Source organism: Coenobita brevimanus, chromosome 93, assembly GCF_032717465.1.
Source record: "Coenobita brevimanus isolate Jiangsu-jjx chromosome 93, ASM3271746v2, whole genome shotgun sequence".
Taxonomy (NCBI): domain Eukaryota; kingdom Metazoa; phylum Arthropoda; class Malacostraca; order Decapoda; family Coenobitidae; genus Coenobita; species Coenobita brevimanus.
The window spans coordinates 57035537-57107625 of record NC_137046.1 but is presented as its reverse complement, the minus strand read 5'-3'; positions in this window follow the sequence as shown (position 1 = coordinate 57107625).

Below are 72089 nucleotides of genomic sequence, written 5' to 3'. Positions count from 1 at the left end.
TGTCTCTCTCTCTCTCTCCCGTTCTCTTCTCATCTATCCACTTGTTACCTATTTCCTCTCCAAGTCCATCCTTTCCTCCCCTGGCTAATCATTTCTGTTCATGAGTCCCTATTTCCTTCTTGATTTTCTGTTCTCTCCCTAATTTACTCTATCTGCGTTCCCCTCTTGCTTCACCTTCCCTTTGCCCTCCTGCCTTGGTTTCCTCTTCCCCCTATCCCATGGTTTCCTTTCCCTTTCTATTCTCTCACAGGTCGGCCCCCTTCCCATCCTATCCTATCCCTCTGCGTTGCTCTTTCCTTCTGTCTCCCCCCTCTCCCCATGTCGGTCTCCCCTTCCCCATCCTCATGTTTACTTTTCCCCTTCCCCCTCCTTTCTGCTTCACTCGATCCTTGTCTGTCTCGCTCCTCCCCTCCTCAGTCTTCCCTCTTCCTTTGCCACATTTACTCCTCACTCTCCTACTGTACTGTTTCTTTCCCATTACCCTCATTCCCCCCTCCTTTTCCCCGGTTTCATACTCAATTTCCCCCTACTCTTTATCTCTCTTCTTCATCTTGTCTCAATATTTTCAAATTGATTTAATAACTCTTCTTTCTCCTTTTACCCTTGTTTGTCCTGTCTTTACCTCCCTACCCCAACGTTGCCTGAAATTTCGTTCTTCTCCTCTTCCTCTCTTCCTCCCATTATTACCATCTTATTTCTTTTCCCCACTTTTTTTGCTCTTCCTCAATTTACCATTCTCTCTCTTCCCTTTTCCCTTTTCCCGTTTCTGCCATTTCCCCCATGTCGCCCCCTGCCCCCCCCCACCTCAGTTTTATCTCCCTACCTTCTCCTCATCTCTCCCTGCCTTATCCTGAGAACCTCTTTCTCCTTTCTAGCACTGATTATTATTTATTTTTGCATAATTTCCCATTTTGACTCATTCTTATCCCACTTTCATTTTTTCATCTACTTAAAGCAGTTCTTCCCTGTTTAGCATATGGTTCCCTTCTCTCTCAATCTCTCTCTCTCTCTCTCTCTCTCTCTCTCTCTCCCTTTCCATCTTTCCCCTTCCATCCTTCCTCACTGCAACTCTTCCTTCATCTTTCTTTCCTGTACTCTCTCTCTCTCTCTCTCTCTCTCTCTCTCTCTCTCTCTCTCTCCCACAGTAACACCCCATACCACCACTCCATCACCATACTTCCCAGTCACGACGAAGACCCCCATTAGGAGGCAGGGTGTGGGTGTAGGGCTGGCCAGAGAGGAGTGATAAGCCTTACCTGTGTGACTATGATTAATGTCACCCCGCCAACTGGTCCAACTTGCTATCGTCTCTCTCTCTTTGTTTTCTATCCTGCTATTTTTTCTTACTTTATTTTTTTTATATTACTCTCTACGTTTTCTCATCCTAACATCTTCCCTCCCCTCTTCCTTTTACAATCCGTACATTCTTCCTCTCTGCCCCTTCCCATACCTCCACCCCTTCGCACCCCGCCCTCGCACTACTCCCTCTCTTCTCCCTTTCCTACTACTCCCCCCTGCCCCCTTTCCCATTCCTCCGCCTCACTGCCATCCCCTTCCCTACATCCCCCCCCTCACCCCCCCCCCCCGTCCACACGCAAACAGCATGGCGGCCATTGCTGTGTCTCCTGCCCAGGTGTGGCCATTACAAAAACGTGTCGAAGCACTTTATGCTTCCTGGTTCGGTTTGGCCTGCATACATTAAGACAGATTTTTTTCGTTGAATTATGCACGAACGCTAATAAATAACTTCTGTTCTGTTATTACGACGACTGCTAATGTATCTATGTTGCCTCTGAAAATGTTAACTCATTTACATATGCATAAAAGACAGTTACGAAAATGACAGGAAATCAATATCAGCCAATACAATTAATGGCCTCTGATAATAATGGCAATGCAGAAATTATTTCAAACTTCTGTTATACCACTAGCGAAGAATGGCAGCAGAAGTAAAAATTCCAGTTAATGATAAAAATAATATATCATTATGAACGTTAAACCCAATATTATTATCATTATCTTTAAAACTGCTTATATATACTGATACTTATCCTCCCCCAACAACACCCGTGCCTCCCACATTTGCTCTAGTTTCTGATACAACATGTGACTCCTTTGTGTGGTTCAGCTGCAGGTTTTTTCTCTTCTTTGTATGATGAATATAAATCTCAATCTCTCCTTGCCTCACTCACTCATTTACCTCACACTCACTCATTTACCTCTCATTCACTCATTAAGTTGCTTTTTACCTTTCCACTCACACGTTTATTTACATTTTACTCACACACTCACTTAGCCACCATTCACTCACTCATTCACTCATTCATTCAGTCCCCTCACTCACTTGCTCACTATTTCGTTACATTTCTCTCATTCACTCACTCCGTCACCATTCTTTCATCCACTTAGTTAATTTTCACTCTCACTTTTTTGCTGATACGCAAATCAATCGCACTAACCAATCTAGCATTAAAACACACACACACACACACACACACACACACACACACACACACACACACACACACACACAGACGCCTGATGATGGGTGCAGTGGAGGCGAGCTTTGACGACTGTAAAATGGAGATTCCTAGTACTGGTCCCCTTGTGTACCGGGACGTGTTTTTCCTTCCTAGTGCCAGAGGACTTTATTCAGCTCATAAGATACACCTCGTCCTGACGTGCAATAACCCTCTCTGTCTACCTAAGTTTATTCTTGTTACCTCCAATCTACCAGACTCAGCCAAGGAGAGAGCCTTGTCGAAATGGAGAGGTTAGACTCGATCTCTGGTAGCCTGATGCGAACGAAGTAGCCTTGTTTATTTTTCGTGCTGCCGCCAGACGATTTTATTCAGCTACCAAGAGGGTCCTCGCGTTGAAGGGATTAGAAACAGCTTCCAGTAACCCTTTCTTTACGATGACGTCATTTGCATATTAATCTTTTACTGCCAGACGATTTTATTCCGCCCAGAAGAGACCCCTCATTCAAAAGGTGCTAAAGAATTCCAATGGTCCACTTTTACTTTTTCATCACTCTTACAGCAGACGATCCGATTCAGTTGATTAAAAAAAAATAGTATTTGAAAGGGTTAATACCAGGCCACGAATTACAAAGTCTGCATTTAATTATGGCTGACCTCTGACTACTTGACTCAAAGAAAATCACTGAAATGATAACGTTTAAAAAGATCTCGGTAATCTTTTCAGTTCGGCGACCTTCTCTTTATGTAATTCTGACGGTCTGCTTTCGATTGTGTTCAGGTTATGTAAAACTGTTCAGACTGGAGGAGGTTAAGTATAGTCTTCTCTAACTCGCTCATAAAAAGACGTTTGACTCCAGGTGAACGAAATCGTCGTGAAGGAGCAAGAACAGAATAACTTACATACGTCACCGGAATAAAAAGGTTGATGATGTTCTCTCTATCCCCTTCACTACGACAGGTTTCCCTTAAGTTGAATGCAATCATCTGGAGGCGGCAAGAATGATAAAAACTGTCATCGTACTAAATGGTTGGCCAAGTTTTATTTCTAACCTCTCCAGTAGAAGAGATTTTCCTAGGTAGAATAAAATCGTCTGGAGTTAGTAATAATAAGAGTGATAACAAAAAAGACACTGTACTGAAAAGGTTAATGTAAGACTAAAAACTGCTAATTTTGTCCTTTGTTCTGGCTAAACTAAGAAGACTTTTTTTTTTTTTTTTTTTTTTTTCAGTTACTGAGAATATACCAGTTAAAGTGTTGCAACTGCCAGGAGATTTTATTAAACTTAGTCGAGACCCTATGTTCTGTGAGGGACTATTATATTAGGTGAGAATTATACATCACCTAATGCATTACACATCCAGCACCATTCATGCCGCTTATTCGACAGCTGCAAGAATCTCTGAAATTTATGCTTGTACAGTGAGTGCTCCATTACACCCGATTATACTCAGCCATTCTGTGTGTGTGTCTGTGAGTGCTTCTGTATTTTCCTCGTAACGCACCTCCTTCCGTGGACCTCATATTCATCATGGCCTCTTGAATTAACTCGTCATGGCAAGACTTCTCATTAACTTTTCCACAGTTCCAACCTTCAGCCATTTCTCTCACTGTCTCCTTTTGCAAGCAGCTAACTTCTTCTCCTTGTCCCCCTCTCTCCCCTCCATACACACCCACACCCATTTATTCACTCACCCACCCACACCTACACCCGCACACCAACACCCACATCACACACCCCCATACTCCCTCACCCGCCCCAGCCCACCCCCTAAACTCTCACACTCACAGCTCACCCTTCAGTCACTTCCTTTTCTTTCTCTACCCCCTCGCAAGCCGCCTGTCTGTCCTGCATCGCCGCACCAATCCAACTGTCCGCATCGTCATTTTCATCATCTTTTCATGACCCAATCTTCATCTGTCTCTCTTACCCTTCATTAGGCAAGCACTCCATCTGTCCGACTTCCCTCCCCTTCCCCCCAACGTCTCCCACTTCCTTCCCTTTCGTCCTTCTTGCAAGCAATGTGTCCTTCTTCCTCCTCCTCTACTTTCCTTCCTTCCAATGCTCGAGCTGTCTATCCTGTTCCAACCGTCGTCTACAGTCCCAGTATGTACCTCTTTCTCCATTTGTTTCATCTCTTTCGTCATTTGCCCCAACATCAACCCTACTCATAGACATGCAATACAGTTCCTTCTCGCCTCTCCCTACTGCTCTGTCATAATCCGAACTCTCTTTTCTGACATTAGCTTTTATTTTCCACCGTTCCAGCAGCTTCAACCATTGCCTTCTAAGCAACTTCTTCCATCCGCCTCCTTTCCCTCCTCCAAGCTCGCCTGTTTCCTCCCTTTTCACCGTTTTCATAGGCATTCTGTCCCTCCTCTTCCACCTCCTTTCCTTCTAGTCGCTCTATCTGTCCAACCCTCCCCTACCGTCTCTTACAGTTCTAACTTTTATCTCCTTACATTTTCTACTTTTATGTCCTTTTCTCCTCGACCTCTTGGCAAACAATGCTATTTTTCCCTCCTCTCCATTTCCTCCCGCTTCACCACTATCTTGGAAACAGATTGTCCCTCCTGCCCTCCTCTACAGCTCCTTCACAGTCCCCGTTTTTCTTTTCCATTCTTATCTTTTTCTTTCCATGGATTCAACATATCTTCTTCTACCATCGACTTCTTACCAAGTATATACTAATTCTATCTCCTCCTCCTTCTCATATTCTTAATCGCTTCTTTTGTCTACACCGCTAGTAACAAAGCCCTCCTATTCCCCCCTCCCCCTCATGCCACCTTCGAAGCCTTTGATTCTATTCATGTCACCAACAGTTCCGAATTTTATTACATTTATTCGTCTCCTTGGCAAGCAGTCCTCTTCCTCCCCTCCCATTCGCCATTTCCACCCACTACCTTCTCCCTGTTAGCAATCTTCTCTTTCTACCTTCACTTCTGACTTTCTTGTTTCACCATTTTGGCCTTATGTTTTTCCTTCTTCAGTTCCAATATTTGCATCAACTTAATTTATCGCTTTTTTTAGCAAACACTATTCGCTTATGTTCACCCAGCCCCTTTTGATCCTTGTCTCTCATCACACCTGTCCATCTCGCCCTATATACTTTGACAATCCAAGTTCATCATTTGACATCATCGTTCTCGTTAGCAAGCCCTACCTTGGTTCGTCCACTTTTTAAATATTCATCATTTTCGCACGCGGTCTGATTTTTTTTTACTCCTCTCCACCATCACACCCATCAATCTGTTTTCACGATCCAAATATTTATCAGCTTGTACCATATTCCTTATTTACAAAGCCCTCCTTCGGTTTGTCCATTTCCTTTCCCCTTCACCTTTCCTGCAAATCACCGAAGCAGCTGTCCATCTCGTAGCTGTGGTTTTATCCTCAGTTCCATTTTTCTAATAGCTTCTGTCGTCTTCCTCGTTCGGTTTATCTATTTCCTCCAATTTTACCCCTCCACGCAAGCAGGTGTCCTGTCCCTCATATCCACTAGCCTTCCCCCCACCCCAAACAGACAGACAAACAGACAGATATAGATACGGACACGGACACACACACACACACACACACACACACACACACACACACACACACACACACACACACACACACACACACACACACACACACACTTATATCCCCCTGCCCCTACACACACACGTACACGCACCCCTTCCCAGCTGTCCATCCCGTCCCTCTCTCCACGGGGATGACGGCGTGACTTCCGCAGGGCTGAGGAACGGACGTCATCTGTCATCCGGGCGGCAATTTGTCACTCTCCCGCCCTGGACCCACTCACTCGGCCTCTTCCACCTCCAGGATGTGACGTGGGCAGGGACAAGGGGCGCTGGCTGGAACGGTGGCGGTGAAAGGGTATGTGGATGAAAGGACGATGAGTTATAGCGTATGTGGGTGAAGAGAGTGACGAGGTATAAGGGTTGGTGAGTATAAGGAACAACAAACTATAAGGAAAGGAGCTATAGGGAAAGGAAAGCTAGATGAGACAACAGGCTACGAGGGGCAACGAGCTGTAGAAAATGACGAGTTGTGAAGAACGACGAATTACAATGGGCAAAAAGCTATATGAGACGGTTATCTGTAATAGAGGACGATCTATAAGGGATAATGAGCTATAAAGAACAACAAACTATTAGGGATGACAAGCTATAAAGAACAATGATCTATTAGAGACAAGCTATAAAGGAGAATCAGCTATAATGGGAGGAGAGCTATAAGGGCAAGCAGCTACTGGTCCATGGTAGAAGAGACGAAACGCTACAGGGTAAATTCAGCAAAAGAATTTTTGAGCCCCTTTCCTTCAGTAACACTGGATCTGGACAATATATTACCATTTGTGTGTGTGTGTGTGTGTGTGTGTGTGTGTGTGTGTGTGTGTGTGTGTGTGTGTGTGTGTGTGTGTGTGTGTGTGTGTGTGTGTGTGTGTGTGTGTGTGTGTGTGTGTGTGTGTGTGTGTGTGTGTGTGTGTGTGTGTGTGTGTGTGTGTGTGTGTGTGTGTGTGTGTGTGTGTGTGTGTGTGTGTGTGTGTGTGTGTGTGTGTGTGTGTGTGTGTGTGTGTGTGTGTGTGTGTGTGTGTGTGTGTGTGTGTGTGTGTGTGTGTGTGTGTGTGTGTGTGTGTGTGTGTGTGTGTGTGTGTGTGTGTGTGTGTGTGTGTGTGTGTGTGTGTGTGTGTGTGTGTGTGTGTGTGTGTGTGTGTGTGTGTGTGTGTGTGTGTGTGTGTGTGTGTGTGTGTGTGTGTGTGTGTGTGTGTGTGTGTGTGTGTGTGTGTGTGTGTGTGTGTGTGTGTGTGTGTGTGTGTGTGTGTGTGTGTGTGTGTGTGTGTGTGTGTGTGTGTGTGTGTGTGTGTGTGTGTGTGTGTGTGTGTGTGTGTGTGTGTGTGTGTGTGTGTGTGTGTGTGTGTGTGTGTGTGTGTGTGTGTGTGTGTGTGTGTGTGTGTGTGTGTGTTTGCAGTTCTGAGTAGCCTGATGGTAATAGAGATACAGTAGTAAAGTATTTCAAAGTCTTTTAACTTGTGTTTTCGTATGTTACACGCAGCGTCCTCCCTCCCTTTTTTCCCTCTAAATTACTTTGTGTTTTTCTGATCCTATTCCTGAATCTTTCAAACAAAATTTGTTAGTCAGAAAGAGGGTTCTGATGATGATGATGATGATGATGATGATGATGATGATAATGGTTATAACACTGAATGGAGAATGTACCGGGATGGTACACCAATGAGGCCAGTGGTTCCTATTCATCGTTACCTGACCCAACGATATCTTGCTGAACTAAATAATGATGAAACTATTTGGTATCTCACCTCATTATTTTGCAACCACAAGTGCCATTTGAATAATATGCAGTCACTTGTACGGTACAGAGTGCTTCAGAAAGATGTTAACACTTAAACTAACACTCATTGGAACAGAACAGACAGTACATGAGAGACTGACAGATATATGTTCATAGCTTCAAAGTGTCAGACGGTGTCCACTGTTTTGCTGTCATTATCAGTACATTCGTGGACCAGTTCAGTCAGTGGGGAAGAAAATGTTAAAAATATTTTCCACGTAAGTGTTATCATCAAACTGCAGCAACTGTAACTCAGTGCGACATTTCCATCTCATCCTATGTCAAGCTGATTAAATGTGTTACTCTTAATTCCGAATCTCAATGTACGGTGGAGCGAACTTCCGACCTGCTCTCAATCTCTCTTGATCCATCACTCCGATAGCGTATTTTGTATTCTGTATCATCCTGAAAGAGACTTTTCGAGAGATCTTTCCTTATATGTATGAAATTGTCTGGAGATAAGATGAGTAAAATGTAAATAGATGTCATCGGTTTGAATGGGTTAAGACGGACCCACCAATAAGGCAGTGCTGACCGGGACTATGCAGCACTAAGGGAATAATATATGACTAAATTCATCATCATAGGCATGCCAGAATAACAAGGGGTACTTTTGAAGGGACGCTGAATTGCCTTACCTTCAGACGATTTTATTCAGCTTAGGAGACACTCCTCGTAATGAAAAGGCTAAAAACAATAGAAACGATCATCTTTGTCCTCTTCCTCTCCCCTACTCCTCCTCCTCCTCCTCCTCTTCCTGCTCCTCCTTATGACCATCATCATCATCATCATTATTATTATTATTATTATTATTATTATTATTATTATTATTATCATCATTATTCCCATACGATTCCATTCAGACTACAAACGATACTTCACGTGATAAATGGTTGATTAAAAAATAGCTTAAGGTGGCATAGCGTTCAGATGGGGACAGTAAAGTCCTTCAAATATTTAGCCGAATAATTATAAATATCTTACATAAAATTCTGATACGTTTCTTAGATTCCGAGCATAGAAACACCAGATAAAAACAAAATCGCTGGTCACCAATTTGCTTATAGTTATGAAGCGAATCGAGGCTTCTGTCTACAAGTGTCAATAATTGTGCTTTCAATTGCCAGTAATTATGCCTGCAACTGCCAATAATTGTCTACAACACTCGATATTAAAGTTTGCAACTGTCCATAATTATGTTTGCAAGTGTCGATATTAATGTGTACAACTGTGGATATTTATTTCTGCAAGTGTACAGTACCTCACAGAAAGGAATCAAGGTGGAATAAACAAAGGGTCTCAACAATAATCACACACACACACACACACACACACACACACACACACACACACACACACACACACACACACACACACACACACACACACACACACACACACACACACACACACACACACACACACACACACACACACTCTCTCTCTCTCTCTCTCTCTCTCTCTCTCTCTTGCGACACATAGATCAAATCGCTTGCTTTTTTCTCTTTTGATAACTGTAGAGAATTGGTTTAACACCTAATCACCAGACAACTAATATTAATAATTTTTTGTGTTCATTTTTTACGAACTCAAATAGGTACTAGCACATTATGAAAAAGATTGTTTAAAATCCACTATTTATTTCATTTTCCTTTTTTTCCCCTGTGGTCAAGTTTAAGATTATGATGATGTGTATTAAATGAGAAGCTGATATGCACTTATAACGTGTGTGTGTGTGTGTGTGTGTGTGTGTGTGTGTGTGTTTACGGTCACCTCAACACTCCTCCCAGAGTATGTAAGTTTTGTTTTAATTGCTTTATCGCAGTTCTTGTTGTAACCAGATTATTTTATTTAGCTTAGGGAAGATTTCTTGTAGCCAAAATAAACTAAAAAAAAAAAAAAGTCATCTTATTCAAGGCGACGGACGCAGTTTTGTTTAGAACCATGCGTTTCGAATATTCTTTGTCAATTCAACTTATTTTTTATATACTGCGGGAGGGCGAAAAAATATTCAAGATTCATTGCAGTTACATGATGCAAAAGTTGCCGAAAATTTCCCCCGTGCGATCCAGCATCATATTTTGGGCTAGATACACGCAATAATTAGGTGCTGGTAAAAGAAAGAAAGAAAAAAAAAAGGGGTGGGGTGGGGTGGGGGCTGGAAAGAACAAAGTAAGCACCACCACCACCACCACCACCTCCACCACCACCACCATCACCACCAACAACAACAAAAACACCGACGATGACGACGACGACGACGACGACGACGACGACGACGACGACGACGACGCTGGTTATGCTGATATAAAAAACGATATAAAAAGCGCACAAGAAAATGTCAAGGTGTAATATGTATAATAAAAAGGCAGGAAAACAGTGTTACGAAGCCTGCTATGACACCCTGGTTAAAGCAAAATAATAAATAACTCTTTAAACAGTTAAATAAATAAATAAATAAATAAATAAAGGCTCGCAACCCGGCATCCAAAAGGGCACGGCTGCAGTCGCTCCTGGTCACGTCGGAAATTCTTCACAGGTGCACAGTATGATGTATGAAGACCCTCCCTCCAGCCTTCCAGACCTCCATCACTCCCTTCCTACTCCCACCAACCTTCCCTCACTCAGTGCTGCAGCCATCCCTTCCCCCTTCCTTCCTCTCTTCAGCCATTCCTCTCTCCTTTCTCCCAACAGTCATCCCTCTCTTCCTATTTCGCGTAGCCATCATTACTTCCCCACTCCTAGCACCCATTCCTCTGCCTCTTTTCTCCCAGCAGCTCTATCGTTCGTCCTCCTTTAAGCAGCTTTACCATTCTCCTTCCTCCCAGCAGTCCTTCCATTCTTTTCCTCCAGGCAACCATCTCAGCAACCGTCCCTTTCTCTTTCTTTTAAGCAGCCCCCAATTCCTCTCTCCATCCTGCTGTTTCTCCCCTGTCTCCAAGCAGTTCTCTTTCCCTCCCCTCAACAACCATCTTCCATTTTTCTCCCGGCATCCATCCAATTTCTTCTTCTTCCTTCCTTCCTTTCTCCTTCCTTTAGACAACCCTTCCTCCCTTCTTCTAACAGTCCTTCTCATCCTCCCAGCGGCTCTCCTCTTTTCTTTTTCCCGGAGGCTCTTTCTCTTCCTCTCAGCAGACACCCAATGTTCTTTCCCTCTTCCTTTTCTCCTTTTCTCTTCCTTCAATTTCTCTTTCATCTCTTCTACTAACAGCCCTTCTCTCCCTCCCAGCAACCATCTCTCCTCATTCCCAGCAACCTTCTCTCCTCCCATCAGTCCTTCTCCCCTGCGACCCTCTGCAAGGTCCCGATCTCCTCTCCTGGCCCGCCGTCCCTACCTGGAGATAAATCTGCGGCATAAACACAGCCCTGCACCGACTCCGGAACTGATTGTCTTGCCTTGGTAGTCATCATCATCAAACTAATTTTTTTGAGCGAGATTTTTACCAGGGGGTGCGGGCCGTTCCTACACCCGGCTGACGTGGGAGCGCCTCGCCTTACAGCACAGTGATTACACGTCATATTTATTCAGATGCCCGGCCTTTCTACGACTGATAAATATCCCGCATGTTAACTAAATCGCCCATCATTTATGCATTTACCATTCTTTTGCGCTCTGTGACTGGCGTTTAGGTAAGCATTATGGAGTAGGCTGGTCTTTTTGCGTCTGCCTCTAAATAAACAACACTCGCTGCACCTTACTTTTTCCCTCCTCCGACACCAGACCCGCCAGTAAGGGAGACAGCGGAGGGCTCCTGGCGACGATACTGGTGGTGGGGAAAGGAGGAAGGGTATGGGGGTTCGGCTCATCGTTCTCCTCGGGTAAAAACACGGCAGGTATAATACAAGTAAAAAAGGCGCTGCAGTGAACGGTGTTTACCCTAGCGGAGTGCAGGTGTGGTGGGCTGCTCAGGTAACAAAGAGGGGTTAACAATTTTTCTGGCAGAACTACTGAGCTTTGAGGTTTCTGCAGGGAATGTTGTTGGAAAAGATTGCAATTCTTTATCATTATGTGCTGGATTTTACACTAAGAATGAACTTTATTTTGCAGTTCAGATTTACAGTACAATGCAGATGCAAAGAACTATATCTGCTATGTAAAAAAAAATGTGGTCAACCAAAATCGTAACTTTACCCGACCAAAAGGCAAATAACAAGAAGCTCCTGGTTTGGTCCCGGAGGTAACACCAATCAGCAACATAAAGTTTCGTCAGTACATTTTGACAAAACGAAACTCTTTAGAGATATACAGTGCCACCACCTGACACTAGAACTGAATACAAATCGGATATTGCACGGTTGACGCTAGGGTATAATTTTCTACTTAAGAACTTTTTCGATATGGTATTATGAGGCAGCTTGATGGCTCCGTATATTATTGTAAATTGTTTCCAGCTATTCAGAATTTCGATATCTTGTGCAATATAAATTCGACAAGGTTAAAAAGAATAGATTTCACATCCCCAATATCGTTACGGTGAATCGAAGAGGACAACTTTTACGTAAGAAGCAACCTGTGGAGAAAAAGGGTAACAATAAAGCTATACCACATGAAACCCTGGAATCTTAAACATGTTAGCACCAGCCCCATTCTCAAGAAGGAATGGCACTCCGCGACCTTGCACCCTCGACGCCGCTGGTAAAAAGAATAACGTCTCTGTCTCCGTCCACCATCATCACCTCTCGTCCTCTATTATTCCGGCCCCAATAACATCCCCTCCCCTTACCCCACCGGCTCCCTTTTCTTCTCAGTGCCCCTCCCCTCCCCTCTCCCCACCAGGAACGTCCCCCTCCCCTTGCCCCACCAGGACCCCTCCACTCTCCATCTCCCTCCCGCCCCCCTCCCCTCCGCCGCGAGTGACGTCCATATTTCTAGTGCGTCGATAAATCACCTGGACACCGAGAGTCGCTGCCGCGCGTCTCCTGAATTTGGGATTTATTGCAGGGAGAAAGTGGCCCGTCTCCCTCTCCCTCCCCTTACCCTCACCACCACCACTCTATGCCTTCCCAGCGTCCCCCCCTCCCCTCCTTCTGCGTGTCCCTTTCTACCTTCCTCGGCTATCCCACTACGTTTGCCGTTCCTTTCGCGAACCTTTCTGACCATAAGCTCTACTTTCTTTTTAAATGTTCCTCTTGTTATTTCTTTTTCACTTAGAATTACTGCTGACGATTCTTTTTCCGTTGTTCTAAAAGGTAGACACTAAACAGCATTGCAGATTAAAGTTCCAAAGATTTCTTACTAAAGCCAATTGAATTACAAATAAAAAGTGTTTCCTTAAAACCCTGAATTTACTGACCAAAGCAGCTTCCTTGTAGTACCTGTAACGAAGAACCCTGATCCTGAGAGCCCCAAAGACGAGCGGCACTTGAAAGGAGAGAAAAGGATTTTTTCCCCCCGACCCCATGAAAAGGCTGATGGCAAGTGACAGACTCGTCCACGTGAAAAAAACTTTTTAGGCAACTCGAGTTTCTTTCCCTGACGGTGTTTATGGAGGCTCTCGAGGCGCTGACGTGGTGTTGGTGGCAGCAGCGTTTACTTCCCTCCAGCACGCCACACCTCACCTGCTGGACGACACACACACAAACACACACACGCACACACACATACACACGCACACACCCACATACACAACTTCAGCCAAGCCCATGCCAATTCTGCCACTGTAAAATTGAACTGGCAACTAATCGGCATCCTCAGACAAGCCTCAGATCTCGATCAGTGGACAATAAGGGAAGAGGAAGGTGGAGGGACAGTGATGGGGTGGGGATAGGGAAGAAAGGGGAGAGGAGGAGAGAGAGGAGAGCTAGGGGAGGGAAGGAGAGAATCGAGTGGAGGTGAAGGAGAGACCACAGGAGGACAGACACGGCTGGAGATAATTTTGTTCACCGCTGCGAATCAGTATGATGAGGGAACGAACTGGATGTCTTCATAGAACCTGACGGGGCCGTTCGTGTCAGCCTCCCCTCGACATCTTACCCACAATGGACTACACCACACCGACGCTAATTTGAGACCCGCGATGACTTAACCCCTTCAGTCCCTAACTGCTCGTCTGGAGATGAAGGCAGAGATAGAGGTGAAGAGACAGAGCAAGAGTTATGAAGAATAGGCGTCATCGTACTGAAAGAATTAATATAGGAAGAAAGAACCAAAGGCGTAGGAATTCATGCTCACAGTGGATGCAATATAGGGTAAAATAATAGGAAATGAAACGTTATGAAAAAGCACTTGTATTATTGATTACAGGAGCAATTCTATTCACCTATGCAAAGGATGTTGCAAATCCCAAAAAACAAAATTTCCGTGTATGGTGCAGTTCTCCAGAAAATGGTGAGGGCATAGTTTTTAAAGGAAAGCAAACTATGAACGAGTACACAAAAGAAAAATTATGAAAAGAGGTAAAAGGAAGAAAACTATGAAGAAGGGGATAACACAGAAGAAGGATGCACAAAAAGTAAGCACAGGACATTCTGATAAACAATGGAATGAAAAACATAAGATGAAAAAGCAGTTAAAAAAGATGAACACGGATAAAAAGGAATAAAAATGATGAAACAGGGATAAAAAATATGATGGAGGGACATGGTAAGTGAAGCGATGTGATGTGAGGCCAAAGGGTAGGTCATTTTTATCGCGAGGTCACTGGGTGTTGTTTGCACGTCAAGTCCCTTTCCCTCCACCCGCCCTGAGTGACGAATGAACGAGCCGCGGTGAGGTAGTGTATGAGCCCTTGCCTGGATCTACAGTATACACACACACACACACACACACACACACACACACACACACACACACACACACACACACACACACACACACACACACACACACACACACACACACACACACACACACACACACACACACACACACACACACACACACACACACACACACACACACACACACACACACACACACACACACACACACACACACACACACACACACACACACACACACACACACACACACACACACACACACACACACACACACACACACACACACACACACACACACACACACACACACACACACACACACACACACACACACACACACACACACACACACACACACACACACACACACACACACACACACACACACACACACACACACACACACACACACACACACACACACACACACACACACACACACACACACACACACACACACACACACACACACACACACACACACACACACACACACACACACACACACACACACACACACACACACACACACACACACACACACACACACACACACACACACACACACACACACACACACACACACACACACACACACACACACACACACACACACACACACACACACACACACACACACACACACACACACACACACACACACACACACACACACACACACACACACACACACACACACACACACACCTTACTCTGGGATGAACAGCCTCAGTCCTGATCATTATCGCACTGACCCGATGATCTCCACATGATTTATTCCACAACACGGCCTTAAAATTCTGTCCATTACCAGCCATCCAGTCCCATAGGTCGTCCATTATGATTAAAAAAAATAAAAAATCTAAGCCTCTTTCGCCTCTCATCACTATTCCCTACCGCCACCCCAAGCCTCCCTCCCTCACGTATATACACCTCCACTAATCGGAGCCTTATTCTCGGTCTTATTTTTATTTTTTTTAACATAACTTTCTTACGAGTTTATGGCACATTATTTATCTCTAGTACGCTACTTATGCAGTCAGTATTAAGACATAAATAACATGAGAGGTTTTTCCTTTCTCGGTCTTCTCTCGTCTCTGGAATTTGAAACACAGACGTTCGATTTTCTTCTTCTTCCTCCTCCTCCTCCTCCTTATCATCATCATCTTAAACCAATTTTCCACTATTATATATGGGACGGGTAGGATCAAGGAGCAAGTAGGGGAAAACACAAAAGTATGGAAGGAGTAGCTGTCAACAATGCGCCCGGTGACACAGACAATGCATGTATTCACTCATTATACAGTCACTCCAAAAATTATCTGTCTTCATCCCACAGGCAAAAACATGCAAAAAAAATCGAGGAATAAAAAAAAGGGAAAAGGAAAAAGCCAAATGAAGAGTTTTCCCTTTCTTACGTCAGATGGAAGCACAAAAACGAGGTGCCCAATCTCTCTCTCTCTCTCTCTCTCTCTCTCTCTCTCGTGGCAGTGATGAGCAGAGCCTCGTTGGGCGGAATGATGCTTGGGATGGTCCAGGTCGGGTGATGGTGCGATTATGGTGGTCGTGAGGGTTTTGGCCGGGTTTGTGGTGGGGAGAAAGACCGAGAATAAGGTGGAGTGACGGAGTGGTGGAGTACCTGGAGGGGACGGCTGGTGGCTTGGCGTGGAGGAATACCTTGAGGGAGAGTAGTTTGCAGGGATATTTGAGGGAGTGGTGGGAAGGTGGGTGACGTTGGGCCGAACTCTTCCTCATCAAAATATTTCTGTATTTGGTACTTTAATATAGCCTTCCGTGTTAGCTATCCCATTCTCATAAATATATAAAGAAAAAGACACAAATAACATACGAGAGGCTAATAAGGTGCAGTATGGGAAATAAATCGCTAAGGAAGCGGTGTAAAGAGCCCTCCTCAGCTGACAAGAACACCACCCTTGAAAAAAGTACTTGAGGGAGGCTGGCTTGGAATGGCAGGAGTAGTGGTGATGAGTGGCGAGAGAGAAGCATATAGGCGCTTTTGTCTCGGTAACCTTAGATGAAGTCTTGAAAATGAGCGTCAGGTAATAGATAAATAGACAGATTGATAAACAAACAGATGGACTGTGTTTTGAAGCGGTGCGAGTGCTGGACATGTGGAACCTAATTTGTGTGTGAAGGTGAAGGGTAGGAAGGCGAGTGTGGGAGTGACGGGTGGAGGCTGGGGTCATGGGCAGGATCATGAGCGAGGACTTGTGGGGATGTGGGTCGCTGGCTTGATGAAGGTGCTTGCTGGCGGGCTGGGGCAAGCTGGAGGAGGCAGGTAAGAGGCTGAGAAGAGACAGAACGGCCGTAACCTCCGGCTGGTGATTTAAAGCCTCCTTCCCTTATCGATCATTAACACCGGCTTACATTATGGCTGCGCGCCGAACGAATATGGAATGTCCATCGGAGACCAGTGAAGATGGCGATTAAGGAAAGGATAACAGAGGCCAAAATTACAGAGTTGCCGGGCCGGGCTCTGACAAGCGGGCCTCGCCGTCACTGAAATTATACCCTTGTACCCCCGCCCCACCACCCCCCTCGATAAATGATACCCCCACCAGCGGAACACTATGAAAACATATCATTTTCCCCCGGCCAGGCCCTCGCCTCCCTGCCGCACTTTCCGCCCTGCCCAGGGAATACCCATGGTAGTGCAAAACTTGCTGGTGACCAGAGTGCAAAATTGTGGCGCTGCTCCCGCGGTGTGTGTGCCTGGCGGTGTAGGCGCTGCGCCCCCCGCGCCCCGTCTGGACGCCATCCGAGTCGACCTCACCTTCAGTGTGGTTACCGTGCTGTTATCGGCTTGGTGGCGGCGGCGGGATGGCGGTGTGGTAGCGGTGGTGAAGGCGGCGGTGCCGGGGATGGCGGAGTGGCGAGGCGGCCCATGGAGAGGCTGGCCTCGGGCTGGCCGCCGGTCGCCCACCTCTGATTTTACAATTTTCTGCACGAAACAGATGAGAGACCAGATAAGAGTTACAGATAACCATTACGATAACAGGTGTCAAGTAAGGTGCGGCCGCGGCCACATGACAGTGGAGGACGACTGCTACAATATGTCTGTGTCTGTTCTGCCACACGACTTCTGACGGCGGGGCCACAGCGGGGCCACTGCCATCACAGCAACACACACACACACATACACAAATATACCACTGCGCTAAACCCGTCACAGTAACAAATCACACTTTTTTTATTTTCATTTTTTGATAGGGCGATGTAGGCTACTTCCTGTTTTACTGTCTGACTGCTATTTTTGTGATCGCCCCGCTGTGCTGTAAACATTGATTACGGTTTTAGAACATAATAACCTCCAACAAAACGACAGTGTATTCCGTTGTCTCAGCTACGGCAAGAGACTTGGTTCGGGTCTGGAAATGCCCAAACCAAAAGAATGTCAGGGCATATTGTAAAAAAAAAAAAAAAAAAAAAAAAAAAAGAACACTTGCCAATATAATGTAACAAGAAGAACAGGGCACTTACCTAGATATAACCTACATTATTAATTCTTTCACCAAGGCGGTTGAATTTGGATATTTTTTCTTCACAACTCTGAGCTATCTTTTTAAGCAAAGAAAAATCCTAGATGAGTTAAATGCAGTGTGTCTAATTATTTCACAGTGATGGTAAAAAAGTCCTTTATTTTATCCTTATTAACTGCTAACGATTTTATTCAGCAGAGGGAGTTCGTAGCCGCTCAAATAGGTTAAGGGCTTATCAAATTTTCGCTGACGAAGCCGTTACCCCTAGACTTCGATGGAATGTTGTTCATGTTATTCTTACTGCGTATAAATGTTTATATTCAGCTCAAGGGAGACTTTTCAAACTGCAAGGGTTAGATATAATTTTCATTAGCCCTTTCGCTGGGAAATACATGTCCTAAGTTCAATAAAATCGCTGTTAAGTGCATGATGAGTGAAAAAAACAACCGGCGTCAGATTGAGGAGGATTAAAAAAAAATATCGGTCAGAAGCAACGCATGAAGCACACAAAGATCATTACCGACATTATTTGGCATTAAAATAAAACAAGTGCGGCAAACAGTAAACAAACAACATTCCCTCAACTGCAATGAAAGAGGTGAATGAGTATTTAGCTGACGGATGCGTAAAACAATCTCTCGAGTAAAAGAATTATAGACAAAACAGGTCACATCTATTTTAACTTTCTGGGAAAATTCCAGAACACAACTGTATGACTTATTTTCTCTTAGTTACGATGAAAGAGTTATGGGAGCTTTCGGCTGACGGAGACGTAAACAAAACCGCTGGGAAGTAACCAAAGAACTGGACGAAAAAAAAAAAAAAATAACTTAACTCTCTTGGTATTATTCGAAACATAAAAAAAAAAAAAAAATACCTCAGATGAAATACAAGAGTTACAGGGCTTGTTGGCTGACGGTGACGCAAAAAGAAATGTGGAAGAACAATGTCACTCAGTTTAGCTGTTCATGAGATGAAAAAGGCCGCCCATTTCTATCTTTCTCGGCAATTTCCAAAACACAAGCATATAGACATTAACATCTGCTCCCCCGAGTGCCAGGCCCCTAAACATTGCCGAGGGACATATTGGCTCTCGGTACATCGGATAAAAATTATGTAGCCTATAACATGGAAGTGAGGACGGAACGTTTCCTGAGCGCTGAATTTAATTTTCCTTGTTACGGTGGTACTGAAGGACGGTATACTATAGAGATTTAGGGTAATGCTTCTTCCTAAACGATTTATTCTGCATGTTGCACCTCAGCATCCTCTTCTATGTTGTTGATGGACATTCTGCCGATATCAAAACGATATTAATTAGATTATTACGGTATAATGGGCTAACTAAATCGTTAAGGATGAGGTGTTACGAAGCCTGTGCCAACTAGAATATATTGCCGCCGTAAAGAGAATAATAGTTTGATTGCGGAAGTTTTTATTCTTCCAATCCGATGATGTTTATTTTATTTATTTTTATTTTATTATATACCTAGTACTAACAGACGATTTTAATCGGATCTGGAGAGGCTTTTGGAACTGGAGGGGTTTATAACAGCCTTCATTAACCTCTTCAATATGATTTTTTCCAAGTTAAATAAAGCCGTCTAGGAATAACCTCCACAAAAAAAATTAAACCAATAAAACACGTCCACGTAATGAAGTGCTTAATAACCCCAAGTCTCGCTGAAATGGTGGAACGATTTTTAAGCAAATAATTACTGCATTGAAGAATAGGAACTGGTAAAAATGTTGTACCAGATATTTCATTACGTCAAGCTGGCCGTAAGTTTAGCTAATGAGGAAATAAATCATCGCATAAAAAAATAATTGTTTAGAGTATTATTGCAAATACTTAAGCAACTTTCTGCTTTGTGAAGTATGATGAAAGTAACTTAAAAAAGACAAATTTACTGAAAAGCTTGAAATAGGTCAAATTATTATAGTAGGACTTTTACTGTCTTCATTTATTAGGAAGCAACTTTGATCTGAAATGATTTATAGCATGGAGAAAACAATAACTGAAGGGAAAAATAATGGGGCAGAGTAATAGCCGATCAAGTCATTAACCACTTCAGACTAATTACTTTTTTATTTATCTATTTTATTATTATTTTATCTATTTCTTGGCGATTATATTTCCCTTAGAATATACTTTCCGAACTGGAGGGGTTAGATTAGAGTCTTCGTTAGCATGTTTTCTACTAACGGAGCTCTGCTGGACCGATATCATCTGGAGTTAGTAAGAATGAAAATATAGAAATCGTCATTGCACACACACACACACACACACACACACACACACACACACACACACACACACACACACACAAGATGCAGCTGAAAGAATAAGTGAAGTTAGCGGGAGTTACAAACATAACGCAGTACCAGATATTTTCATCACTAAATCAGACACAGCTAAATGTATGGATAGAATCGTGGCCAAAGGAACAAATATAACGAAAAAAAAAAAGTCAGCTGCAAAAGTATAGATTAACTTATGTGAAAAGTAACTTAAAAGCAACAAATATAAATTACTGCATCTAAAGAAATATGAGTGCAAACAATCGGGGCAGTCTCATTTCCTCTACATATGGTAGAAGTGACTAAATTAGCACAAAAATATAGCGTCGGCAACACTGATGGAAGTAAAATATTTGTGCCCTTTTTTACGTTGCTGACTGTTGTAAGTAACTTTTATATTATGCAGGTAAAAAATATCGTGAAAATAAAAAAGTTGGTGAAAGCATAATATGTTCATTTCTTATACATACATATATATATATATATATATATATATATATATATATATATATATATATATATATATATATATATATATATATATATATATGCTGTAGGGATATTTGACATAGTAAAGATATTTTACAAGCAAAAATATAACAGAGTTAAATGTAGCACACCCCACGAGTTTTATAAAGTTGCATTGCAACTTTGTCGTCGTCATCGCCATTCAAAACCAAATTTCCCAATATTTCAAAACGATATATATATATATATATATATATATATATATATATATATATATATATATATATATATATATATAAAATGTTTACTATACCGTCGCAATATGTATGGGGCTATAAGCCCCTTGGGTGAATATTTTCATTGCGCAATAGATGAAGAATAAAATATTACCTCCTGCTAAGAATATGAAAGAGATAATGATGAATATTATTGTTGGAGGAACCATTTGTATCGCAGAGTACAAAATATGTATCGTGGATTGCGTTTTTTCTTTTCCGTGAAGACATTGACATTATAGAGAAAAATATGCAAATTAATGATACACATGTACATTTTTTTTTTTTTAATCCCGACGCAAAGACTGACGCTATATGAAAGAATACATATAAAAACGGCGGAGAAAACTAAGAGAGTTCAGTGGGAACAGTCTTTATATTCACGGAGAAATGTAGTATAAAAATGGATGATGATAAAGCTGATGGTGATGGAATTAGTGAAGATGATGATGATTACGATGATTGTGAAACTGATGGCGATAATAAAGAAAAAAAATCATACTAGTGTTGAGAGAGAGAGAGAGAGAGAGAGAGAGAGAGCTGAGTCTAAACAAGTGTCGCTGTGTTTACCCCGATGGCGGTGTAAGTGCAGCGCGGGCATAATATGGCGAATTTTACGACGGTTGAGAAAGTTACGAGACAGGAGAGTCGCTGATATATTTGTTTTGCTTCTTTACGTGATTTATGGAGCCGATCATATTTTATCCCTTGGGTGCCGACGTGATAACACAGTGAGGCTTGCCGAATGAGTTCAGTGCCGAACTAGGTTGATGAACAAGTTGATCTATTTGCATTTAACAAACGGCGACTGAGATACTGGAGGAAAGTGTGTGTGTGTGTGTGTGTGTGTGGTCAGAAACGTTGGAGCAAACCTCTGGCTGCGACATTTCCCATATTATACGTACATACATACATACATTTATATATATATATATATATATATATATATATATATATATATATATATAAGATAGAAGGGTCGTTGTAAATTTAATGAAAATAATCTTGTGGTAACATGAATGAATAATTAAAAACCGTACTAAAGCCGTTAATATGCATTTTGTTATGTACACGGGATGCAGAATATTTCAGTATGTAAGCGTCCATGTTGTTAACTCAGTTCTATTTTTACGTATTTTGTATTTTATTCGTGCTGCTTCCAGACGAATTAATTCAGTGTAAGGAAGACTTTGAACTGGAAGAGTTAGATTTAGCCTTCATTAACCCTTTTTCTAGAAGAAGCCATCCCCTAGGTAGAATGGAGGAGTCTGGTGGCAAAAAAAAAAAAAAAAAAAAAAATTATTCAATAGTTTGCGTTATATTGACGATCTAGTTGAAGGGGTTAAGCTGTCTAGAGTGATGGTTGTCTTTTAATTGATCTTTACACCAGGGATGCGGTTATTTGCAACTTTTGTTAGCTGTTTCAGTACGATAATTTTTCTGTTTTATTAATGCCACCGCAAGACAGTTGTATCCAGCAGGGGGAGAGGAAAATAAAAACTCTTAACAAGCATCCTCTAATTCTACTGATCACACACACACACACACACACAAAACTACAGTATACACACACTGCATACTTAGCACTTCCAGCTGAGTATTTCCCCCCTGCAGCCGACAGTTATGGCTTGAAATAACAATGTGGCGCAAGAGTGTTAACGAAGCGGGAAGGATCCGCTCACATTTTATCCAGGTACGGCAAAAGTCTTATTCCAGGTACCAAAAATGTTAATGATTTAGTTTGTATATAAGGAATTATAAAATATCTAACTTTATCTTGTAATAATTATGCTGTGAATGGCTTTGAATGTGTGCGTTACAGTATACGTGGTTAATTGTTAGAAAGACTGATGAAAGTGCATCTTTTTTGTGAACAATAATGAAATTTTCTACATACAAATTATGTACCCTGATATTACAAACAATAAAGCAAATTCCACTCAACTGAAAGTATTATTCCACCTAAAATAGTCACAGACTGGAATTTCGAACTGCAACACTTAATATGGCACAGGTTATTGTTGAATGGCGTATGTACTCAAGCTGATAAATGGGAACTGCGATTTATTACATATTTATACACTGGCTTATTTTAAAAGGAACGACAAGGTTTACTAAATGTTGTTTTGGAAAAATGTTAGAATATTGTCACTAGGGCTATTGTTGTAAGGTATTTTTCAAGCGTACAAAATCATTTCTTATAATCCTCACACTGACTGGTAATATTTCCATAAATCCTCGTCCCTAAATCCTCTTTCAGTTTTATACACAAGACAATAAATAAAATATCTAATTCATCTCAGTAGAACTTAGTAAAAAATGCCATATTTTGTATACTTCACTGCAGCATTTAGAAAAACACAAAAGATACAATTATTATCCAGGTTAACATCTTTATTATGATGTATTTTACATTTTGATCATAGAAATTCCAGGCGATTTTTAATAAGATATCTAGGACCGGTCTCTCCTAGGCTGAACAGAATGGCCTGATGGTAAAAAGAATGTACATTAAAAAAAATAGGTTAGAAAAGGAGGATACATTGCGGCTTGGAAGTGTGGAATCAATCCAGAGGTGAGGCGAGGAAGGGAGAGAGACAGACGGAGGGCGGGGCGCTGGGAAAGAAAGAGTGAGAGTGAGAGAGAGGGCAGTGATGTCAGCTTGTCCGTCTGACTTTGTGTGTGTCTGCGTCTTTGCGTCCCCACCTCATCCTGCCTTTCGTTTCAGCGCTATGACCTAAATCTGCCTCTCCACGTCTCCAGTAGTTGTTCAAAAACTTACAACAAAGATTTCTGGAGGTCAGTGGAGCCTGCGTGGATTTAATATTGACCTCAGCTTGTCCGTCTGGCTTGTGTGTGTGTCCTTTGCGCCCCGACCTCACTTTGCCATCCTTTTCGGCGGTGTGACATAAATTCTTGCTCTTGCACGTCTCGAATGGCTCGTAAAATAGAAACTCAGTCAAGATTCTTAGAGATTAAAGGAGTCTGGTGCTAGATTTATAAATGATGCTAGTGGAGTCATTTTATCTTTACATGTTTTTCCCTTTCGCATCCCGACCTCACCTTGCCGTTCCATTTCGTTGGGGTGGCTTTATTCTGTTTTTCCACGCTTCAGATGGTTCATAAAAGATGATAAAATGCAGCCATGAATTTCAGAGGTTAGTGGAGCCTGTCACTGTATTTTTTTTTGGTGTTAATGATATCAGTTTATCCGTCTGTGTCTGTGTCTTTGTGTCCCGATGTCACCCCCGCCGTCCCTTTCGGCAGTGTCTCTCAATTAATACGTCTCGAATGGCTGGTAAAAGAAAATAATATTGCCAAGGTTTTTAGAGGTCAGTGGTGTTTGATTTTGTACAGTATGTAATAATGTAATAGTGATGTTAATGCAGAGAGAGCTAATCTGTCTTTGCATCCCGATCTCACCGTGTCTTCCATTTCGGAGGTGTTACATTACCTTCTTTTTAAACATCTCGAATGGGTTATGAAAAAGAAATGCAGCCATTATTTTTTAGCGATTTGTGGGGCCTGGAGCAGGATTTAATAACTGATGTTTGTGGTGTGAAAATGGATTGCGTATCTCTCTCCATTGCGTCCCCTCCTTCCTTTACCTCTCTCGTCGGCGGGGCCACTTTATCCCGGTATTAAATAACTAGAATGGCAGGTAAAAGAACTGCAGCAACGAATTTTAGCGGTCAGTGGAGCCTAGCGCTGGTTTTAATAGGTACTCAAACCGTGGACGAGCAGCCGCGGTCGTTTGGCAAAGCAGGACGTTGTTTTATGGCTTAGTTGTTGTGTTATGAGCCTCGGACGCGGTGTCATAAGCAGTTCACTCCAATTATGTATTTTTCATTTTATTTTTGCTACTTTCAGATGACTGTAAATCAGCTTAGGAGAGATTTTTCGAACTGGAAGGGTAAGCTAAAAAAAGAAGAAGCCTGCATTAATCCCAGTTTGGAGATTTTTCACGAACTGAAAGAGTTTGATTAACAAAAAATCCATTAATCAAAATTTTGGAGAGACTTTCCGACATTGAAAGGTTGGATATAGCCCTCCTTAACGCCGTCACTGGGAAACTTCTCCCCTACGCTTAATTAAATCGCTTAAAAACAGCAAAAATTTTGGAAAAAAAAAAAAAAATCATTCTCTGTGTGCAGGGGTTAATATGTAGTATCGAGTGGCATGTATTGATATTTATAGATTCTGTTTCCTGATATTTACGAGATTTTAGGTGTTTTCGGCAGGCGATGTGTGGAGCAAAAGTAAAATATAAAAATCTATCGCCGTATCGAGTGTTTGGTGTACAGCACCGTTTATTTGGCATAGATTTTTAATGGATTCTACTTCCTGACAGCTGATATTTACGGGATTTTCGGTGTTTTGGCTATGCGGGTGCGTGGTGCGAGGGGGGACGAGAGCGTGTGGTGCCGTGGTTTATGTGGCAGGGAGGGTCGTTGTATTCAATAGGAGGGGCGGCGGACTCATTGTGCTAAATGCTAGGGGTGATAGGACCATTGTGCAGGATGGCCTGGTCATTATATTTTTACGTGTAGGGAGACCCGGTTAATGGTTTTACTTGTGGAAGGTGACGCGTTGGTCGGGCTGGACGATGTGGGTGGTGGGTGGTTTAGTTCCTCGCCCAGTGGCAAGTTTGACGGAAACTAGAATTGTGTTTGAAATATTATATGATAATAAAAAAGGCAATAAGTCATATTCATGTACACTTTCTACATGCAGACAGAATGAATGAATAACGTACTTATATATAATAATGCATATGAGTAATGTTGAAAGCTCCTTTTACTATAATTTTTTTTTTTTCAAGAAAAAAAAAAATGTAGGTTCTAGTCATAATCAGACAAGTATTCTTTTCATGACACTGGGGATAAAATAAAATAGATTATTAATAACAATACACATATAAGGAAAGAAAGGTTTATGCATCATTCATCTTGTCAGTCAACTGCTAATAATACAAACAGAGATGCCTAGGCCTGCATGTAGGAATTATTCACGAACAAAACACCACCAACATATCTTACTGTAAACAAATAAGTGGGTCCCTGACATAACTCTAGCTGTTCAGATTTTTTTTTTTCATATTATAGGAGAAATAAACAAAACACAGCTCTAATTAAGACATTATTTGACGGATATGGTGAAGCAGAGGAGATGCTTTGTTAAATTAAATAAGTATATGGATTTAGCAATGTCAAAGGGCAATAGCAGACAATACCATGCCGCGCCCCCTCCACACACACACCTCATGTCACTCTGCCACACTACATACAGTAGTCATACTTCACGGTCACATCTCAAGCTACCAAACCTCAATCACACCTTACACTGCCAATCCACACACAGCCCCGTCACATTGCTACACTTCCCATAAGTCACTACACAGAAACGATGTTGACGTATGACATCCCTATTAAACAACCGCAAAATATTAATATCATGTTATCAAATCAACACCCCATGGAAAATTATTATTTTCTGAATGTAGTGAACTACGATTCGTGTTTTTTTTAATGAATACGTGCCAATATCGCATTTTGTTTATTTATTCATTTATTTATCTATTGTGTCATCAGGTAGTGTGCATTAATAATTTCTCTCATGTTCTTTTTTTTGTGATTATTTTGTTCAGTCGGTATCGTATATACCTGCTGAGTCTGGGTTGAGAAAATTTGATCTCAACTTTTGTTTTATTTTCCAACTTCAAATTACAGTGAAAACATCTAAAGTGAGTGGCAAAAAAAAAAAAAAATCCTTCTCCCTATTTCCTTTCTTTATCACTGTCGTCCGCTTAATGAAATGAATCTCTCTCTCTCTCTCTCTCTCTCTCTCTCTCGGTATTTCCCGGTCTATCTCCACCCATACACTCCATAAACTCACCTGATGCGTGCCCGCCTCTAAGCTACCTACAAATGGATGTTTTGGCGCCAATAAGGGAAAAATCATGGTAGCCTAATTAACAACCACATAACTAAGCATGACTAAATCCAACACCAAATTTGTATGGACGGAACTCCTCCCTTTCGATGGTAAAAAGGGAAGCCATTTTTAACCATACCCACAATCTCAATATCAATCTATCAACCGCCAGGAGCCTAATCCCGGAGTTCATCCAGGGTATTGTTTTAATAATGTTTCCTGCTTAAAGTTACATTTATGACGAAGCTACTAAATCTATGAATTACGCTATAATTATTAGTTTTTTTTTTTTTAGTGCAAAAAAAAAAAAAAATAAGAGCATTAAAATGAAAAAAAGTTTGATTTTTAAGATCCTCCACTAAACGAAAGGAAATTTTAAATTTTCTTCCTCTTTAAAGATTCATCAATTTTAGACAAAACCATCTGACTTTAATCTTTGAAATTAGGAAAGAAATATTACCTAGAAAATGTCTGACAAAAAAAAAAAAAAAAAAAAAAAAAAAAAAAAAGAGCACAATAATATAGAATGTATTTTTCAAGCATCAGTGCAGGCTAAAAATTATATTGAAGTTTCCCACCACTAGGGACAGGTACGAGGGAAAAATAAAAAGGGGGGGGGTGATTATGAACGACAAAAAAATCTGCGATCTTTATAGCCTCATATATTCCGCCAGCCTACAGGATCATCTTATCATACGAGGAGATGAAGAACTGCGAAACTAGTCTTCTCTCTCTCTGTCATCTTTTAAAACCAGTATATCATCATCATCACAATCATCATCATCATCATCATCATCAATATCATTTTATATTTTGCCTGAGGACGAAGTGAGTTAAGATCTAGAAACCAGGAAGAGGGAAATTACAAAAGGGGGATAAGTATCAACATATATATTTATTGTTACATCTATGCCAGAAAGATACAAAGCTAAATAGGAACAAAGGTACAATTTTTCATCTACGGTACTATATGGGTGTAGAGGCCAAATTTTCTCGTCATTATAGGAGCTTACATGCTATAAAAAAATCGTATATATAACTTTCCCTTCATCATTACTGGTGAGATTATAGAGGGTAAAAATTAATATTCAGTTCTCGTCACTTCAAGAGATTCTAATGAATAAATCAAGGACTTATATTTTTCCTCGTACGCAGTGGATCAAAGACCCAGTTTCTTATAACTACTAAAATTATAGAAAAAAAAAATAAATGAAGCATAAATGAGGTCACCGCAATGAAGGAGTTAAGAACGTGAAGGAACTGTCACTGAGGAGGTCGTGATAGTAGGCTAGTGTTGTCAGAGAGTAGGTCGTGATGTAGGCGTGTTGTCAGAGAAGAGGTCGTGAGATGGTCGTGGTTGTAATGCGATCTGTTGTCAGAGAGTAGGTCGTGATGTGGTCGTGTTGTCATAAAGGTAATAGTCTTACCGTCGCTGAGGTCGTCCGTGGGTTTGTTAACGTTGAAGATCCTGATATTATCGCGCTATCATAAGAAAGGTCGTCGTGATATTGTTGTGCCGTCATTCAGGTGGTCATATGTCGCTGTGTTGCCATGGAGGAGGTCGTGATGATGTCGTGTTGTCAGAGGAGGTCATGATGTGCTGCTGTCAAAGAGATAATGAGTCACAGAGGAGGTGGAGTAGTCGACGAGGTCGTTTGTCGTTAATTATACCGTGATGTCATAGAACAGGTCGTGATGTCGTCCTGTCATCGTAAAGGAAGTGGTGTAGTCGTCCAGGGGGCAGTGTGGGACGACGACAAGGACTGCGACCGAGCGAAGGCGGCGGGAAACACGACACGACGGCCTGCGATACACCAAGAGATGGCCCGATATCGAGAGGAATGCGGCTGTTTCGCCCTTTCTTCTCTGAGTCGCCGTCACCGCTACAAAAATATTAAGTTTCGTGTCCAGATTTACAGATTGGGGGAGCTGGGAATGTCTACGTGTGTTACGGAGATGAAGTGTCTCTCTCTCTCTCTCTCTCTCTCTCTCTCTTATTCTCAGTTTCTTGTCCACATTTATAGACCGCGAAAACTGAGAATTTTTACGAGAGTTACACAGATGAATTGTCTTTTTTTTTTTTTTTTCCCCCTCTATATTTGTCTCATCTTCCCCGGTATTTTTTTCAGATGTACGAAGCCGTGAAATTTTACGTGTACCACAGAAAAAGGAACGGAGCCTTTTTTCTCTACGTCTGAATCTTTTTTCTCACTGAATATTTTCTTGCTATACTCGACTACCTTGAAAGTTACAGGGATTTCTACGTGTGTGTGTGTGTGTGTGTGTGTGTGTGTGTGTGTGTGTGTGTGTGTGTGTGTGTGTGTGTGTGTGTGAGAGAGAGAGAGAGAGAGAGAGAGAGAGAGAGAGAGAGAGAGAGAGCAAGAATAGGCATATTAGTTTATTTACAAGTACAGTGCATAAAAAACCTGGAACTATCCCAAAGCAGAACTAACATATTATCAAACAACCTATCTATTTATCTATCTATCTATCTATGTCTATCTATATAAAGAAAATTTCCAGAGTATCTTACTTATTCCAGGATTCGCATATCACCCACACGTTGCTGATTCCTAACGTCACTAAAATCAAGCAAAAATTGGGACACTGGTACGAATGGATGCTGCAATCGACCTTAAGTTATTTAGTACGGTGACGCCTTTCTCTCTCTCTCTCTCTCTCTCTCTCTCTCTCTCTCTCTCTCTCTGTTTAGTATATTCGGGAAGTAATTCGGAGGTGAAAATGAAGAAGTCGGGAGGTGGGGGTCATGAAAATATTCGGGAAGTGACTGGGAGGTGGAAATGAAGTCGGGAGGTGGTTGTGAGAATAGGTCGGAAATGATCGGGAGCGGAAATGAAGAACTTGGGGAAATGGAAGAATAACAGTCGGGTGGAGGAGGGAGGAAGAGGCAAGAGAAGAATAACAGCTGTCATTTTGCTCACAACACTCCATCTCTCTTCTCACTTTTCCTTCCTCCTACTCTCCCTTCCTCTAATCGTACCTCCAACTTTCCTTTCCTCTCTCCATCTCTCCTTCTTCCTTCCATCCCTCATTTTTCCCATATCCAATCCCTCCATCTCTCCCTCCATCCATCTCTTCGCTTCTCACTTCTCCTTCCATTTTTTCCATTTTCTATCTCGCCTTTCCTCCCTGTTTATCTCCTTCCTCCTTCCATCTCTTCTTTCCTCTTTCCATCACTCCCTTCCTCCCTCTATCTCATCTTTCCTCCCTCTCTCACCATCTTTCAGTTTCTCCCTTCCTTCCTCAATCCCTCCCTCCCTCCTGACAGGCAGAAGCAAACTTTGAAAAAACGTCCCCTGCTGAACCGTAATGTCAAACCAAATTGGCACGAAAACTTTCCCGGCCGTCAGCTCACCCTTGAATACTGCACCAAGGCGGAGTGTAGAAAACAGTAATCACCTAAAAAAAAAAAAAAATCACACACACACACACACACACACACACACACACACACACACACACACACACACACACACACACTCACTTAACCCCGAGATTTATGGAAGATCTTTTTTATGCTTTCCTCATCACCTGTACATCCACCAAACACATCACCTCCAAACTCAAGTGAATATTAAAATGAAAAGTTCCGAAAAAAAGGCTAAAAAATTCCTGTAAATAAATAACCGCAATGGAGACTTGTTTATCGTAGAAATTTGCTTAGATCCTTCTTAATTATTGCCTCGGGATTCACAAACAGACCTACGATCGAATCCCTTCGTAACTGTGATTTCGTTTTCAAAGGAAGGATAAGTTAAGTGGAATATTCTTCTGTTTGATTTTCTTCTCACAAAAACGGATCTTATTTACAAGAGAAAATGTATCATGTTTATTATTATTACTATTACTATTATTATTATTATTATTATTATTATTATTATTATTATTATTATTATCATTAGTTATTATTATTATTATTACTATCATCTTCCTCCTTCTCTTCCTCCTCATTATCATCATTATTTTTATTTTCCAGGAAGAACAAGGAAAGGAGAATGTACAGTCTTCCTGTAAGATTTAAAAAAAAAATCAACTAACAACAGAGAATTCACCGTAAGTTTATCCGTGAATCCGGGCCCAGGCAGTGCGCAATGTCGGGGAGGTTTGTGCGAAAGACTAGAGGGTCGATCCAGAGAGAGGGAGAGTATCGGAATAATGGATAGGATGTTCTGGTGGTCGATATTTTCATCTTGGACCAGTGAGGATGATAGACGGAGAAGACCAAATTATGAGGTATGAAGTGAGTGAGAGATGTGCACTGTTGGTGGGTGACATGTGCAATAGGAGACAAATGTTCGCCTAATTTTTCACCTCTTCTGCTTACCATTTCTCCCAGCTGGCTAATTTTTTCTAAGTTGAGAGAGGCTTGGTATATTTTCTAAGCTAAGAGAGGCTTGGTATATTACTTTAACCATAGGTGATGCCCTTTCATATGTTGAGGCAGGAAGAAAAATGGCGGAAGTGCCGTAAATGCGAAATAGACGCAGCGAAATGAGCAAACTTTATCTCTGACTGTATTTCAGTGACACGGATGATGAAAAAAAAAAATCATTGGTAAAGAACAGGTGAAACTCCTTACACAGATTTTTGTTGGAATGGCGTTTAAGGCTGATGATAGACAGAGAGGAGCAAATCACGAGGTGTAAACTGAATGAGAGATGTGACACAGAGTTTTCTTGGATGACATATATATACTTAATTGACATGGTGAAGACACAGAGTACAGAGACGTCAAAGGAAAAGGAGGTAAAATACGCCACAGAGAAATTTGCGGAATAAAGTTAACTGGATTACAAGACTGATGATGGACAGAACCATCTCATTATGTTCTTTGAAACTGAGATGCGGCACACACACTTTTTTTTTTTTGCGACATTTACTTACTGACAGGGATGAGGAGACAGAATTGATTGTTAGGTAAACCGAATGATAGAAAGTTACCTGTGTGTGTGTGTGTGTGTGTGTGTGTGTGTGTGTGTGTGTGTGTGTGTGTGTGTGTTTTGGGAGAGGAACATTTATCTAACTTACATGGACAATCATAGAAAAAAAAAAGATAAACCAAAGAAAAGAAGCATCTCACAGAACATTCGTGGGTGACATTTACATCGCTGGCAAGGATAATGACAGGGAGATGGAGGCAAACCATTAGCCAGGTAGGTTAATGCTTCACACAGGTAAACTGAGGTAGACGTGGAACATACAGCTTCCTTTTTCAGGGAGAATGGGATGTAGGAGACATGGAATTTGAGAACAAGGAAGACGGGATGCCAGAAGAAGAAAAAACGAGCTGGTTAAGAGGGATGAAGCTAGGCAGGACTAAGAGAGGCATTAGGTGAGTGAGTGAGGCAAAAGAGATGTTATGTGAGTGAAATGAGATATATTATGAGGCTGTGTGTGAGAAGAGAGATATGTGACTGAGACAAGAAAGAGATACAGTGTAAAGCAAAACAGCCTGTGAATGAGTAAGACGGGATGTTATGTGAATGAGTGAGACAAGTGAGGGATATTATGTGAGTAAGACAAGAAAGCGATTATGTGTGAGCGAAACAAAAGAGAGAGATTATGTGTGCGAGTGAGATACTTTCCACACTGAACAAGAGACAGTTACCTCGGACACAGGGATGGGAGTGTGACAGTTGTGGGTACAGTTATGGGGGACAGGTAAAGGTGGGCATTACCCCCAGCACCCCGTCATTACACACCGCCAACCATCCCCCCATCCCCCCACGCCTGGCTCCCTCTTGCCTCTCATGGCCAACACCCCTCCTCATGGCCCACATCTGGCCTACACCTGGCCCCCTAATGCCTTTCATCTTGCTTCCAGCTTCACATGACCCACATCTGGCCCACATATATCCCCTCATGCCTCTCATATGGCCCTCTACTTGCTTCTCATCACCTGGCTCTCTCCTGCTTCTTCTGGCCTACACCTGGCCATATTCTGGTCCACACTTGGCTCTCTACTGGTCCACACTTGGCTTTGTTATGGTATACACCTGACTCTATTGGTCCACGCCTGGCTCTGTCCTTGCTACACTTAGTTTTTATTATTAGTTAACCTGAGGCACATTAACTATAAAATTATCGCTTGTACTACTCATTTCTACTGCTTTCGGTCCTTCACGTTTCTGTTCATTTCGATTCCATAATGTAAGGGGAAAATATGTGGGATCGAGTGAGGGGAGAAACTAATAAATCTGAAGATAAAAACAAATTGTAAAGTTCAAATCCCTGCATTAAGAATGTTCAGAGTAAATCACTCAACACTAATTTTGTTGCAGAACAGAAATATTTTGTGAGAAAGTATAATGACAGAAGAAAAGTAAGAAATATGCTACATGAAAAATATCTTTAATATTGGTCTTTCTACCTTTTAGTGAGGGACTGAAAACAGAGATTGTTTGTGGAAGGAACTCTCAGTGATCTTATGTGCCGGACGCTCTATTCATCTTTCTATTTCCAGGCTCCTAAACAAGCCTCCTGCACTTTTTTGCTCTTCAGTTACATCACCTTGTTGCGTTTTTGGTCTCCCTTTCATTCTTTCATGACTTTCGACGTCCATACACTTTCTATGCAAATAATTCAATCTCAGACCCTCTATATGTTCAACTTCTCCCAGTACATGCCTCTTAACTACACTAATCACGCCAACCTACACCGCACTTTGTCACTCCGTTGGTCTTGTGCTGGTGAGATGAATATAATTCGTCCACCTTAACTTGGCGAAAATTAATGTAATTCTGTAGATTATTGTCCGCAGCTCAGTAACAGAATATGCCTATACTAAGGTTTTACATCCCTTCCGTAACAATTTTTAGTGACTGCCACTAAATTCTTGTATTTATCTTTCGTCACAGCTCAGATTTCAATATGAAGGGATTAGTTTTAGGTCAGATTAAAGTGGATAGAATATAAAATCAGTGTTGCCCAGGAATTATCAGTGATCATGCTGCCTCACCCTATCAGTATAATGACTTATAGTTAAACATGATTTTTTTTTTAAGTCAGAGGAGAGACCTCTCGAGGTGAGGTGATGAAACGAAATATCTGCTAACATTATCAATACAAAGGTTCTTTTTTTCTTTTTATAAATATGTCTGTTCGATAGCCAGAGTAGAAGCATAAAGCCATTAGTGTACTGGTAAGGTTACGTAACAGCATTTTTATCCTAATGTTCCATAAGAGTGGAGAACGGGAAGGACACAGCAACAGGAAGCGAGAAATAGGAATGCAGACCACCTGTTATGTGTGTCAAGCAAAGTGGGTCACAAACTGAAGCACCTTAAGTATTCAGCGTTCTCCCACAGAATATACCATCCACATCAAGTAGGATTATAGGTTGCTGTCAGATTTTACCGTCGTCTGAAAACCAAACAACTAAAATCAACTTGACGTTCAAACTGTCAAGGTGCAAAAAGAGAGATCTAGTTAGCTTACAAACGTTTACTTGAAAAACAAATCAACTACCTCAACGAAAACGTATGCATAATAAAGTGCCTAACTTCTAACTCTAATTGAAGGTTTTGTCACATGGATAAACAGCGTGGACAGCTGCTGGGTGACACAGTGATTAGGGTTTAGAAACAGGCAGCACGAGAGGACCAGGCTGACATCTGGGTTACAGCATACACAGTGGCAGATTCAGTGGGGGGGGGGGGAGGAGGCAAGGATTCCAGACCTCCCCATTTTTCAAACTGTGGTCATTTCTTCCTTGCAGCAATTAAAGAGTACAGAATTGCTGATTGAAGAGAGGAATAAGTCTTTGAAATTTCTTATGAATATGGTCCCACTGATGGAGTTTTATAATTTTATAGTTATGGAGAAAAATATGATAATGATTGAAGGTTTTGGTTATAACTCTACATTTGAATACATAATTGTTGACAGTATGTAAACGAAAAAAGAAAGTTTTGGAGCCACTCTTTTTAACAATAATTGCTAGCTCTCCCCTTGCTGGTGAAGGAGGCGAGTACAGTCTGAAGGGCAGGTTTGATTAGTATGGTTGGACAGAGGCAACTGGCAATCGACACACCACCACACTTAGCCTGACATTTGGGGACGTATTCTCGGTGGCTTTTGAGATTCGTAGCGCCCTTTTCTTAGCGATTTATTTTGCATACTACACTTTCTCTTTTTTCATACAGTTTTATTATCCAAATAGCTCTATCAGTAACAATATAAGAGTATATTAATATGAAATGTGCAAAATAAATCGCTGGGAAAGGTGTACCACGAAATCACCAAACTTCTTAAAATACGATCCTTGGCCTCAGCGCACGGTGGCAGAGGCAGGTGGAGGTGAGCGGCCCAGGGATGTTTTTGCTGATGTTGTTGCAGCATCAGTCGCCACACCGCATGCCGCACCGCTCTCCAAAATACCTTGACAAAGAAGGCCTCGTTCGATAAGATGCAGGTGACAGTGATGAACGTTATGCTAAAATAAATAAATTAATAAATAAAATTAAACGAGGTGTTTTTAAAGTGAGTATTACCAAGACCTACACGGACGGACAAGTTGCGTCAGAGTATGTCTGATTCCGACCTAATTTTGGCGATCCCCTGGGAAGTGAGTGAGGCGGATAGTGTGGGGTTGTCTTCGGGTATGGCGGGGTGAGTAGTGGTGAGAGACGGCCATGGATGAATGTGAGGAAAGCGGCGGCGGCCATTTTATTGTAGTGTACGGGGTGGTGTGGGTGCAGGTGAGGTGAGGTGAGGTGCCGGTGGCCTCCTCCCTGACGCACCTGGGCTGGCCCGTCACGGGACACTCGCCGCGCCACCCGCACCAACACAACAACACGCCACTGCCACCCTTATTCTCTTGCTGATGTTGCACTTTCTCTTGAGAAACCAACGAATAGGCGCATTACTGATACAATATCAAACTTAATTATCAGCCTCTTAAGTAAATCAATAGTTCTGTGATCATACTACTAGGAATAAAAAAAAAAATTCCCTACCTTTGTGTGTGTATATATATATATATATATATATATATATATATATATATATATATATATATATATATATATATATATATATATATATATATATATATATATATACATATATATATATATATATATGTGTGTGTGTGTGTGTGTGTGTGTGCGTGTGTATAATTATATATAATAAATAAATATATATAAAATATATAATTATATATAATAAATAAATATAAATACATACATTTAATTATATATAATATATATAATTATATATAATAAATAAATAAATAAATAAACAAATATATATATATATATATATATATATATATATATATATATATATATATATATATATATATATATATATATATATAACTGACAGGTTATTGATTGGGGATGTGACCGCAAACAAGGTGATCACACATCCATGATGCATCACCTCCACGCTAATCTCTGTTGTCTGGCAAAAACAATGTTGTTGGATGAATCTTTACGAGCAGGTAATGAGACTGCTTTCCATTCTTGTCTTTGGCTGAAAGATTAGATTTGTTAGGTGTAAATTTCCTTGTACCAAAAAGCCACAAAAGGACCAACAGGTCTGCTGCTGTTTACTCTCCTTTGTACTCCGGCTCACCTGCTACTCCTCTTTCTCCCTCCTCTTTCTTTCCTTTATTCACCAGTCTCCCTTCCTTCTTCCCACTTTTTCCTCTATTTCGTCTCTTTCCCTCCCTTCTTCCTCCTTCTCTCTTCCTCCTGCCAACCTGCTCCCCCTTTTCTCTCTTCTACTTCCCTCTCTTCTTTTCCTCTTCTCTCTTCCTCCTTCTGACCTGCTCCTCTTCTCTCTCTCCTTTCCTGCCTTCCTTCCTTCCTTCCTTTTCTCTCCCTTCTTCCCCCCATCCCTCCCCCTCCCCAGACACCTCACTAACCCCGCCTAACCACCGCAGCGAGAGGTAATGGATCCACAAGATAATGAGGCAGGAAACAACACCGCCTCGATTATTATTAATATTTACCTCCCCACCCTGATTTACGTGATCGATGACACCCCATCCAATCAATCCGGGGCTTAACAACATTTTTTTTCCTTTTCTTCGGGAGCCACCTTTTCCATTTTTCTGGAATAATCTTTTCATTTTTTTGGGACCATTATTCTTCATTTTTTTTTTCAGCTTTTGTACTAGCCATACTTTTCATGCACCATCTTTCTTTTGCCTTTTTCAGGAATCAACTTGTTTATCTTTCTTTTTTTTTTTTTTTTTTTTTTTTGGGGGGGGGGGGCAACTGCAGGAGATTTTAGGAGCTAAGCGAGATGGTGTTATTCAAGCTCCGTCGTTCTGCACTAAGCTCTGGAATTATGACGTTAAAACGGAGAAGATTACTTGTGTGTGTGTGTGTGTGTGTGTGTGTGTGTGTGTGTGTTTGTTTTAATGGTCAGCATTCTTAAACACCTTCACAACGAGAGGTCTTTACCAAGCAAAATAAAATCTGAAGAAATAAATAATAAAATATAAAAGACATAATAGATCTAAAGGCGTTAAAGGAGACTATGTTTGATATAACTTCATCATTAAGTTACCCAAGTGAATGGGGGAGAGGGTTTATACACAAGGGATGGTTTTAGGGTGACAGCGGGAATTGCGGGGTCAGGAGAGGATGAGGTGGGGTGTAGTTGAGATGGAGAGTGAGGATGAGGCGGAATGATGAGAGTTAGGGGTAAAAAGTGAAAATGGGGAATGAGTCAAGGATAAATGGGGAATAGGGGAAGGTGGGGGGTTGAGGTGGAGAGTGAGGGTGAGGCGGAAGGATGACAGTTAAGGGTATAAAGTGAAAATGGGGAATGGGCAGGCAAGGATAAGTGAGGAATTTGGGAAGGTGGAGAGTTGAGATAGTGAAGATGAGGTGCAAGGATGAGAGTTAGGGTTGAGAAGTGGAGATGGGAGTGAGATAGAGATGGGAGTGAGATGGAGAAATGGGGGAAAGGAGGAGAAATGAGAGTTAGAAGTAAAAGACTAAATGGTAATAGAGGTTATGGTAGTGGAGAAATGAGATAAGACACAGAGTAGAGGAAAACTTGAGTGGACAGTTGATGTAAAGTAAACGAAGAAAGAGGAGGAGCAGAGCACTAAATACTAGGGGTGAGGAGCTGAAGATAATGAATGAGGAGTGTGAGTAAGGAATACGAAGAAGTAGGGATGAGTACTACTGTTAAGTGGCAATATGGCATTGGGTAAGGAGCAGAGGTTAAAAAAAAAGAAAAAAAGAATGGTGATGAGTATAGTGATGAATGGTGATAAAAAAATAAATAAAGAGAGCAATTTTGGTAATGAGCTCAGTGGACGTGGTGAAGAGGTGCACAGCATGGAAACATGAAAAGCAAAGAGGGAAATGAAGAGAATACTGCACATGAACGGGGTAAGAGAAAAGCAGAGGCGATAAGTATAGGTGATGTGTGGAAAAAAAAAAAAAAACATCCGAGGGAAGGAGAAGAAAAGAGAGGAAGAGGAGTCGGATAATAAATGCATAGAAACAAGCGATAGAAACGATAGTGAGGAAAGGAAAAAGGAATGTGTGCAAAAGAGAATAGTGGTTGAAACAAAAGCGGCGGAGAGAAGAAAATGAATATGAAAAAAGAGGACACAAGTGATAGAAACAAAAGGAAGGGAGAAAAGAAAAATGAAAATAAAGAGGAAATATGGGGAACAAAAATGAAATTGAAGGTGGGGAACACAGGTACAAAGATGCATGTAAAACGAGAAGACATATTATGGCAAAACGAAGGCCAGGAAGAGGCTAAGAAAGCTATCTTAAAAGAAGAGGTAAGTGATAGAAACCAAACTGAGGGAGATGGAAAACAATGAACTGTAAAGAAGTAATGGAATTGTAATATGACAGAATGAAGTGAGGTGCAGACTAAAAAAAAAAAAAAAGGATGAATAAGGAGGAGACAAGCGACACAAACAAAGGAAAGGGAAAGGAGAGAAAAAATGAATACGAGCATGGAGAAAATGTGAGAGGAAAGAAAGTGACGGGGGAAAAAAATATGTGAATGAGGGACAGATGGCGTGAACCAATGGTAACTGCATTAATGGTGACAATCAGGTTCCCACGACCCACTCTCAGGTCATTTTCCCTGCATGTCACAGGTTGAAACTCAGTACTCCAGTTATTCCGACCATGAAAATATTAACAGCAGTGGTACTGTATTAATATTTCCAATTTCCTATACTCTCCACAGCCCAAGTAAAATCGTCTGGCGTCCGTAGGAATTGAATAGTAGAGTTTTTCCGACATGAGAGAATTGACCCCTTGAATCCATACGCCATAATTTCTTTTAATTTTATTCTAGCTATCTCCAGACGATTCTTGCTCCGATTAGGACAGACTTGTCAAGCTGAAGGGGTTTGCTATACTCCACGTTAACCCCTTCATAGCTACAGATCTTTCCATAATAGACTAAAAAAATCCTCAGAAGGTAGGAAAAATAAACCAGAAAAAGGCATATATGTACTGAAAATGTTAAGAAGGCAGTCCAGTCTCCTTGCCTTTCCTCCTCACTCTAAACTCGGCCACAGTTCCACCTGCCACATGCGAACTCTGCATAATTCAACCCGCACGACTAACCTACGCGGAAAAAGTGACTCACAAGTACGAGAACGCTTTTTGAAGTTGATAATACAACTCTCTGACTTACTTTTGCACCCCTTCCGTACAACGACGTTTTTATTTTATTTTTTCAAACTTGCTACCATCAAACGATTCAAATAAACTTAGAAAAAAAAAAAGTCGGGAAGAACTTAGACGCAACATCCTTTAACCAAATCACTCCAGTCCGTAACTTTATTTTTGTTACTTTTAGATAATATGTTAAACTCGGGAGCGAACCCTTATGATGTTGGGAATAGAATATGAAAAATACTTAGTCTACAGAAATAACTTTACTAGTGAAAACAACAAAATGGCAGGAGAATGATGTTTAATTATGTAAGACAATGGAGATGGAGTACTTAAGAAATCAGAGAAGGGTGTGCCGAGAAGCAGTGAATAATAAAGCAAGTGTGGGAAGTGAAAGCAAGACTACTGGGGTTGGCCAACACACACACACACACACACACACACACACACACACACACACACACACACACACACACACACACACACACACACACACACACACACACACACACACACACACACACAATGACCAAACCAACAGGCAGGCAACATCAACTGAGCACGAACACTGAGCACAACAACAACAACAACAACAACAACAAGAGAAGTCAGGGGTCATGCAATCAATCATAATGGCCTAATCAGCATGCAGGCAACACCACCTGAGCACCGAGCACACAACATTAATCAAGGTGACTCACGGGAAAAGCAAAGACCCTGTAAACACTAAGGCAGCTACTCTACTCCATCCGCTTTAACTTAGCCGAAAACTGCCAGTTCTCAGTCTCATATTAAGGTGCGGTGCTAGTCACGAAGAAGTGCTATGGAAAGGATGCGGACCTATAGTATTTTATGTTCTGTCACTGAGGTACTGGCTATGAAAAGTCGAAATTCTTTGCCAAATTAAAGTGGGCAGACTAGCAAAAAGAAACAGCTACTTAGAGGGCCATATTTTTGAACAACAACTTAGGAAACCTCTTAACACCTCCTCCTCAGCGATTTATTTGGGCCAGTATTCTCGTGGGGTGAAGAAGCATACCAACACCTCTTCCTAAGTGATTTATTTTGCATGTTACAGCATAATAGTCTTATGTATCATATTCATTCATTTGTATTATCGACACAGGTTACCTAAATAAGGTAAAATCAATGATTAAAGAGGCACAACCAGAAATAAACTGGTAAGGAATAGGTGTTAGGGAGCTTCTTTATCCAGTATAAGGGCCTTTGTCTGTCGCCCCTAATATCCTCTTGTAAATTTAATCTGATGTAAATAATGTTGAATAAAGTCTTTCGGAAGTAACAACAAAAGAATAAATAAAAGACTATCTGAATTTATGAGGTTAAGGGGATATAAAAGGGATGCTCACTACTTAAGGCTGTTCCTCTCATCATCTGAATTTTCTCATCCACTGTCTCTTCCATCTCTTTATTCGCCTTTTTTTTTTTTTGCCCGTCTCTTACTCATTTTTATGTCCTTCTTGAGCTCGACCACTCCTTTTTATACCCCTCTATCTCCTTCACTTCTTTTTTTGTCACTTTTCACCTCCCCCTCCTCTTTTAACCTCCATTTCTCCCTCCCTCCCTCCCTCCCTCTCTCTCTCGCTCTCTCTCTCTCTCTAATGCTCTAACAATGATTCAACTTATCTGACCTCTCACATCTACATACCTCATTCAGAAATTCTGATGTTCTCATGCAGTATCTACAAACCTTCTACCTCTTTTTTTTTTCTTTCTTTCTCTTTCCAACTCTCCAGTGCAAGAGTTAGCCAGTGCTCTCAGTTTTTCACTTACACAATTGGGCAATTTGGGTACAATCTCCCTCGATCCATCACTTCCCCTCACCATAACCTCCAGTCGTTTAAAAGCAGTGCGTCCAGGTAACTCTAATCAAACCAGCCTCACTCAGCTTTTGCCCTCTTGCCTTGCACATTTTGGGTAGGGGAAGGCTATGAAGGCAAATTCCTTCTTTTGATGAAATGTAACTACGGAAGCTAACATATGTAAAAGCGTCGAAAGATAGAAAGAGAAAGCGAGGAAGAGAAGAAATGATGACGGAAGATACGAACTGAAAAGTGGATCTCTCTTCTTGCACATTTTTGGCATCTGGCTGATAATAAAAACATTAGGCCTACGTGTTTGATCTTTGCAATTGAATAAGAGAAAAGAATATAATAAAAAAAAAAAGTGCAAAGGGCCAGAACAATATAGACGAAAAAAAATAAAAGCCAGAAAGACGAAAGCAGTAGTGCAGGAAGCAGGACAAGAAATGTTGAAGTAATGTACGACTAGAAAGGTGGATCTCTTCTTGTACAGGGGAGGTTTTTGAGCAGCTTGACCTATTCTGAGCAGAAATATAGAACTGAGAATATAATCATACGAAAGGGAAAGTCAGTAAAAATGCCAGAAAGTAGCCAGAGTGACGAAAAAAGGAGTAGCAGAGGCATGACGAGAAATGCAGACATAATGGACAAGAAAGGGTATGAATAACATGAAAAAAAAAAGAGTAAAGTGTAAAGAAAGTAAAACATAAAGTTACAAGCAGAGTAAACGGGACAAGTATGGCAAAAGGAGTGACAAGTGTGAAGGGTGCGAAACAAGTGGAAGAAGCGAGTTAGGGGATCAATACAGCAAAAGCAGCAAGTGTAGGATGAAACAAGGATGGTAAGGAACGTGTATTTTGGAGGGCAAAGTGGAACAGATACAGTGAAGAGTATGTATATTATCTACATCATTATTGGTATCATCGTCATCATCGTCGTCGTGCTCGTCATCGTCGCTGTCGTCATCCCTATCATGGTCCTAGCTGTCACTGTTACAACTGGGGTGGTTAGGATCCTGAAACTGTAAGAGGAAAACACAAAATACACAATGAGCAATAAGTAAGTGTACTGGGGGGAATATGAGTTGTAGCTGGGGAGACAGTGTGTGGAGGAGAAAGTGGAGGAGGTTAGAGAAAGAGTACGAAGAAAGTAAGTGAACAAAAAGGAGTGTGAAAAAGTACATTATAAATCAGTATCGTGTAGAGATGTTCATGTGTACTGATTAAACAGCGTAGAGAGCAAAAAGGAACCAGTCTTGTGAACAACCAAACGGTATGAACGTGTGTGAGATTAAGCAGCTGTGAGGGTGTGAGAGAAGAGTATGACAGGAAAGAGTAAAGTGACCTACGGAACGCCAACAAGTCTCTGTGTGGTATGAGGGTGAGGAGCATGGCAGAGTGAGGTGTGACCGTGAGGGGTGGTAGTGTAGTGTCACAGTGTGTGGTGCGGTAGTGTGAGATGTGACTCTGAAATGAGGTACTGTGAGGTGTGGCAGTGTGTGGTGTGGAAGTGTGATATGTGGTTGTACGAGATGTGGCAGTGTGAAGTGCGATTGAGGTGTGTGTGAAGCGTGGAAATGTAAAAAGGGGTAACGTAAGCTCTGCAGTGTCCAGTGTGAGTTGGCCTTGGTGTGAGGTATAGAGAAGGCGAAAATTAATGTACAAAGCAAGTGAGGTTTGTAAAGAAAGGAAGGATTATAGAGAAAAAATAAGTCGTGCAGTATACAGAATAAGAGATATTTAGCCAGTGTGAGTGAGGATTATGAATGCAGTGGGTGCGAGGGGAACGAGCAAGCCCTTCCCCTCTCTCACTCTCCTCACCGGCCGGGCCACAACTCCCCATAAGTCAGCGTAACAAAGTAACACCCGGCACGGCATGACGGATAACACCAGCCCAGTACCTACCCTACCCTGCCCAACTCTACCTTACTCTACCTTTCCCTGTCCTCTCTGGAGCAGAAAGGGAAACAGTTAGGGAGTGGAGAGGGTGGAGAGAAAAAGTGGAAAATGGGAGGGATAATACATAGAGACAGCACTTGTAAAGATAGACATTTATTTTTTATACATCCGGCTCTAGACATTGACCATGAAGCCCTTTCCCGAGTCTGGTATTTAACTTTCAATATCCCTACAGTTTTCATACCTGGCACTTGGACACTAATACCCATAATCTCTGTCGTGATACTCAGATCTGGTGTTGCGGTATTTGTGGGTGTGTTTTCGTGACGTCTAGATTTGGGAAATTGGAAGACCAGTGAACATGGTAACATCGATTTCATATCCATAAATCGTTCCCTGCCACAGCCAATATCGAATCCGCGACCACACAGTTCCCTGCCCACCACTTCGTCCACCCGACCACCACCTCCCCTCCACAAAATCATCCTTGCATCATCCAGGCCTCCAGAGTCCCGGCTCCATCTCAAAAGCTAACATATCTGCACGTTTTTCTTTTCTGCTTTTAGATGTGCTTCCCATTCACTTGTGGAAGTGTCATTCCATCGACTAATAATAATCCGCGTCATACAATTTTTCCCTTAATCTTTGTCTTTTCTGATGCCTACCACTAGTGACGGAGGGGCGTGGTAAGAGGTAGCTTTTGGGAAAGGGATAGTGTGGGGAGAAGGAGGGTGTAGGTAGCCTAAAGTGGGTGTGTGAGATGATGGAGTGTGTGGGAAACGGAGGAATGAGGAGAAAGAGTATCTGGGAGGGTAATAATGTGTGGAGAGGACGATGTGGGAAAGGGGGTGAGCGGAGAGGAGGAGTAAGGAGAGGGAGTCGTGCAAGGGAGCGTGTGGGGAGACTGGGGAGTGAGAAAAGTGTGTGGGGAGATAGAGTGTATGGAGAGAGAAAGATGCGGAGAAAGGAAGGTGTGAGAAGTAGAGTGTGTGTGGGGAGAAAGAGAGTATGGAGAGAAAAATGGGAAGAATTACAGACTAAGAAGGAGAAACGATTACTCAGCAAGTCGAAGGTGAAAGTTAAGGTGAAAAAGAAAGACATGAATACCTTGTTGCTAAGCTACACCAAATTCCACATGATGAAAGAGATAATTAAAGTACTTTATGTACATGAAAGTAAGCTGAGGAAAAAGCAATGAGAAAGTTCGGAACACGTAACATCTGGATACTTTAGAGCAAAAAAAATAGTGAAAACCAAACTGAACAGTAAAACTTTTGGTATCATTAAAATGTTGATGTCCACAGAAACGTTACATTTACTTACTTTTGGGCAAAACAATAAGTAAGCCCAATAAAGCAAAGAAATTATGGCATCATTTATATCAAGGAGGTTTAATACTACTGGCTTCGACAGCTCTAGACAGGGGCATTGAAATTGGATCTGTGGGCAAGAACACACACACACACACACACACACACACACACACACACACACACACACACACACACACACACACACACACACACACACACACACACACACACACACACACACACACACACACACACACACACACACACACACACACACACACACACACACACACACACACACACACACACACACACACACACACACACACACACACACACACACACACACACACACACACACACACACACACACACACACACACACACACACACACACACACACACACACACACACACACACACACACACACACACACACACACACACACACACACACACACACACACACACACACACACACACACACACACACACACACACACACACACACACACACACACACACACACACACACACACACACACACACACACACACACACACACACACACACACACACACACACACACACACACACACACACACACACACACACACACACACACACACACACACACACACACACACACACACACACACACACACACACACACACACACACACACACACACACACACACACACACACACACACACACACACACACACACACACACACACACACACACACACACACACACACAAATACCAGCACTTACTAACTACTCAATAACCTCCCTCCCTCTCCCCCAATGACTGACAGGCAGACACAGACAGACAGACGGACACAGACAGACAGACAGACAGACAGACAGACAGACGGACACACACACACACACACACACACACACAGACACACACACATGATCACAGCTCCACCGCCCCGCTACCGTCTACTTAGCTATCATATGTCATCTATCACAAGAGGTTTTCCATCATTAGGATAATTGCGACCCCCAGCAGATGATTTTACAACGGACAGCAGGAGAGAAAGACGGAGAGCAGAAGGCAAATAAGGGATGAAATAATAGACAACCGAGGAGGAGGAGGAGGAGGAGGAGGAGGAGGAGGAGGAGGAGAAGTACGAGAGGAAGATGGAGAACAAGGTGGCGAGATAAAAGCAGTTTGAGAGAGGGTCGTGTGTCGTGTGAAGGGGGGTCTTTAGTAACTGAGTAGAAGCAACAATACCTGGAGGTCATTTTTGTCGAAGCCACCCTCATGTCGGAAATACACAGACATAGGAGGATTTTTTTTTTATTCTGGGACAAGCCCTCTTACAGGATGCAACGCCAGGCAATAGACAGAAAGATATATAAAGAAATAAGGCTTGTTTTGAACCTAGCTTACATTATTCTCGCGACAAGTGTTTGGAATATTCGTTTGTCGTGTTAAAATCGAGAGACTATCCCTCACGGGATACAGTGCGGCGACAGGCTAGAGAACCGCTAAAGAGGAGGAGGAGGGCTTGTTCTTGGCCCGGCTAATATTATTACTCCAACGACGAGTGTTTGCAATGTTCGTTCGTCCGCCGGCGATTAAAAATGGGAGCGTTTATGACACGTAGGAGATAGCCTCACTTGGACGGTATTTAGGATCTCGTAACCACAGAGTGCGGGAGTGTAACAAGTACGGGGAGTCTCATTAAACTCGGCCAGCAAAAAGGGGTGCGAGAGAGGAATTCTAGGCTCCTTGGTGGATAGCTTTTAGATTTCTTCAACTTCCTACGTCGTCGTGTCTATTGAAATCTTCACCAACATCATCATCGTCATCATCTTCATCTAGTTGGCATCAAGTGTTTTTCTTGTTATCGTTTCGCTCACAACAGGGGTTCCTTATGACTGCGTACCCCTTGAGGTTCTATGATCAATCGCGAACCCTTTTTTTCCGATACGAAAAAAAGGCAGAGCAACACACACGTAAACAAATTCTGAGCAGGTCTACATTCAAAATTCACCTGTAAAACGCAATAGGCATAAAATAACACTAAAATAAATATAGCCAAAAAAATAATAGCTTCAGCAAACAATACACTAGTACAGTATATTACACAGCATATGTAACAACCCCTCTCAAACAAAAAAAAAAAAAAAAAAAAAAAACTAAACATGTATGCGTAAATTTAAAACAGTCAGAAGCGTCATCGTAATTAAAATAGTTTAGCATTAGCACGAATTTACCCCAGGTACGTTTATTTTTCAACGTAAGCAATAGAGATAAGCGTTAATTAATAAAACATGACAACAGCAGAAGTATCAGTTTTAGAAATCTACTGGAGTACTCCTGGGTGGGGGGTGGGGGTGTACGGGTACTCCTGCCGTACATCATCATCATCATCACCATCATCATCATCATCATTCTGTTGGTGGTTGGTATTCAGACTTTCTCAGCCGCTGGTCGTCCTCCCTACATCATCATCATTATCATCATCACTGTCACCATCTGGACCAGACTGGCAATTAGACTTCTTCGTACATGCATTATAGTCTTTATAGCACAAATTTCGAACAAGTCTTCCGGCTGTGAGAAAGCGGAACACTCATTTTGGATCTGCCCTCCAAAAACCAGTTCCCAACAGAGGAAATTTATGATATCAGCAGCTTTCATTTGAGATCTGTTAAATTTCCACTCTCCCTTCACTACGAGAGGCCATACTTAAGCGTATTTAAAGCATCTAACGGTACCAAGAATATAAGAGCTTCTATTTGAGATGGGAAGGATATGCATACATCTCTCTAGTTCCCTGTGTGTAAGCGAGCCCTTGAATATAAGAGATATCCCCTTGAGGCTGAAAGAAAATAGTCTCGCACAGTAAAAATGAGACACAGAAACGATCAGTCTAAGGTAGCCTGTTTACTATCATGATGCCATTTACTACTTAATTTTGCTGCTGCCAGACGATTTAATCCGCTTAAAAGAGATCCCTAGAAGTATAAGACCAATCCCGAACCTGTCAGTTCTGCTCGAGGATATCACCCCTATTTTATTTATTTACTTTTTTATTTCTAGATGATTTTTATTAAACTTAGTAAAGCAGAAATACTGCCAACTTGAGCGACAGGGTACAACGTTCATTAACCCCTTCACTACCATGGGGCTGCTAACCTTATAAAAATCGCCTGGTAACGGTAAGAATGAACTACAAAAGAAGAAAAAAGAAAAAAAAAGTAATTCCAGTGACGTGGTCGAATCTTTTTGACGTGGCTGGATATTTTAAGCTGAATAAAGCTGCCACGGACGTACAGTTGGCAGCATATGAACCAGGCGCGACATTGTATGGACAGGTACGACAGTCTAGGGCAGGTGGTTGGAGAAGTCAGCTGCTGTTTGAAAGGATACGAGTTTGATCCCAGGTCGGAGCAGGGGACAGTTTGAGTACCTGAATTTCGTCAGTACAGATTTTATCGATCTTTCAAACAATCCACCGACGTATTATAAAAATGCCCCGCCAAAACCATCACACGCGTCCTGAATGAAAGACATAGCATGTATTCCTTATGGGCGTTGGTATTGGCACCGAAATTGTGCCATGTAAAGGTGTAACGTACGTAGGGCCTCTGAGCCTTAGGGATTGGACTGTCAAGTCTTTGTCTAGGGTCGGATGTTTATACAAAAACACATAGCTGACCTCTTTAATTCGATTTTTTTTTTTTTTAATCAGAATTCTTGAGGCGGCCAGACGATTTTCTTCAGGTAAAGATGCATCACTTCAACTATCTGGGTTTTGCGATTGACTAAGCTCACAGCTGTCCAGGTGCAAGGCTCAGACGCAGGTGACAGAAGCTGGCAGTTCTATTTAAATTTATGTGTAATTTCCATCTATTATCCAACCATAATCGTAGGTTTCGTGATGATTATACTGGCACTAACTTCAGATCTCAGCAGCTATGCATATTTACAGCCATCTTCAGGTATGATGGACGAAGATGTACATGTAATAAGTATGTGCAGCCAGATACAAAAAAGGTGAATTACATAATGTGAGGATGATTGAAACTCTCGCTTCCCGCGCATTACTTTAATATTTTCTCACAAGAATTATTTGTCAGAGAAAATATATGCTGTGAGTGGTAGTGACAGGCGCCCACCATCCACTCACACGATGTTGTCCCACCTTTAGATGAATTGAAACTGAATCAAAAGCCAATTGGTTTATGGCAGTTCAGAAAATCATCTAATACGTTAGGAGGTAATAAATATTTGTCCCACTGGAGAGGTTATATATAAAGCCTTCATTAACTTTTTCAGTACAAGAGGCCTCCCCCGAGTTGAATGAAAATATCCAGGGGCATTAATACTGATGGAAAAATATCCGTCAACGCACTGGAAGGACAAATCCTTTCCCGAAAAAAATTATTAAGTGAAGACAAAGAGTGAAGAAAAAAAATACGATAAAGATGACAGTGGAGATATTTTTACATTTTTTATTGCTGACTCGAATGCATTATTTGCCAGCGAAAACATATGTGACAGAGAAAAATTGAGTAGCTGCCTTTCATATTTTTTATTCGCTAATACTACATGCCACTGAAAAAATTACATGAAGGAGAGAGTGAGAAAGGATGAATACAAACATAAGAGTGGGAGTGACAGAAAGGATGAAGACGAGTCAGACGATATAGCTACAGTTTTATTATTTACTCGCAAAGAACTGGTGGTCAGTTTAAAGAAATACGTGAGGGAGAGAGATAAAAAGGGTGTAGACGAGTCAGGAGCCTCCCCCTCACCTCCCCCGAGCCCCAGTCTTCTCCCTTCCTCCCTGCCATCACTCCACTTCAACTCCACCCCCCCCCCACCTTCGCCTCAGCCTCTCAAGTCTAAGCGCTGATTTACGAGTCGGAGCCGCGTTTTTGTGCGAGGAGAGACCATAAACGCCCCGCCAGATTATGTTGTAAGTCTGTCCGCCGGGTGCAATGCTTTAATTGATACATATATATAAAAAGTCTAATTGAGGCGGGCCCGTTGCGTTGTGTATTAGATATAATTGCTCGAATACGAACCAAATTATCATGATAACTGCCGCCGTAAATTGCGCTCTCGGTGATTATCGTTGCATGCGAGGAAAATACAAAAGCCTTCCCCCTGCCCCCCCTCCTACCCCCTTCTCCTTGATATCACTTCATATTTAAACATAAGGCAGCCCCTCCCGAGAAGTTAATGGCAGGTAATGATATAATGCCGCCCTCGTTCCTTTTTAATTCACGCCGACCGCTGTTAATTCCCTCCTGCCGATTATTCTCACTTACGTGCAAGAATCCCGCCGTCAGGACTGAGCGAGTCGGGGGCAACGAATTGATCCCACTGAGCCCTCGAGAGGTATGGACGTAATCCCCCCTTCCTACTCCCCCCCCTACTTCCTAGCCCCCCTCCCTACTTCCCTATCTTAGCTACTCTCCCTACTCCCCTACCCTAGCCCCCACCCTACTCCCCTATCCTAGCGCCCCTCCCTACTCCCCTTTCCTAGCCCCCTCCCTACTTCTTTGCCCCCCACCCCTCCTGCCCCCTACTTACTTCTTGGACCCCCCTTCCTCCTTTTCCTTCTCTTTTTTACTTTTTCTTTTCCCCCTCTCTTCCACTGAAATGAGGAGAGGAGTGGACGCAATCCCTACCCCCTTTTCCTGAACCCCCTCTTCCCTCTTCCCTGATCCCTCAACCCCTTTCTTGAACCCCCTCTCACAGTTCTACGTTCTCATCCCTTCCCCCCCTTATTCCAAACCCCTCCACCCCCACCCTTTTTTCAAGCCGGGGGTTCATTTCAAGAGGATTAGAGTCAGGGTTGATATTTAATTCCATTCCACCAACCAGACAAGAAATAATATAATGGAAAAAATAAACATCCCAAATTCTTCCTTCGAGAGATAAGCAGTCTAACCAAAAAACAAAGGAAAAAAAAATTACTTCCCAAATTCTTCCACTGCCTTTACCCTATTGCCTAATTTCAGCAGCCACACACACAAAGAAAAATCTTCCTGGCAATACACTTTTTTTTTCATGACGAGAGGTGAGAGGCTAGACTACAAAAAATAAACTAAGAAAAAAAAAAAGTTTCCAAAATTTTCCACCCACGGGCATTACGGGTTTGTTTCTTTTCGAACTAAAAAGGGGGGGGGGAGGAGAAAAATGCTGATATAAAAGCTTCCAAAATTCTTCTACAGGCAGTACTTTTCTCCATCACGCATAGAAACTTCTTACATGGATCTTGCTTCGTATGTCCCCTTAAGTGTCCATCTCTTCACCACGAGGATGCGTTTTTTATTATTGTTCTTTCTGACTACAGGATTTGATTTTGCCTGAGAGAGACTTGAAATGGACGTGTTCGATCCAGCCTTCATTAACACTTTCACTATCCGCGGTAACCCCAAAGCTGAATACCATCGTCCGAAAGAATCATAATAATTCGGAAAGAAGAAAGTGTCACGAGTTTTCTGTCACCTAAGACGACTTCCATACATAACCTATCAATACAAAATAGATAAATAAAATAAATAAATAAATAAATACAAATAAACTTTATTCGCTTTGGGAGCAAAAACTGACAATTTACGGAGAGAGAGAGAGAGAGAGAGAGAGAGAGAGAGAGAGAGAGAGAGAGAGACAGACAGACAGACAGACAGAGAGACAGAGAGAGGAAAAAAAAAATTATATGGTAAACAAATGATGGGGTGAAGAGTGCAAACAGGAGTCAACAATGATAACCCGACTAACATGTCAGGTGAGAGTCAGGTGGAATCAGCTGACACTAATCCATATCACCGAGGGGGAGGGGTTAAGTCAGTGCTAAGCCACCAGTTCCGTAAAGCCGAAAATCCCCTCAGCCGTCACGTCAAATCAACCCGTAACGACATGTAATCCAGAGGTCCGGGAGACTAAAGGTGCATTTATAGACTTTCTTGATCTTAAGTTATATATTAGATAGCATTTTTTTTTTTTGTCTGTCATTCCTTACCATTTTTTTTTTTTTTTCATGTTTTCACCCATATGGTTATCATGTTTTTGAAAACCGAGCTACAGTGAGGATTTAAGTGAGATTGTGCCCCAAACTCTTTCTGAAAACAGTAAATTGCTGAGGAGTTTTGTTAATCATGGAAACTGGTGAACCCTCTCAAGTTTGGGAAAGCTCTAGTGCTCTGTTCTATTACTGCTAACGACAAGCGGTTTTATTGGGTTAAGAGTGGCATAGGAGCCTGGGAGTGTTTATATTAGTCTTTTTAAGCTTCTCTGGGAAGGGATAACACTATCGCGCGCGCGTGCGTGCGTGCGTGTGTGTGTGTGTGTGTGTGTGTGTGTGTGTGTGTGTGTGTGTGTGTGTGTGTGTGTGTGTGTGTGTGTGTGTGTGTGTGTGTGTGTGTGTGTGTGTGTGTGTGTGTGTGTGTGTGTGTGTGTGTGTGTGTGTGTGTGTGTGTGTGTGTGTGTGTGTGTGTGTGTGTGTGTGTGTGTGTGTGTGTGTGTGTGTGTGTGTGTGTGTGTGTGTGTGCGTGTGTGTGTGTGTGTGTGTGTGTGTGTGTGTGTGTGTGTGTGTGTGTGTGTGTGTGTGTGTGTGTGTGTGTGTGTGTGTGTGTGTGTGTGTGTGTGTGTGTGTGTGTGTGTGTGTGTGTGTGTGTGTTTACTAATGCGAAACAGATTTTATTTTGCACAGATGCGGGTTACGAAAATCTGAGAGTAGCCTATGACCTGCAAAGAAAGCATCTAGCAAACATTCCCCCACGGCACGACAAGGAACCGTTGCTTTACAGGTCCTTATATCAGTTTTAACTGCGAAGAGACTAAGGTAAAAAAAAAAAAAAAAAGCTGTACAAAGGTCTCGTGGTACTGCCAATGCCTGAGGTTTACTTCCCAAGAAAGAAAAGTTGGGAAAGATGAGTTACTACGTGGGAAGAACGAGCCTGAAATATGAAGAAAAGTAGAATAAAAGTGTGCGGGCGATCTGCAGTGCTGTGTCTTGTAACTTTTCACTTTGCTCCTACTTTTGGTTTGTTCTCACTTGCTCCTTATTGTTTGGCTCCTTAACTGGAACTGGTTTTTCCATTTATAGGTCCTTTTGGAGTCACGGAAATAAGTCTCCTGCTAGAGAAAAGGAGAAAGGAAACATTTAGTGGGAAAGATACAAACAAGCATTTGGCCTGTATACCAGTACATGTCAGCCACCCTAGAGGAGCCTGAGTGTTAAGATCCTTGGTAAATACGTGCACCAAGCGTCCATCAGAGCGAGTGGAGGGCAGGGCCAATCAGGTGATGGCAGCCGTCACGAGCTGTGCTAAACGTGCGCCTGATTGTTGCACAGAGCTGTCCGCAACCCCCACCTCGCACGGCAATCGATGAGCAAGTCCTGATCACTTTCACTTAGAGGAGGTGATGGTGGAGATTCACATAATAAGCTGCGATCAAATCCAGGTGGTAACTAGATTTTTTTTTTTTTTTTTTTAGGGGAGAGAGAGAGAGAGAGAGAGAGAGGTGTTGAAGCTTCCCACATTTCTTCCTGGAAAATATAATCCTAAAGGGAAAATAATTATCGATAGATTGTTTTTTGCCGGAAGGACAAGGAAAGAAGAGTATGTTCAGAATTTTCCTATGTCTTCCTCCTGGAAAACAAAAGATCTAGCTAGGTAAAGAAAATTCTTAATAGTTTGGGTTTAAGAAGTAAAAAGGAAGGAGTGATAGTTTATAAAATCTTCCAGTGTCTCTTACTAAAAAAATGAAAAGAAAAAAATGGATAAAAAAAGATACCAAATTTTTTCATGAACGACGGAGAAAAAGGAAAATGCGTGTAAAATCCCTCTATTTCTCTCCCTGCAGGAACAAATCCCCGTTATGAAAGGAAAACGCTCATAAGTTAGTGATAGGCAATCGGTGTCTGTGAGGGGGAAGTGACACATCGACGCTCGCTTTATCGGAGGCCACAAAGGAGGCTGATCCCAGATGGCTTCATTGTTAAAGAGTTTTGTGGGGGTTATATGAGAGTCAGGAGAAACGATGCAGCCTCTCCTCTCCAGTTACATCTAGACGGCTGTGGATTTGGCCTTGTGGGGAAATGTTGATTGTCTGGAAGGTGTATTTCTAACCTTAAAGAAAATTAATATTGTCTGCAAGGTGTGTACTTAATGTAAAAGAATAATACTGGTCCCGTTGTTTTCAGGGCGTGTCTTTAACTTTACTAAATTAATATAAGTGTCTGAAATGTATGTTTTTAAATATTATTATTATTTAGAGGGTTGCGTCATAAAATTTACTGGAAAAAATTACTGCTTTGGTGGCATGTCTTCAATTTTACAAAAGAATATAATTGTGTTGAGGGTTTAAGGGAAAATATTGTTTGTGAGGGTGTGTCTCGAACTTCTGAGAGGAAAAAAAGACTATGTTGTACTAAAGGTACGTCTTAAACCTACAGGGAAAAAATGCTACCGATTTAGTATGTGTCTTAACTTTGTAGAAAATACCATTGCCTTAGGATGTGTCCTTATATACAATCAGTATTGTTTGGAGGATGCAACTTTTAAATTTACATTACAATTGTTTGAAATAAGTATAGAGAAAGCATGATCATACAGATAAGGGGTTGCTGTCAGTGCTGTCAGTCATCTGAGCTTTAGCAAGGAAAATGTGAGGCTTAGAGAAAAAGTGGTATTCAACATGGAAGTTGGAGGAAATGCCACGGATGCTGCAGGAACTGACTGAAAGAGTGTCAGACAAAGTTCTAGGACATCTCACTTAGTTGTTGGCAGAGGAGGAACTGAAAGCTGTGGTACTATATATTCCCCCCGTCCCCTGTGACTCTGAGATTGAATGTTGGATTTCCATTTCTTTAGCTACATATCTACATCTATACCAATCTATCTATCTATCCACCTATTTGTCTATTTATCTATCTATTTATTTATCCCTTTGAGCAGATGGTGTAATGTGTAACTTTCATGTAGTATGGTGTAGACAGCTTATTCCTTCTTGCTGGTAGTAGTAGTAATTGCAACCACAGGCTCATCAGAGCACGAACCCAGTGAACTACAGGCCATCCTTCTGCATTCCACTATCCTTGTTTTGTGGGATAGGGAGAGAAATGAGGGAGGTTTGTGTAACGAGGCAGCGTGGCCACCCAGTCATACCGGTGCCACAGTGAAGGCGTCCCTCTCTAGCACCTCCTTCCTACTAAAATAAAAATCAGTCAATAAATCAATCAGTCAATCAATAAGACCCCACGACAAAATTCCTCCCGTAACCATTATTTACTTTCGTAGGAGGGACACGATACAAGTCAAAACTACACTCTTCCTTCCTTGTTTCTTACGGGAATAGAAATCAGAATAAGGACAGAGAAATGATCATCTAGACTCGACACAACCACCAGCCCATCCCTTTTGGACTTAACGCAACGGCTAGTCCATTCCCATCCACCCAGTCCAGCCCTGGAGACACACGGTAAGGCCACGCGTACGCCCACCTGCTCCACGTGATGACAGTCCGCACACCTGGATGTAAATGGGTTCTTTGAAGGCAGTCCGTCTTAGGTACGTTGCGTCACTTCAGGTCGTACTCTAGCCAGCTTAGGAGACTCGCTGGCGCCTTACTGTCTCGCACCTTATTATTATCATTATCATTATTATTATTATTATTATTATTATCATTCTCTCTTGTGCTGCGTATGTGTACCTGACGGCCATACAGTTTACTCAAATAGCATAAAAAACTGACATGCCACAAACACACCAACAAAAATCAAACAGGATGTACTGGAAGGCATCCCAGGCTCACAAAAATAAAGACCTTAAACACTTCACAACGATGACGTCTTTAAATTTAAATTAAAAAGGTTTATTTATGCATCAGTACTTACATGATGCAAAATACAACAACGTTAGCACAAGGACCTCAGCTTAAATGTTTCTTGCATTTAAATCTTATTAACGTCAGACGATTTTATTCAACTTAGGGCAGCACTCTCGTAGTGAAAGGGTTTAGCAATCTCTCTCTCCTTCCCCAACTACTCCCCTCCTCAAAAAAAAAATAAAAAATAAAAAAAGCTCACAGGAAAAAAAAAAAAGAGAGCAATAAGATAACGAGAGGAGAGATCTTATCACCGCCATGCCATTACGGGACTAAAATTGGCTGGTGTTTCTCAATATGCTCAGGTGGACATTACAGCCGCCTCCCTCACGACATCTGGAATTACGCTAAACTGTTTCCCAGGCTTCTCATACCCCTTCACTGCGAGAGGCCTTCCAATGAGGTCAATACGGCTATTTGATGATGAAAGGAATAATATTAAGTTTGTTTTCATCTGACGGAACTAGGCCTCTCAACTGAAATACTTAATCGTGGTTGCATGCAATTGTGTGAGCCATATTTATGAGGTAAGGATGAGTCTGCTTAGTTACTAGTCAAATTTACCCTTCAATCTGATTACACCTGGCCATTGCCTAAAATGAAAACGGATTACGGATCTATGCCAGATGAGAGCAAATATGACATGGTACATTTTTCTCAGTATGTTTAGGGAGTACCTTCATGATCTCTGGAATTACGCTAAACTGGGTCTTTTTCTCCTTCACTACGAGAGATTTCCTAAGCTGAATACAGTCCTCCGGCGGGAGGGAGATCAAACTAGCATCTGTTTCTCAGCACGTTTAGGGACAGCTGGCCAATACTAGAACAGCTTCCTTTACGACATGTGAATGACGCTTTCGTGCTGAAGTCTGATTCTTTCTCTTAATCCCTCCGCGACAAGAGGCCTCTGCTGAGTTAAATAAAGGTCTCTGGTGGGAGCGAAAGTTAAATAAAAATTGAAGTTTGAAGCCCTGTAACTGGGATGGCACAAATTACCCTAGTTTCATGGGATCTCGCCTGATTGGTGTCATTTTCTTTAATTCTATCACTATCTTCTGTCTGGTATTCTTTAGATCTTGCAACTCAGTACTTGAAGAGAATGTAAGTTGAATATCTACTTGCTTTTAGAGTTGCAAGTGATACAGAAAAACGAAAACTATTGTGAGGTGAATGGACTTTCCGATACTAGTTGCTGCAGAATATCAATGTTATCAACAGAACAATGGGAATAATTTTACGCGCATGTAACGCTCCACAAACCAACTGGACTGTAGCGATGGAAAGTCATTAGTAGAAAGTGGTTGAATTTCACGCTTCATAGACTAAGCTAACATTATTATATGAAAAATATCAACTGCTGTGAAATCACCTGCAGTTGATTCTCCAACTGGACTAAGATAATAACTGATAAATAAAAAAATGGTATTGACCTTTTCAGCCCCAAGAACGTTTATTTTGTCGTTTTCCTGCTACCACCAGATGGTTTTATTTAGATTCTAGGAGATCTCTTGCTGTGACGGGGATTATGGGGATTATGAAGGCTATATCTAGCCCCTCAGTTCTCTCCTGACTTCAATAAAATCTCCTGAAGATAGTGAGTCCTCCAGCTGAAGAAAGTAAGGAAACTTCACAAAGAAACCAAAGGGACTAAGAGCAGGATAAAAAAAAAAATAGGCTTACAACTTACAACTTAACGCTTCACAAAGGACACTAACAATAGCCTACTAAGAAGCATGAGATATGACAAGAAATTGGTGCTTCATGCACTACAATCAACCGTGTTAAAGAGACGATGGCATTAACTTTTTTTTAGGCAACGATTCAATAGACCAAAACAAAGCCAAGTTTTGCAAAGTCCCAATTTTCCCCCCTAACACAACCTTCACTGATCGGTTCACAGCCATGATACCATTTATGCTGCTGGATGAACAGGGACAACGGGGAAACACACTGAGTCCACCAATCTGACCTGCCCGAGTACTGAACCTGGGTCCTTCCACTCGCAAGCTGGAGCGAAGTTAAGGAAGGATAGAGTAAGGGAGTATCACAGCCGAGTCAGACAGGTGAGTTGACCCACAGGTGAGTAATCAGGTCACACTCTCTACAGGTAGATCATTACCCCAGCAAGGAACTGTAAGACTTTGCCACGGGTAGTACGAAGCCTGTTCCGTAGTTGAAATCGTGCAGGTGGTTTAGTGAGTAGAACTGTTTGCAAGTGAAGAGCCTTTTACCAAAACTTCACGACAACAAGTCGAGGCTTTCAAGACATGACGGGCAATCGAAAATTCCTGTTTATAAAAATAGCGTATATATGGAAGGACGGCTTGTCTTGGCGAGGGAGAGGACGGTGATAGATAAGCTACTAACTGATACCAGCGACACCCGGTCATCCCCCGGACTTGAAAGTAATGCAAGGTGTTATGTGTCTGCACTTCCATGCACGCCCAAGCTCACAGTAGTCAAGCCCTCAATCCCACTAACAGGAGACACGTGGGGATCCTTACTTAAGTCTTCCTTGGAGAATATTTATAACTTCTAAGCTCAAGTAATGTATAATATTTCTCGCATATTCATTTTCCTTCACTCATGGAGTTACCCAGTAGTTCCTACCTAAAGCAGAGTGAATATTAAAGTGACAAAATACGCCAAATAAAACTCCTTCTCTTAATACTTGATCCTAATGGAGACTTGTTCATCCTGTAAATTGGCTGACATGCTTTGTAAATGGCTCTCCCGGTCGGCGATACCACCTCAAGTATATAATAACAGGTCGTAAAGCTTCTCGGAGGATGTAGTTAAGACTGTGAAAGCAACGGGTGTTTCGTCCCCCGATGATGAGGAAGCTCCCACACGCACACAGCAAAATGGCTTTATCTGATCTGCTTTTTTGCAATCAAGCGGCCTTAACTCTGTAAGAATAAACCCAGCGGCACGGCAAGCAGAGGCAGAAATAAAGACTTAGCCGATGTGGCTGTTGTCGTTAATCCGATAATGTATTATCATTATTATTTTTATCATTATTACTATTATTAATTACTACTACTACTACTACTACTACTACTTCCACCACCACCACCACCATCATTATTATTATTATTATTATTATTATTATCATTGTTATTATTATTACTATTATTATTATTACTCGCTTAAAGGCCGCCTTCGGCGACCTGTGCTCGATGTCAAGTAATTTTCTATTTTCAGCTGAAGGGTAACAGAAATTTGAATTACTCATACCGTGAGCAAGACGGAGCGAGGAATTTTCCTTTATGTTTATCCTGCTGGGACACCCGTTGAGAGAGAGAGAGAGAGAGAGAGAGAGAGAGAGAGAGAGAGAGTAGTGTCTGCTATTATACAAAATTATAATATAGCATTATACAGTAGTATACAATTTTAGGAATAAGGAGGGAGGAAGGAGAGGTGAGTGATAATACAACAAACACATCACTCGTCTCTCTTCTGTCATGTGGTAATTGCTATGCCAGACCAAGAACGAATCCATCCCTCCAGTAAAAGCAAATATTAAATCTGAAGCAAAAGGCCAGAAATCAGTCATAAATCGGGAACCGGCGGCTCGACTGGACTGGAAATTGTTTTATTCTTCAAGTTAGAGCATTTTAACGGTACCATGCTCTCAAAAAAATAAATAAATAAATAAAAGCGCCACATTGCGCCGTTTTTGCTGTGTTACGTTAACAAGCAAAATACAGAAATATGATCATTATAATACTGATTAATGTTATTATGGTTTATTTTGCTACCTCTAAACGATATTTATTCAGCTTTTGGGAAACCTCTTACAGTGATAATGCAACAGTGAAGGCTCTATCTAACCTCTCCAGTCTGCAGAGTTTCTCCAGAGCTAAATCAAATAACCTGGAGATGGCGAGAGTATAATGAAAAACACGTCATTGGGGAGAAAGTTAACCGGAAGTGACGCAACCATGTATCCCACCTTCACTTAACCTCTTCACCCCCATAACGCATTTCTGTATTTAGTTCTTGACACCTCCAGACGATTTTGTTCACTTTCAGAGAGACTTAGGACAGGAGAGGGTAGGTGAAGCCTTCATTGATTCGTCCATCACTGGAGGCTTTGAGTAAAATCGTCTGGAAGAAAAAAAGAAAGAAAATAACGTAAACAGTAACCAGAATAATGAATAATGAAAAAGCTTAATTATTTCTCTTTGCATATATTATTTTCATACATATCAATGCAAATATTCTGTAATACTATGCACTGAATTCGTCAAGAACTTCCGCAATAATGATGATGGCATTAAGATAAATGGTAATGGTTTGCATCAGGAGTGAATGTGCTGTACGTCACGTGTGATACATTTATCGGAGTATGTGGTGGCGACGTCTTATACTAATTACTACATAATTATCCTTTTTTTTTTTTCTAATGGATTGCAGTCAGTCTATATTCAGCATATGAATATGAAATGATACGGTGATGGTGATGGTGATAGCGATGGTGGTGGTGATGATAGAGGGTAATGGTGACGGCAGTAGTGATGGTGATGGTGGTGGTGATGGCTGCATTTCGGTGATAATGAGGATGGTGATTGTAGTTGCTGATCAAAGTAAGATGCTCTCCCATATAACCCCAGCACAAAGAGAGGCCCTTCCTCAGGTCAGTTAAATAGCTCGGTGATAAGAATAAAGGATTAAAATATATTCATGGCAGTGAGTGGGCTGGGGAAGGCGATTTCTAGTCTTCGCAGTCATAGAGGCACTGAGCTAACTTAAACAGTCCAAATGTATGTAGGAAAAAAAGCATGGTCGTAGTGAAAGTTACTAAAATGGGAATCTGCAATGCCCAGTGTTAGTTTCAATCACTATTCTCAGCATTAGAATTTGGGTGATTAAATTTACCTCTCCCCGTAAAACAAATAACTCAAATGGCCACCCCTTTCGGGATTAAGGCGTCTGGCAATAGATAGATAGATAGATAGAAATTTACTCCCCTGCCATCTCTAAGACAAATTGATTTATCTCTCCGCTACCTTGTTGCTCAACTTTTGCAATTTCAACATCCAAGCAACATAATGTATCTTTCCATTTAATTTCTAGTGGAAGCATGGATCACAGTCTCTTTCTAGCCTGTAAATCTCTCTCTCTCTCTCTCTTTCTTTCTTCTCTCTCTCTCTCAACTAGATCTTAATGATTACAGATTTCCAAACCCCGAATTAAATACAGGGCGCATGCGTACCCGTCGGCAGAGCACCCTTGCATATTTATGACGAAACTCTAAACTGTTTCCCACGAAATGGTGTCCAGAGGAATGCCCATTGCCTCTCGGTGCTGGAAGGAAATGCCGGATGGGTGTCCAGCTGGAGGCATGATGAAGTAGAACAACCAGAGAGAAATTTCCGAGTTAATTTCTTGTCCCTCTCCCCTCCCACTGCCTTCCCCCCCCTCCTCAAAAAAAAAAAGAAGAAAAATAAAAAGGGAGACGGTGTGAGACTGGTCTGGGGCATAGTTTCTACTGAGACGGAAATCAAATCGTAACAGAGAGAGAGAGAGAGAGAGAGAGGGGGGGGACGAGTATTTAAGTGCACAAGTTTGGTTAATTGTTCTAATTTACGCGGACAGACTTAAACAACTTTCATTTGGAGTCGAGTACATAACTGACATATATATACTGTGTGTGTGTGTGTGTGTGTGTGTGTGTGTGTGTGTGTGTGTGTGTGCTTTTCGTGTTTTTGTGAATGGCTTGAGAGTTGAGAGTAATTACTACCATCGCTCAAGTTTTGAGAATGAATTACATACGGTCCGGTTTCTCGGTGCATTTATTTTTCTTTAATTTGTTTACGTATTTTTTGCAGTATTGCCTGCCCCGTCTCCACTTTCCCATTCACTCTGGAAACATGAGTCTCAATCTAATGTAGTTCCGGTAAATGGCAAAATCAACACACACACACACACACACACACACACACACACACACACACACACACACACACGGGACGTCTTATCACTTCTTTGGCATTTTATATTTGCACACGACACCTTTCAGTATTCTTGTATGCCACTCATGTTATTTAATATCAGTATCGTTTGCTTCAGTAACATACTAAAGATATAAACATGCGGAATATGCAAGATAAATAGCTAAGGATGAGGCGTCACGTTATATCCCGAGCCCACGAGAATATGGCCTAATCGAACTAAAAAAAAATAAATAAATAAAATGAAAAGCTCCATACATGCATCACTGGACCAATTCCACCTCTTGTAAAGGTTTAGTTTCATCTTTCACACCTCGCTTTCTCACACTTGCATTTACAAACTATACATTTATACAAGAAAAAAAAAAATCTACCCCAACCTCGTTTTCTCACACATTCACTTATTGTAATCATTTCAGGAGAAGGAAAACTCCATCTTTTCCCCAAAAAACTACTTGCTTATAGTTCGTTCACTTTGAGATTTTATCCTTTTGAGGCAGAACAAGGTGATACAGGGTCTACATCCTTCGCATTCTTCAAGACTACCAGGAGACAGGTGAATATTCAAGGTTGAGAGACGGAAATTTTTGGTCAGGTTAAAAGGAAGAAAACATAGGTCTATTGATTATCACTCCCCGATGGATGGGTTGAGTTGTCCATGGGATAGTACACGGTCCATTCAGGGTGGAAAGAAGGAAATTTTGGGTCAAGTTAAAGTGAAGAGAGTAGAGGTGTTTTGATACAACTCCCCGATGGCTGGGTTGAGTCGTCCAAGGGGTATTATAGTCGGCCGCTTCTACGCACCTCCTCAGCGGCCATTATCGCCACGCTGCACTCCCTCATTTGCATACGCAGGAAATTCCTCTACAATTATCGCTGTCTACCCCCCCCGCCCCCCTCTCTCATCCATAAAGGTGATTACGATACCTGGGTGTTGGTGGGATCTCTCTCTCTCTCTCTCTCTGTCTGTCTGTCTGTCTCTCTCTCTCTCTCTCTCTCTCTCCAGTTCCATTTTTTTTTTTTTTGGTGGGGGAAGAGTGTGCTCTGAAAATTTTCCCATGTTAAATTTATTCAAGCCACCTGAGCAACTAATGGATTCTAAATTTTTCAGTTCATCAGAAACATGAAGTGTATCTCTATTAACATTTTATACATAGTTCAGTTCACGAGAAAATTGAAGCTAATTGTTTACAACCTATTATGGTAAACGGGTCTCTTTCGCATAACCATCTCCCTACGTGTCAAGTGGGGTTGGTGGAGGATTAGTGCCCCTCCCTGTAAAACAATTAACTCTAAGCCCTTGGCCACCCCGTTTGGGATACATGGCGTCTGGCAATGAATGAAAAATGAATGAATCACCATCATCATCAGTAAAATGATGGTGATCCTGACCAATCCTTCGTATCACCACCAGTGTCTCCCAGTTTTCATTTGTTTGCATAAGCTTCTCTGAAGGGATTGTGTGACGTTCTCTCATGATTAGCACAGGAAGAAAAAAAAAAAGCGGGGAGGTAGGAAAGGAAGAAGAAAAACAGAGAGTACAACAGAAAGAAATACGAGAAAAAATAAATTTCGAAAAGAAGAAGACGATTGGGAAAGTGTAGAGAATAAAGACAAAAAGAAGAAATGAAGAAGCAGGTTCAGCAAGAAGACATTAAGTAGATCGAGTAAAAAGAACAAAAATGAGAAAAATTTTTTAAAGAAAAAGTAAGAGAAAAAGGGCTAGAGAACGAAAAAGCAAGAATATAGGAAAAGCAGAAATTCCAGCAGAGAAGAAATCAATAGCAAATCTCACAACGGGAAAGGAAAATATTGGAAGATATAAGAAGAGAAAAAAATGAGAAGTGAAAATTGAAATAATACCGGAGATAAGAGAAATACGAAAAAAATAAAACTTGAAGAAAAATTAATAGGAAAGGAGAAAACATGAGATAAAAAGAAAAACAATAACAAAAGATATACGAAAGCAAAATATCAGAAGAAAACAAGAACTGAAAAAGAAGAAAAAAGAAAACTAGAATTCCAGAGAAAGGTAAAGATAGGAAAAGAAGACATGACCAAACAAACAAGGAAAAAAAAACAACAGAAAAAAGAAATCAGGAAAATAACACAGTATGAAAAAGAAGAAATATGAGAAAAGGAAAACTCCCTGAAGACGCCCACCTCACCCCAGAGCTCAGTTTCATCACCCATATATGAGACTCTTGCAGCCGAGAACCTGGAGGTGATGCAACTCTCAAGGTGAACCTGAGAAATGGGAGTGGTAGGAGGTGCAGTATACTCCTTGGATGCTTGTTCAAGGCTGAGGCATTTTGTTGGGCTATTAAAACTCACAGGTATACTCGTTCTCATCTGGAAATCATTTGTCGTTGCCTGGAATGGAGTACCACAGTTGTTCAGACCATGAAACGGTTAATAATGACCGTCTTAACACTCTCATGCTATTATACTCACTCTCCACTAAAAAAAAAAAAATCGTCTGGTGTTAACTTGAATCAAATAGATGAGACTAAAAGCACACGAGACCATGTGAAGATTAATGAGTCTATAAATTATAATGTTATGTTCTTTTGATTTACAGTAACGTCATCTTGCTGGCTACACCTGTCACTGTCAATTATTTTTTTATGACACTGGCATTTCCTCGTGTTCAAGACAATATCCCTTCGTTTTTATTCTTCGCATTTAACGAATTATTCCTTTGTCTTCCTTCATGCAGCCAGATCTGTTGAGTGTTCCTGCCGGCTAATATTTCTTCATTTTTATTGCTCATTCTTTCCGTTCAGGTACCACCTTTAAGTCGCTCTTTACACCACATCTTTGCTTTCATGCACTGTTTTGCCCCTTGCAATTCGTCCCCCTTTCCGACATCCTAAATGAAACTTCACAACTCCCCACCTCCACCCGACCGCCTACAAATTACCTTCAGACACTCAGTTTTCATTGACTGTCTCATATCCAACAGGAACTTGTAAACTATCCTCTTATTGCGTCCATTCTGTATTTCTCACCACAGAGTTGCCCAGCTCCCTCCCTCTTTCCCCTCTAGCATGCATAAATCTTCCAGACCTTTAATCCTCTCGGCAGCTTGTAAGATATTCCCTTGTCGATCGCACTGCTTCTCGGAGCCTTCTTAATCTTCTGCACATCCTGTAAATTTACTCCCCAGCCCCCACGTATATCTCTTACGGCCCGTCAGGTCTTCCTCACTATCTTTAAGTACATTTATTCAGTCAGCACATATTCTTACATGAAGCACAGCAATCCTCGCCACAGCTTTGATTGGATGTCTGTTTCATAATGTTTGCAGAGCCACTCTCCCCACCACCACCAACAACAATTGCACTCCCCACCCGTACCGTCCATTGATTCTCAAGCACCCGCATATATTTCACCCATTATTTATCATTTTTATCCCCTGCACCATTTCTCTATCCCCATCCACAATCCCCTTCCCCCCATGTACCCTTTTAGCACATCCCCAGCTCCCCAACCATTCCACATTCCCTTCTAACCTCCCTCTACACATCTTCACTACTACACATTATCCAGCATCCCCTCACTTCACAAGTCCACATTTGTAAATCCTTATCTGATCTCCCTCTACATATCCCTTTCTGTACACATCCCCAACCTGCACTTCCTCACCCAGTCTCCTCAGACAAATACCCTAACCTCCACCTAGACGTCCCCATCTTTGCACTCCCCCTCCCTGCCTCCTCACGCATCCCAACCTCAGCACACCCCCATCCCCGCCTCCCACGACACATTCCTAACTCCCAGGTCCTCCAGCACACATTCCAACTCCGTCTCCCCCACACATTCCAACCTCAGCACATCCCCAGTCGGTCCCCCAACACCCTCACCCCTGCCTCCCCTGCACATCCCAACCTCAGCACATTCCCACCCCCGCTCCACCAACCAACCCAGTCTGCCTGTTGCCGTCCAGATTACAGGGCGCGCAATTATCAGTACAAAAAGGTTAACACGCAGTGAATCCTCTCAAGCCAGCCCCCTCCACACTCTGCCTCTGTGTGTGTGTGTGTGTGTGTGTGTGTGTGTGTGTGTGTAACCACTTATGCCTATGTATTTGTGTATGTAATCATTTATGCCTCAGTGTGTGTGTGTGTGTGTGTAACCATTTATACCTGTGGGTGGAGAGGAGTGTGTGTGCGGGTGTTGGTGGGCGTGCAGGGTGCTTGTGAGTGCTGGTTAGGCTACGTGTGTTATTGTTTGTGCTTGCCTGAGCGTGTGTGCAAGTGTGAGGGTAGTAGGACTGCTTATTTATGAGGGAGTCGAGGTGGTGTGTGTGTGTGTGTGTGTGTGTGTGTGTGTGTGTGTGTTTCATTTACACCTGCAAGCACAGCCACGCATCGCTGCATTAACGAACTACAATTAATGAGCGTGCAGGCATACGTGAATGCGTAAGTGTGATAAAGCATGTGCTATATGAACATAATTACTTCATCATCATCATCATCATCATCATCATCATCATCATTCTAAACCTGTTTTCTCTGTAAACCTAACGTGGGATGATCCAGATCCCTCACACTGTCGGGACAGCTCTGGTATAAATTATTTCAGCTATTACCAGACGGTGTTACCTAGCTGAGAATGAGTCACAGAATTATGAGTGTGGTATTACTAGTACCGTTAGCCCTCTCATGGTCGGTAGAACTTTAGTATTCTATTTCAGCTAACCATAGGTGATTTTTTTTTTTCAGCTGAGAGTACTCGTAAGTCGCAGGAGCCTGTGCGTGGTAATTTTCTTTAATCCCTTTCTGGGCATGACTCAGTGTAAAGAAAAAAATGGTGTCAGGTAGTATTCCGGTCAATAGTCCCTTTACACAATCAGGAAATTGTCTCAGTACCTAATGAGGTCTTACCAAATCAATCAGTAATAATTAAATAGCTTAGAAGGATTGGGATACCGCTCCATTGGTCTGGATTTCAAGACGTGTAAACGGATTATTGACCGTCCCTGTGCAAAATCCAATGCAGTGGGAGCTTTGAGGCTGCTTGCAACAGAAGTGTTTTTGGCGGCAGGGCTGCGGCCCCTTTCCTTAGTTTGGTTTCTTAGCCACATATCTAATCTCAGTCACTGGAATCATTACCTTCCACTCCCCATCCCTCTCTATTTCTCTTCCTCGTTCCTTCTCGACCCCTCCCTCCCCCTTTCCCTCTTCTTTCCTCTCGGTGCCTCCCCCTGGATCCCCAAACTTTTCCCCTCCCCTTCCCTTCCCCTCCCTCTCCTTCCCCCTCCCCTCCCCCTCCCCCTCCCCCTGTTGCTCCCACCCCTCCAGTCGTCAGGGGAGGGGCTGTGCTGACGATTCATCTTCTGTGACGTCAGCACTGACTTGATGGATAGAATTTTAATTGTGGAGATGTTGGGCGCGCGCTTGTGTGGGGTAATCGCTGGTAAACACCGCAGCGGACAGGTGTTCTGTCAGCCACACACACACACACACACACACACACATACACACACACACACAGCAAGCAAGTAATGACTATGGTAAACGATGCATCTTTTGCTGAAGAGTGGCGTAGTGGTCTAAAGACCTAGTCCAGGGACAAGGCGCACAGGTCTGAAATTTCAAGAGGCAGGTGGAGTTTTCTCGATCCCCTAATGCTACTAGGAGTGTATCCTGATCACCTGCCCTTACATATTATGGAAGAACGTGTTTCCCTTACGCCTTGCTGAAATTTATGTGGGACAAGATAATACGTTTTTTCTCTTTTTTTTTCCTGGGTCTGACCTTTTCTCATCATCACTGTCATTGTCGTCATGGTCATTGTCATCAACAATATCAAAGGATCATTATTAACATCACAACCCTCATTCTTTCTCAACTAAGAGATGCATTGACGTACGACCCAACAGCAAAGAAAGGGAAAGCGCACAAAAGGAAAAGCATCAAACACACCAGGAAAATAGTACGAGTGACAATCACAGCACACCAGCCAAAATTCCATTCCCTGGGCCGAGTGAAGGTTCCCTTGGGGGTTATGTGGTTGTGGAGGGAGAGAGGAGAGCCACAGACAGGGAGGATAGGGTCATACGAGGGGAGGATCACAGGAGGAGGAGGGCGTCATGGGGGAAGAGAAGGTCATAGAAAGAGGGAATGGGATATATGGAGTCACCGAAGTGGGGGAGAGGATCACAAAGAAAGGTCATAATTATACAGTAGAGGCCGGGCTTCACAGACGGCAGAGGGTCACAGAAGTAGGGAGAGAAGGGGTCACAGATGGGAAGGAAGAAGCGAGAGGGGAGGGGGAAGGGTCCCTGATTGAGGGAGAGGGTCACAAAAGAGGGAAGAGGGTTATAGAGGGAAGAGGGTTACAAAAGGAGAAGAAAGTGTCACAGAGGAATGGAGAGTGTCAGAGAATGGAAGAAAGGGACACAGAATAGGGAAGGGTCACAGAGTGAAGGAGAGGGTTATAAAGAAGAGAATGGGTCACGAAAGGTGTGAGAGGGAGTCACAGAAGGAAAAGAGGATCATCGGGGATGGACAGCCACAGAGACCGGAGACAGTCACAGAAAGGGAAGAGGGCCATAAAGGGAGGGAATGGTCACAGAACGGGGGGAGGGTCACAGAGGCGGGAAGGGCTACAGAGTAGGTGTGAAGGGGTCAGTGGGGGAGGGGGCCACACACTCTCCTGGCCCTCACCTCCTCCTCCCACATTACCGTTCCAGTCATTCCCATTCTACGTTTTCCATTCTCATTCCGGGTGGTTGATGGAGGGGTGTCACGGAGCTGTTCGTCTCTATTATCCCTCGCCTCATGGATCTAAGAATTTTCTCGCCTCGTCAACGTACACGGATGATGGGTTATTCTTGGGTGATATCTAATATTCAAGGACTGACTAAGTGTTGATTGCCTGTTTAAATAAAATATTAGTTTAATGACAAAGAAACTTTATTAGCTAGCAATTTTCAACGCAAGAAAAAGAAAAGCTAATGTCATTTGTACCGAATTAATCTCTGAGCACCCGCTAGCAAATGCAAAGGCTATTGGATTCGCCAAGTCACTATAGTATAGCTCAGGTAAGAACTTAATGTGCTTGGTAGAGTGAACCGAGTTTGTAAGGCCAATAACTAATATTGTTACTTCCAGTCTCTTGGTGACGTGCTTACTCAACACTTTTTTTTTTTTTAAGGTTTCCACTGAGACAAGCTCGTTCGTTGACGTGTGCCTGCTAAATGCTGGTATAACTATTAGACTTGTTCTACTGATTTATTATTGCTACCTACAGACGATTTTTTTCCTTTCCACTTCCCTTTTTTTAACACTCAAGGTCCATTTAGCTTGATCATATCCACTCCGGTTCGGCTCATTTAAGTCATCTCAGGTCAGCATATGGTCCTTTAGGTAAGTAAATATCAGTTAAAGACATTTCAGACCAAAGCACGTTCAGTTAGGTTCTTCAGGTTGTTTAGACTGATTCAGGTCATTCACATCGATTCATATTCACTCTGGTCACTTCAGGATTGATCTGGCACATTCAGTTCCAGCCAGATCCATTCACGTCCATACATTTCCTTTTAGACTCTGAATGAAATATAGTCATGTCATTTTAGTTCAAATCCCTTTCAGCCTATCAAGTCCAGTTATATCAGTAAAAAGCCAGTCAGGTCCATTCAGCACTTTTTAGGGACATGACCTTGATGTGGAGAAAAGAATGGATGGTGTGGGCAGAGAACAGTGGGCGAGACAGGATAGAGTGGTGGTGGGAGGCAAGGCAAAGGGGGGGAGGAATAATAGGCAAGGAGGGGGGGAGAATGATAAACATGTGAAGAGCAGCTTTGTAGGAGAGACTGCGTTGGCGAAGGGAATGACATTTCTCTTACGAATGTGCACTTAAAATTGGTGAACGAAGATGTAAGGCTTTATGCAATCACCCTAGCTTTTCCTGGTCAGTTATGAATCAACTATAATTGTAAGACGTGATCACCTTGCATCTCAAATTACAGACTGTAGTCAGCAACGACACAGAAAAGTCAGACACGGTCTGTCATCGTCATATGCTTTACAGATTATGGTCAACAACTGGAGGCTTTTTCACACCTTCTGGCACTCAGTTCTAATAATACGGCCGTTGAGGTTTATGTGAGGGATCTTCCTCTCTAGAATCATACCCCAGATTAGCAAAGCCCTCAGACAGCCGACAAAAGCTATGAAGGCTGTCAGTGAGAGGTGGGGGTACGTTCAAGCCCTCAGACAGCCGACTAAAGCTATGAAGGCTGTCAGTTAGTAGTAGGGAGCATTCATGAGGGGCGGCCATATACGTCTAGCGATGGCACGAGGCTGCGGTAAGGCTATGCCCGGCTCGACCTTCAGGTGCTAATAAAACCAGGGACTATATATGGAAATATTGGCCTGGTGGGGTTTGCACCGCCTCAATGGTCTCCTAATTATCATAACAAAAAGTTCTCATTACGGCGGCCGTCAGGAGGCAGCGCGCGCATGAAGTATGGGCGCGTGACTGGGGGGCCAAGTAGTTCCTGGACCGTCCGCACACTCCCTATAAGGCGCCACACACCAAACTGGGCCAGGCTCTCTCCTAATGAACCCAAATACCCTCTCCTAGTATTTACTTAAGTAAGGCGAGATGATTTGTGTTCACCAGTAAATTACCAAGAGGGTGTGTCTGTTTGTTGGTTGCTGGGTAGGGCCTCTTTGCACAGGTAGATGACCTTCCATGCCAGCCACACCATTCTATCCTTAACTGAAGTGATTATGGTACCTCTCTGATTTAATATAATGAAAGACTAAGTGTAGACAAAGAATGGCATGTAATGTGAAGATCATCTATAAAATAAATACCAAAAATATGTGTATACATGTCTGGGTCAGTCAAGTGCGGTCAGGACTCAAAGGATTAATAGGAAATGGAAAATAGGTCCCGACTAAACTATCGGGGAGGATTGGAGAAAAAACATCAAATACAGAGAAAGGAACGAAGTTTTTATTTCTTCTTCAGTCGACCAGGATTATTACCGCAAGAGGGTGGATGGAGATGAAACTTTAAGACCGGCTTCTTCAAGTTGTGTCAAGGAAGTGTATAGGGGATTCGGAAGATTTATGCTCTGGAACACGACAAAAAAAAAAGGGGGAGGGGGGGCGTTGCGCACACACTCGTTTACGCATCATCCAATTTTGGTGTGGACTGAGTTCAGAGGGAGTATGAGGAAGCAGAGAAAGGACTGTAATCAGAAACCTCCGTCAGCTAGATACAGTGGGTGTGGCTTAGAAGAAATGTGGTATTACACTGAGATGAATGTTGAGGAAAAGCCGGAGATGTTGAAGAAATGTTTACAGAAGCAGGTCATAGGACGGCCCAGGACATCTCTATTAGTGGTTACCGGGAATGGGGTCGTTGCTATAAACAATTCTGGTCCCTTCCCCTGGTGTCCCGAAACTTGGTTGATTGACGCTTGATTAACTGGACAGATTGTGTAATGTGCACATAAGTTAGTGCAAATATAGGAAAGTGTTTATGAGAGCATATTGGACTACTCTCAGTATTAGGGAAACACTGAAAAAGGTCAGAAAAGGTGGGTGGCCAGAAATTGTAGTCCTGATGACTGGTGAAATGGGAGACGCAGATCTCCCAGTCATCTTCTTTCCACCCGCCTCGGAAGTACCGCGCTGTTCGACTGGTGCTAGTCACCTCCCTGAATAACATTATAACCAGAATGCCACAACAAGAACACCTTAACAAGAACACCAAAGATAAAAACACCACAGTAAAACATAATAAAAACAACAACAGAACACCGTAACAAAAGAGCACCACAGTTTCGCTCTTTCCCACACCATCCCTACCTATGCATCACAACACAAAACAACGCCACAAACACCATAACGTCATAGAACACCACAGTACCACACACTATTCCATACCATACCACCCCAGGCCAGTCTCAGTCAGCACCTAGAGGCGGGAATTAGAAAAACAAACGGGAAGTCCAGCTCATTTGTCCGCCCGTAAATCTCGCTTGTCTCTCTCGCTCACCTGGTACTTGCGCGCGCCGGGGAGTGAACGGCTTGATCCCCGTTGCGTACCTTGTTTCTTGGTATTTGGTCGAGTCCTAGTATTGTAATTTGAGTTCTTCTGGTACTCTGTGAGGTGAGTCATGGCGTCGTGATATTTGGGTCCAGGTACACATGACGAAAAAAAAAATAAGTCTGATAATATCCTACATGGTAAATACAGTTTGCATTGTTTAAGAAGGCATAAGCTACTGTGCCGATATGCATAAAATTAACAAAACTTACTGCGAATAAGAACATGTCGCCTGCAGGCGCTACTGAGAATCATCATGATATAGATTGGACTGCCTGATGTTTTGCAGAATTCATCGACTGTGGTGTAGTAATGTTTTGCAGGGAATGTGAAGAAATACTCCTTTTTTATCGAGTTTACCTGTTATTCGGGTCCAGATTACTTGTTTTCTGGTATTTTTTTGGTTGGGGTCTGTTTTTTGGTTGGTTGCGATTTATTTTCTTGTCGGATGAGTTCTAGTACCCGGTTGGCTGAG